The following is a 72,089-nucleotide window of genomic DNA, read 5'->3' as shown; positions in this document are numbered from 1 at the left end:
AAGGAAGGGATCCAGTTTCAGCTTTCTACATATGGCTAGCCAGTTTTCCCAGCACCATTTATTAAATAGGGAATCCTTTCCCCATTGCTTGTTTTTGTCAGGTTTGTCAAAGATCAGATAGTTGTAGATATGCGGCGTTATTTCTGGGGGCTCTGTTCTGTTCCATTGATCTATAACTCTGCTTTGATACCAGTACCATGCTGTTTTGGTTACTGTAGCCTCGTAGTATAGTTTGAAGCCAGGTATCGTGATGTCTCCAGCTTTGTTCTTTTGGGTTAGGGTTGACTTGGCGATGCGGGCTCTTTTTTGGTTGCATATGAACTTTAAAGTAGTTTTTTCCAATTCTGTGAAGAAAGTCATTGGTAGCTTGATGGGGATGGCATTGAATCTATAAATTACCTTGGGCACTATGGCCATTTTCACGATATTGATTCTTCCAACCCATGAGCATGGAATGTTCTTCCATTTGTTTGTATCCTCTTTTATTTCATTGAGCAGCGGTTTGTAGTTCTCCTTGAAGAGGTCCTTCATGCCCCTTGTAAGTTGGATTCCTAGGTATTTTATTCTCTTTGAAGCAATTGTGAATGGGAGTTCACTCATGATTTGGCTCTCTGTTTGTCTGTTATTGGGGTATAAGAATGCTTGTGATTTTTGTACATTGATGTCGTATCCTGAGACTTTGCTGAAGTTGCTTATCAGCTTAAGGAGATTTTGGGCTGAGACAATGGGGTTTTCTAGATATACAATCATGTCATCTGCAAACAGAGACAATTTGACTTCCTCTTTTCCTAATTGAATACCCTTTATTTCCTTCTCCTGCCTGATTGCCCTGGCCAGAACTTCCAACACTATGTTGAATAGGAGTGGTGAGAGAGGGCATCCCTGTCTTGTGCCAGTTTTCAAAGGGAATGCTTCCAGTTTTTGCCCATTCAGTATGATATTGGCTGTGGGTTTGTCATAGAATAGCTCTTATTATTTTGAGATACGTCCCATCAATACCTAATTTATTGAGAGTTTTTAGCATGAAGGATTGTTGAATTTTGTCAAAGGCCTTTTCTGCATCTATTGAGATAATCATGTGGTTTTTGTCTTTGGTTCTGTTTATATGCTGGATTACATTTATTGATTTGTGTATGTTGAACCAGCCTTGCATCCCAGGGATGAAGCCCACTTGATCATGTTGTGGGCTTTTTGATGTGCTGCTGGATTCGGTTTGCCAGTGTTTTATTGAGGATTTTTGCATCAATGTTCATCAAGGATATTGGTCTAAAATTCTCTTTTTTGGTTGTGTCTCTGCCCGGCTTTGGTATCAGGATGATGCTGGCCTCATAAAATGAGTTAGGGGGGATTCCCTCTTTTTCTGTTGATTGTTATAGTTTCAGAAGGAATGGTACCAGTTCCTCCTTGTACCTCTGGTAGAATTCCGCTATGAATCCATCTGGTCCTGGACTCTTTTTGGTTGGTAATCTATTGATTATTGCCACAATTTCAGAGCCTGTTATTGGTCTATTCAGATTCAACTTCTTCCTGGTTTAGTCTTAGGAGGGTGTATGTGTCGAGGAATTTATCCATTTCTTCTAACATTGGAAAATCTAATGCAATTTATTATCAGAATAAAAGATGAAAAGCATTATAATTTGATAATGAAAGAACACCAGTGATGAAATTGAAAACAAATTTCTAATTTGAAAAAATACCTAAAATATAGGAATAGAAGAACACTATAAAGATATCTACCAGACACAAAGAACAATTATTATGCTAATGGAAAAACATTAAACATTTCCACTGAAGACAATGGTAACACAAGCTGCTTGCTGCCACTACAACTATACAGCTTCATTTTGATTGTATTAACCAATGCAATAAAATAAGAAAAATAAGTAAGAAGTATCAATACATAAAAAGCATAAATTAAAGCCATTGTTGTTTAGAGACAAAATATGCTAACAGAGAAAAGTCAAAAGGTAAAATAAATACATATGCACATATACACACATACAGAGAAACTTTTTATCAAAGTGATACCAACTCCAATTAGAAATTCATAAAATTCTATTCACAATAACAAAATAATAAAAGCATATATAAGAAGAACTATTTAATTAAAGAAATCCTCCATATTCTTCTATGAGAAGAATCAATATTATGAAGCTGCCAGTTTGGCAGTTATTCTGTACATTTGTGGTATAGGCAACCTCTAATACAGCCCCTGACAAGAGCCATCTCCTGGTTTTTATGCCCTTGTGTAGTACCCCCAACCCCGCCCACCACTTTTACTGTGGACTGGACCTAGTCACTCACTTCTGATGAATGAAATATGGCACAAGTGATGCGTTGTTTCTTCTGACTTGAGATTACAAAAAAATTTCTGGTTGTCTCACTCCCTGTTTTTCATTCTGTGGCTGGTTCTGAGGGAGGTCCAGTGACCATGTTATATTCTGGTTTATAAAAGAGCAAAGGCAGCAAGAAACTGAGAGCAACCTTTGGTTAACACTCAGAGATAAAATAAGGCCCTTGGTCCCACAGTCCATGAGGAACTGTATCTTGACACCCACAAGAGTGAGCATGGAATGAAATCCTACCCCACTCAAACCTTGAGATGACTGCAGTCCCAGCTGACACCTTGATTGCAGCCTTATGAAAGACCTTGAGGCAGAGGCACCCAGGAAAACTATCTTGGGGCTGACTCCTGACTCACAGAAACTCTGAGATAACATTTTTTCCATTTGTTGAAGTTAATAGTGTAGTTGTTTTAAGTTACTAAATTTTGGAGTAATTTGTTACGTAGCAGTAGGTACGTAATATAGAATCAAATACAAGAAAACCTTTTATGGAATTTTGAAAGCTAATATTAAATTGCATCTAGAAAAATGTTAAAGAATTACCATGACAATTCTGAAAAAAAGGGCCATAAAAAGAGAGTTTATTTCCAACCATGTGTTGTAAAATTAAACTATTAAAACAGGATGTCTCTTGATTTGGTATAGACACATAGATCAATGAAAAAGAATAAAGAGCTCAGAAACAAAGCACGCACATTTAGAAATAAAGGGAGCATTTGAAATCAGGGAAATGACAGATGATTCAAGCAATATCTTTGAGACAGTTGAGTTTCATCTTGGAAAAAAAGATGAATAAAAAAGGCAACATCATAATATAAACCAAAAATTGATTCAAGGTGGATTAAAGTGCTGAAAGTTGAAAAGAGAACTATGTTTTATCAGTTGGTGAAGAAGTCCTTTCTAAATAAAACACAAAACCAAAAGACATAGGAAAAATTGACATATTTGACTACATAGAAATGTAATTCTCCTGAATGGTTAAATATACTATTAACAGACTTAAAACAGGAGGTCCGGACTGGGAGAAAATGTTTGGAAAATATGAAATAAAGAAGGGGTAACGAACATAATCTAGAAATGGATTCTACAAAAGAAAATAAATACATCCATAAAATACTTTAAGAGACAATTCAAATGGATATGTATGTATGTACATTATATGTATATTGTGTGTGTACAGTTGATCTTTATTATTTATGATTTCATATTTTAGAATTCCCCTATTCCCTAAAATTTATTTGGAACCCTCAAATCAAAACTCTGGCACCTGGTAGTGGGGTACCCTCAGGCAAGCCACTTAACTTTCCTGAACATTTTCTCTTTTGCAAAATAAAAAAAAAAGAAGAAGAATCTACTAGGTTGAGTTGTTTTATAGGATTTAAAACTATAATATATGTAAGATTATATATATATAAATATAGATACACAAGTATGTATATACTTTCCCGAGGATCAATGATTCATTATTTGCTAATTCAGTATTTGCAACAATTTTATAGAATATAGATAACAGAGATAACAAGAATGGAATCTGTGTGTGTGCACATACGTATAATAAACACGTAAAATTGCTTAACTTCACCTGTAATAGTGGAAATGCATGTTAATATCACGATATCTTTTACTAGTAGATTAATAAAAATTAAAGATCGATAATTTAAAGTATAAAAATATGAAGAAAGTCTTACCAAGTCTTATCAACTGTTGAGAGAGGACACTAATACAAATTTGTCACAGGTCATTTTACAGTATTTATTAAAACCAATCAGTTACTTAGAAATTAATCTCCCAGATAGTATAAGGATTTCTTCAGATTTTTTTGTAAACAAAAAAAGTAAAAATAATCCAAATATCTATCAACAGGGAATGGTTTAAATTATTTAGGCACATTCCTACTCAAAAATAGCATAAAAAATAAGAAAACTAAAAGATGTATACAGTAAAGTATTGATGTTCATTGTATTATCAAGTGAAAAATAAACTGGCTGTGGAATATTTATAATATATACATATGCAATGTGTACTTCTTTTATGTACACGTGCATACACATGCATCCAAGATATAAATATATCATTATGTAAATGTATAGGAAAAGACCTTGAAGGAGACTATCCAAATTGTTAATGGCAGTTACCTGCAGTAAGGCAGTGGAATTTTATTGCGGGTGATCCAGATGACACTGAGATTTTGTTTTTGCTTTTGTTGCTGTTTTTCATGTAATATTATTATTCTTGAATATTTTCACTTCCTTAAAGGGAGTATTCATCCTTGTATTACTTTCATAACTTAAGTTTTATTTGCCACTTAACACTCAAAAATTTCACCCACATAAACATGTCACAATTTTCAGTTTATCTTATACTTCTTAACCTAGAAAAATTTTTATTTTCCTATTATTATCTCCATTGCCTATTTAGTATGAGTGGCTGCTACATTTCAATAGCAGTGAATTGGTTTCCTTTACTCTATAAAGTTAACCCTATAAAGATGTATGAAACCCAGTGCCCACTAACCAATCCAAAACTTCCTAAATGGACATAGAATGTATTTCTCCCTTATAAAAACTTGGCGGAACTCCTCCAATTTGTTTATTGAGGAATATTTAGGCATTGGGCAACTCTGTTCAAATTTAGGCAAAACTTCCAAAACTGATTTGATTCATTCAGAGGCTACAAATCGTTCCAGTAGAAGTAGCACTAGCTTTATTTTTCCTAATGAAATATCATGTCATACATGGCAACAGAAAATATGTTATTTTGCAAGCCCCAAAGTAACTGTTACATGTGTCTAAAAGATCATTTAATTTATTTTTAATGATTCAAATCTTTTCTCAGGGTCAAAGATATCTTTTACATGAACTTGCTTTTACAAATTAATGTTTTGAAGGAAACAGTAAAAGTCAAGCTGCTTGGTAGTACATTAAATTATATGCTAGTTAATAGTGTTAAAGACATGGCTTAAAAATAAATTGTCCATAATACCTTTTAATAAAGGTGCTAAATGTACTTTTTTATTCTCTGTTAAAAGCAGATGCCTATTTGGCACTGTTTGGAATCCCATTTGCCATGTATATTTTGATTAATATTATGCTGGGTAATCTGTACTATGTGGTCTAGGTTCAGCAACCTCACTGTAAAATAATGAGCCTTCAAGAATAAAAAATATGCTCACTATAAAGTTGCATATTCTGAGAAGCAATGAACGTATTCAAATGAAATGAAAAAAATGAGGTTTTCACCCAGTAAATTTGCTCGAAGTGAAACTTACATTTCTCAATTTGTATTTAGCTGTCAGTCTGTGCACTAAAAACTGGACGAGCTATCAACCTTTTGCATATGTTTTCTATAAATACCTTTTCTTCTCTGATTCAACTGCCATAGGACTCTGCAGAAGTAGTGGTCTTAAGGGAGCTTACAGCAACTGGGATGCAGCCAATGGCAGTGAGTTCGCACAGTAAGTGGCATCTTCAGAAAAGGACCAACAATCATATTTTATGAAATACGTAACATGATTTACCCAGGGTTGTCAGAAGAGATGAATTTCAGCCAATGCAAGGTAATAAATAGTAATGTGCACTGCATATATTTGACTTATAACCCTTGGCATTTCGAAACAAAATTCTTTTGAAGAATTCATTTTATACGTCATAAACTTTTCTATTGTTTTTCCTGTTTGGGCTGTCTTTGTTGTCAAAATTCTTATGAAAGTATTATTCAAAATTGTAAATGAAGCAATATTTTTGAGAGTATTCACCTAGGACTTTCTTTCCAGGCACCGCTTGAAATAGGAAAGTTAGTAGTGTAGAAAATGGTTGGTTTCATTAAATCAGAACCTAGAAAGAAAAAACTTAGTAAGTTGTTTGTCCATAATTATAGGAAATTCATTATTAGAGTTTAATGCTCCTTGCTTTCATGAAGCACTTAATATCTTTGGGAAACAGAATAAATGGTTTTGCTATATTTATTTTTACATACTTGAAATAAAATGTAGTCTCAGCTACTGTACAGATGAGAATGTTTTCATTCAAGACAGAACATTTTCTTTAAAAACTAAATTTAGCTTATGTAGTTTACCTCCCACATTATCTTTTTTTGAACTAATAGGCATTACATTTTAATGATCATGGTCTAAGACCTAATGAATGCCTTACTTTGCTTTTATCCAATGGGTGTTTGTTACAAGATCATTTGGATAGTCGTTTGCAGCTTTACATTTCAGTTTACATTTTCTCTTTGTTTTCTCCCCACACATAAACATACAAATATTTGGGGGGATTCTTATATGATATCATAATTACAAGTATCAAATTAATGTGCAGTGCCACATTATAATCATACATAAAGCACATAATTTTAAAATCTGCCATTCACATGCAAGAGTATATATTTTCAAATAATATCCACAAAGAGATTTTACTACTTGTTTATGTTCATAAAGCACAAAAAAGGTGAAGGAACACCCCCTCCCTTCCAAGCACACACTGTTTTGCTAAATATACATATGCTTTCCATGTAATATGAACACTGCCCCCAAAACTGTGCCTGCTTTTTCACTAGTGATTCTATTCTGAAGTTTCTCCTGGCACATCCTTTTGAGTTCACAAAGGAAACTTGAAGCTGGCCCCTGTAACAAGGCCCCAGAGACTTCACATTTGCAGTAGCTTCTTACATCTCAATAATAGAAAACAAGACTTGGGAATAGATATATCTTCTCAATCTTATGAGAATTGTGAAGGCTACTACTCGAATTATTCATTGAACAGGGAATAGAAAGATTATGTGACCACAGCCCACCTTTGCAACTGAACATTTTAACATCATTATAAAAAACATGTATTACGCGTCTCTGATGGTACTGAGCCAGGCACTGTATAAACTGAATTTATGAGAATTGTCCTCTATAAATTCCAGATAAGACATAACTGAATAACTGCAAGACCAATAATGAACATCATTAATGTAAATTATATAAAATGTCTATAAATATGTTAGCCAGAGGTGAAAATGTACATACTGTGTTTAATTAAACAAGGTTTTGGTTTTCATTTGTTTTTTTATATCAGCTTTCCTAGACTAGGAAGCAATAGAATAAAGATTTTAATAATTAAGAGAAGAGTCAGAACAAAGAACAATCTATACTCTCCCATCTTAATTTGTTTCCAAGCACCAAAATTCCAAAATTTTACATATAAGTAAATTATTTGAAACTCCACCATGGTTACTATAAAAGGGTTTTGACATAGATCAGCTATTTAACTTTGTATAAGCTTCCCTAATTGAAGATAAATAGAAAAGGGAAGTTAAGAAGATTGTGCCTGTGTTGACACTCAGGTTAGCTAATAATTTGTTACTCCTATTTAGCTAAGCCATGAAATACTGTTCTCAGAACAGTAGAAGTTCTGCAGTAGGTGCATTTAAAGATTGTTTTCTCAATATAATGAGCCATTTACTTAAAGCCCAGTAACTAAGCCAGAATTTTTTTTAATTCACCTGCTTCATGTTTGTCACTATGCTGGGCGCTATAGAAACAGATGAACAAAGTGCTGCCTCTGCTTTCAATTAGCTCCTAATCTAATAATCAGAGAATAGTAAAGAGAATCAGTCAAATAATGGATGATTTTAATAAGGCACAATGAGTGGCTGGCTATGCTGAGAGAATTCAGAGAACTACCCAGCCCAGACTGAAGATACACAGACCATTTCTCACAGGACAGTCACAAAATATGGAGTCACAGAGAGAAAAACAAAGGGGAAGGAGTGGAACATGAGGGTAAGGCTAAAGGTAAGGGCAGCAGGGATTAGAGGAGCATTACACACACACACACACACACACACAAAAAAAATAGTTTGTGCAAAGTCTAAGAAGCACATAAGAAATTTCTAAGTACTACATGTGGGGAAGGGGAAGGAAATGGCAAGATACGGTCAACAGGAAGCTTATCAGGAGGAGAATTGTTTAAGGCAAAGAGGCTTACATTTAATAATAATCAATAAAGGGAATCATTAAACAATATTAAGCAAGGGGGAGAAGTGATCAGATGATAGTTTTAGAGAAATAACTGCTAGCAGAAAAAAAAAAAAAAAAAAAAAAAGGGGGCGAATTGGAACTGCCAAAAGATCATCTGGGAAACCTCAGGTGGCAAGATGTGGTTTGGGAGACGAAAAGTCTGAGGTTTTCGATATTGTTCTTGTTCTTGTTGTTAGGGGGTGTTTCTACAAGGTGGCAGTCATTCTTGCCCATGCAGTACTTTGCAAAGCATATACACATCCAACATTTGGCATTTCGACTAAAAAGATTGGCATAGCCTTGGAAAAAGCGAACCTTTATAACCAAGAAGTCTGCTGTGGCTCTCATTCCAAATAAAAACATTAGGAATATGTTTAAACCAAAGATTTTTTTTTTTTTAAATAGGGATATATTTTTGGCCAGGCGCAGTGGCTCACGCCTGTAATCCCAGCACTTTGGGAGGCCGAGGCGGGCAGATCATGGGGTCAGGAGATGGAGACCATCCTGGCTAACACGGTGAAACCCCGTCTCTACGAAAAATACAAAAAATTAGCCGGGCTTGGTGGCAGGTGCCTGCAGTCCCAGCTACTCGGGAGGCTGAGGCAGGAGAATGGCGTGAACCCGGGAGGTGGAGATTGCAGTGAGCCGAGACATCGCCACTGCACTCCAGCCTGGGAGACAGAGCTAGACTCCGTCTCAAAAAAAAAAAAAAAAAAAAAAAAAAAAAAAAAAAAGGGATATATTTTTATCCTAAATCCTCCAGTTAATTAGATAAGTCTACAATCTCAACTCTTGAATTATCTTCCAATACCAAGTACAAAGAAGAACATTTTGGAATAAACAAAAATTGAGGGAGTTTACTAGCATGGTACCAGACCCTCACTAAAGGAAATTTTAAGATGAACTTTAGGAAGAAAGAAAATCAACCTAGAAAAAATGGTGACTCTATAGGTAAATATAAAATACTGTTGATGGCATTAAATAATAATAATATCTAGTTTACGAGGTTACAAATGGGGAAAAAATCAAGATAGTGCAAAAATCCTAAAGAACAATACCACATAAGAGGAAGGATGATGGGACTTAAAGCATTCCACACTCTTATTTATTTAAGAGTTAGACTGGATATAAACAAAATCCCACTATATATTGCTTCTAAGAAGTATTGTAAACATGATACTGAAATGTAGAAAGTAAAATGATGAAGGAAGTACATCTGAAGAAAATAGTTCACTGTGAAAACTTGGTATAACCATTTAATTTTAGACAACATAAACTTCAGGGCAAAAGAATTAGTAGAGATAAAGAAAAACTACATATGTGATATGCTTTAATTTACCAATAAGATATAATAACTCCAAATTGGTGTACATCTAAAAACATAGCTTCAAAATATGTTAAGCAAAAAAAAATTTGGCAACTACAAAAATAAATTGACAAGCCCGTGACCAGAACAGATTTTAACACAGCTCTTTGTATATGACTGAAGTTAATAAACTAAGAATCAAACATAAGGAATTAGTAGAAAAATGACATAATGAACCCAAGAAAAGCAGAGATAAGGAACTAATAAAGATAATATGACAAATTAATAAAATATAAAAGGAAAACACAAAAGACAAAATTAAAGAACAAAGTCAAAAGTCTGGCCTATAAAAAGACTCTGTAGTAGAATTGAGAATTATTTGGCAAGACTAATTAAGGAGAATAAAACAAAATATAATAATCAAACAATATTAGGAATTAAAAAATGATACAAACACACGTGTAGTAGAGATTGTTAAATAATAATACATGACTAAAAATTTATCCCAATATACTTAAAAAATACACAAAAACTCCACAAATTTCCAAAAAATTTATATTACCTCATTCAATATGAAATAGAACTTAAAGAGTACTATAACCAAAAAGAAAAATGATAAGTAATTCAATAGTTTTCTACAAAGAAAGCCACAAATAGTTTTGTAGGGAAGTTTACTAAACATGCAATGAACAAGTATTTCAATCTTCTACAAATTATTTTATAGAATAGGAAAAACAGAAAGAATCTCAAATTAATTCTATGAGCAGGATCCACTTTGAACACAAAATTAGATCCTTGCTACAAAATTAAAGACCTTTCTCATAAACAAAAATTGATTCCTGGTCGGGCAAGGTGGCTTACACCTGTAATCTCAGCACTTTGGGAGGCCGAGGTAGGAGGGTTGCTTGAGCCCAGTAATTCAAGACCAGCCTGGACAACATGATGAAACTCCATTTCTGCAAAAAATACAAAAATTAGCTGGATGTGGTGGCTCATACCTGTAATCCCAGCTACTTGAGAGGCTGGGGTGGAAGAATCATCTGACTAATGGGAGGTCGAGGCTGTAGTGAGTCATGATCACACTTCTGCACTCCAGCCTGGGTGACAGAGTGAGACCGTGTCTCAAAAAAAAAAAAAAATTCTAAGATTTTGAAAATGTGAACTGAGTGTGCATCACAGCATTATTCAAAATAGTGAAAAACTATAAATCAAATATACATAGACAAGAGAATAGATAATTTGTAACATATTCATATAATGAAGTCTAGGAGTATATATGATAAAGCTATAATAGAAAAGAGAGAAACTATTAATAGCACAAACTTCAAAATAACAGTAATCTCAGTAAAAGAGGGGAATGTGATGAGGGAGAACACACTAAGTTTCAAAGGTGTGGGTATTATTTTATTTTATTTTATTTTTAAGCTGATTGGTAGGTATATAGATGTGCATGTTATGTATGCTGTTTAGAAAATATTAAATACCACATATGAAAATTTAAATTTAGTGGGTATCTTATTCTCTATCCATGCTATAAAACTAAACACATGATTATTTGTGATATTCTTATATACATCTATGTTAACATTTTATTTGTTAATTTTATCATTCCTCATGTTCTTAACTAGAGTATAAGCCTGCTTTGCTCTACATTGTCTTGTTCAATTATTAAACTCTTGGGCATGGAGGTCCTCGATGAATCGGCATCAGCTGATTTACTAATCAGAGGGTGATATGTAATAATATTAAGGATACAGTGGTCTCAGCCAAATCTCTACAGCATTTAACCTAACCTTACAATCTTAAATTTTTTAATTGATAATTAACTATGCTCAGCATTTGTTTTGCATATTATTCACCTAGATTCTGATTTTAATATACCTTTAATAAACAACTCCCACCTTCAAAATGATTGTGTCCTGCATAAAAACCACATAAGCCCTAAGTAATTAATTTACTGTGGGGCTAAGTACAGTATTGAGCTAGTATTTTCTCTCCAAAGAGTCCTGGACCCAAGAGCTCTTCGGTTTTACAATTTGTTGAGTTATAACAGCGATTTTACCTGAGCTGATTTTTTTAAAAAAAAGGAAAAGAAAAAAATAAAAGAAGTTTTGCTAAAATAAATGCATATTTAACCCCTACCATAGTTTCCACTTACAAAGGCATTTAAACCACTGTTTAATGAAACTCTTTTCCTTTCTTTATTTTTCTCTTGTATACGTTTAGAAATGCTTTCTACTATAACGTTTCAAATGCTTTCAATAACAATGATATCAATTTTATGTACTGTTAAGTCCAAATGGAAAAAGGCAATGTTTATAAAATATCTTCTTAAAGTTTTTCAAATAATAAACTATTATTACTTCTGGTACACTTATGGAATTCAAAAATCTCTAAAATATAATAGATAAAAACCAAGATTACCATTATACTGGCAAACTATCCATGTTAAAACATAACTTTTCTCAAAGAATTTGACAAACATTATATTTGGATGCTTAATTTATTGTCCCGGGATAATGAAAGTGTTTTATTTTCTCAAAAGTTAAAAATCCATTTTTAAAAATAATGTCAATATGAGAACCTACATCCATTTATGATCCTCACAATGGCTACAGTGCCCCTGTGGTATCTTCAACATATTGTTGGATACCTTCAGTTCTTCTTCTTTATGCACGTGAAAAGAATTTTAAAATAAATGTGCCCTTTAATAAGCCATATTAAGACTGTGAAGTAGAATTATTTCAACATAATCTTGACAAACATGTTTGCTAAATTTATTTTGTCTTGTAAACATTGAATATGGGAACTGCTGGCTTTTATTATCTCTTACCTTTTATCAGTAATACTTTCATGTGTTTTGCCATGATAATAATCTTTTGAAAATTGTATATAGCATAATTGTGCTTTCTAGTGTGTGGTGCACAGTAAGCACTAAAAAGCAGTAGGACTGTCTATCTTCTTATTTGATTTCATCATAACTATCATGAAGATTTTTTTAAAAAGTCGTACCTCTACTCTCCACCAAGATCTCAGCGATTAGTGCAGCTTATACTTACGGTCTGTGCCTTAAACAGAATACATCTGATATAAATGAGAATCAATGTCCTACTAAAATTCACAATATGAACTTTAACTCCAAAATTTGATTTAAGAAAAGCATTATGTCTGTGGCATTAAGCAGAAGCATAGAACTAGAGGCTCATAATAGAGTTGTGCTAAACATAGTATCATTCTGGTTATCACCCAAATTCCACTGGCCAGTTTTCATTACCAAAATAACTATGCCAACTATGAAATGCACACATGTACGTATATAATAGAGAACTGTATTTACATATATGCACACAAACATGCACATGCAGGTTGAAGGGAGTGCTCAGTGGTACAGTTTCATGGATGTTTCCTATGGCAATCTCTAATGTGCCCAGATAGTTATTGTGCCTGAGTAACTCATTACTGTTTGTGGTGGATTCACTCCCATCTGTGACCAATGTTTACAGTTTGATGCATATAAGAAAAAGGATTCAGTCGTGATATTAATTGATGAATTTCATGATGGTCATCATCAAAGACCACAGGCATCCATTTCACGAATGCATGCTATGTTTTTTTAAAACAAAATACACAAAAGACATAGGGTCTTATACAAATGCATTTTTCTCAAGGAAGATGCCTCTGACTTTCTAATCTAGGTTATAAGATTCCTACATTGAGAGGGCTCTCAAAAAAAACTTGCATGAGAGTGCGGGAAACAGGACAGCGAAGGAGAGGAAGTTCAGCAAAGAATGGTTGGCATAAAGTTGAGCTTCAACCTGATCCCACAGAGGAGCTCCAAAACATAAGTTATCCCACAGAGTATATCCTACCTTAAAGTAGTTATTGGACTTCTGTACATAGCATCAGTCATTGGATACAGGCTTCCTCAAGGCAGGGAAGTCAGGCATAATTCCTAGGCTCTCCATATAAGATGACTCCACTATCCTAAGAGCAACACTTCAGAAAAGGTTACAGATGTGTGTCATTGCAGCAACATCCTATCATGACGCTGAGAGTAGACACACCAAACCAATATAGGGTTCCCAGAGAATCTAAGCATGGCACCAATGAGTCTGTGGCAACCGGTTTTCTCCTCTAGAAACTATAAGCTCAGTAATAACGACTGTAGTTTCAGTCTTGTTTAGGATCTGAATGATATCAGACACATACTAGAGATGCAAGATATGTTTATGATAAAATGAATAAATAAGTGAGTCAATGGCGTTAGCAATCATGCTTTAGCTACTGTAAATTCACTGTCATTTTAATGAGAATTGGCCCTGTGTGCAGGTTGAATTTACCGAAGTTCCAGTGTAACATTTCAGTGTAAAGAAAAGCTCACCAGATTAGAATATACATCCAGAATTGTTACTACAATTTTCAACTTAATCTTTATTTTTCAAAATCTGTTGACTCAGTATTTAGGTCAATACATTACTTTTGTAAGTAATCAGGACAAATATGATACTTGTTTATCAAGCAAATAGGTTAGGTACACAAAAAGGCAAAGAGATCTACAAGTCAAGAAATATATTGTCTTGTAATGTTAACATTAGCAAGCCAGTGAATTGGTTAATTTATGTGATTAACCTGTCACTATCCACTGTTAATGATTAGTGGCACGTATATTTGTTTATTTGCAATAGTAATGTAATGCATTACATACTGTTTTTCACCTAGAATTATGTCATAAAAAATTTGGTTTTTCTACAGGTCCTTCATATTTATAGTAATGGATATACAACACATACATGTAAACACACATATATGTATGCATGTATATTCTAATAGATTGTACTATACGTTAGTAAAATATTTTATTTTGTTCATGTTTTGCTATCATTACTAGAGTGACAGTGAGCATATTTAAGTGTATTTAAGCTTCTATTAGATTGCCTACGTGGGATAAAATTAGGAATTAAAATATGATATTCAAGTCTCAAGCAATTTAACTTCTCTGCCATATTACTCTTCAGAAACTCTGTATGAAATTACAGAGTTGGCAGTAATAAACAAATATGGCAATTTCTTTGCAGTATTGCCAACATTGAATGTTTTGTTTTTTGTTTGTTTCTTTACTACCCTTACTGTGGAAAAAAAATCTTAAGATTGCCTTATTTTATATTTCTTTGATAACTAAAGAAGCCAGATATTTGTTCCATTTATTTATCCATTGTATTTCCTAGGTATAAACTATGATATTGTTTGTCCATTAATTTACTTGGGATCTTGAATTTTTTCTACTAATTTGAATACATATTATCCTTATCATATTGAGGAAAATATCTATAACATGCAACAAACAATATTATTATTCAATATTATTATAAAATAATATTTAGGTTATGTATTTCTTATTTCCCAGAAATTTAATGTGCATATATATTTCATCATAATTTCTCCTACTAATTCAAAACAAAAAAAATTATTCTACCAAGGTATTTTTAATTTCTGTACCCTATTACTTGCTAATTTTTCTCTTGTTTAATGCTGATTTTTAACTATTGAATGCACCTATCATTATTTTATTTTATTTTATTTTGTTTATGTTTTCATAATACCATCTGTTGAAGAGACTATCTTCTCCCCATTGTGCATCTTGGCACCATTTTTGAAAATCAATTGACTACATATTATATTGTGACTATTTTTCACTGGACTTGCACCAGGCAAAATTCTCATGTATTATGTTAGCCTTTTGGAACCATTATCCTTTTTCTTTTGACAAGTTTCCTGTTTGTCTTTCTTTAAAACCATTACTTGGTGAGTCTAGTTTCTCACCCTACATCAACACATTCTTGTCCATTATTTTGACAAAACAAACTTCTTACTTATCTCACTGAGAAAGATAACTGGCAATTATAGAAAGTACTAGGAATTTGAATTCAGTACTCTATTAAAAAAATATTACATTATGAACGAGTACTAATTTTTTTCTCCCCTTTAGAAATCCAAAGATCAATATTAATATCAGAGACTCTTTTAACATAATATTAAGGTAACAGGTTAAATAAGAAAATAACGGATAATAATTTACTACATGTCTAAAAGTAATTGCTAAAACTTAGAACCGAATCCTAATAAATGCATTTTATTATATGAAATAAAATAGTTTTTCCTTGCTAAACAGAAAGCCAGTATTACATTCAATAGCAACGTCTATGCATGAATCACGGTGTATATGTCCAGTTCTAAGTAGCTTATATAAACCATTCTAATCTAAGTCTTTAAATCCAAACTTGAACTTAATAATACTTGATTTAAAATAAACTTGAAAAATGTTTATTTAGTGGAACATATGCAGTATTACTGAATAAAAAGAGGCCTGCTCCTGTCAGACAGCAGAACATATTATTTAAAATAAAAACATAAAACACTACACAATTTGTGCAACATTTTAAACACTGAGTGGAACAGAAGGGAAAGAACTAAAATAATAATTACATACCAACTCTTGTTATATGATAATGTAAACTTTCTGAGGCAAAACATTAAGACACAATTATTTCATAAGTATATTTGGAACAATTATGGAAAATGTTATTTCCATCTCTTACCTCTTAATTTGAAACATATGCAAAACCAGCATTAACATGGAAATTTATAGTGAGAAACATCTACATTCAGAAAGAAGAAATATCTCAAATGAACAACCTAAGTATACCTCAAGGAACAACAACAAAAAAAAATGAACAAACTAAGCTCAAAGTTAGCAGAAGAAAGGAAATAATAAAGATTAAAACAAAATTAAACAAAACAGAAAAACAATTTAAGAATCAGTGAAACTAACAGCTGGAATTTTTTAAAAATCAACAAAATTGATAATAAAATCAGAAATCAAAGAGGAGACATTATAACTGATGCAACAGAAATAAAACACATCATAAGGGACTATTATAAAATATTATATACCAACAAATTGGATAACCTAGAAGAAATGGATAAATTCCTGGAAACATACAACCTACCAAAACTAAATCATGAAGAAATGGAAGGCTTGAACAGGCCAATAATGAGTGAGACTGAAAAAGTAAATATAAACCTCCTAACAAAGAAAATCCCAGAACCAGATGCCTTCATTGGTAAATTCTATGAAACATTTAAAGAAAAACAAACACCAATCCTTAAGCCCTTTCAAAAAATCAAAGAAGAGAGAAACTTCCAAACTTGTTTTATGAAGCCAGCATTATCCCGATACCAAAGTCAAAGACACTGTAAGAAAAGAAAACTATGGGCCAATATCCCAGATGAATAGAGATGCACAGATCCTCAGCAAAATACTATAAAACTAAATCCAATAGCACATTAAAAAATCATACAGCCTGATCAAGTGGGACTTATATCTGGGATGCAAAGATGGTTAAACGTATGCAAATCAATTAATGTGACTGAAGGATGAAAATAACGTGATCATTTTGATGAATGCAGAAAGAACATTTGACAAAATTTAACACAATTTCATAATGAAAATTCTCAACAAACTATATATAGCAGGAATTTACCTCAACACAATAAAGATCATATGAGAAGCCCATAACTAATATCATTCTCGATAGTGAAAAATTGAAAGATATTCCTCTAGCTTCAAAAATAAGGCAAGTATGCCCACTCTCACCACTTCTATTCACATTGTACTGGAAGTTTTAGCAAGAGCAGTTAGGCAATTAAAGTCATTTCAAATCAGAAAGGAAGAAGTAAAACTACCTTGTTTGCATGCAGCATGATCTTAAATATTGGAAATCCCAAAGACACCACACATACAAAAAAAGTTAGCACTAATAAACCAATACAGGAAAGTTGCAAAATAAAAAAATCAACACACAAACATCAGTAGCACTTATATATACTAACAATGAACTATCCAAAAAGTAATTAAGAAAAACATCACACTTACAATAGCATAAAAAATAATAAAATTCTTAGGACTACACTCAGCCGAGAAGGTGAGAGACTTGTATATTAAAAACTACAAATCAATGATGCAAGAAATTTAAATTGATGCAAATACATGGAAAGATATCTTGTTCATCAGTTGGAAGATGTAATAATGTTTCAATGTCCATACTACCCAAAGCAATCAACTGATTCAATGCAATCCCTATCAAATTCCCAATGACATTTTTTGCAGAAATAGAAAAAAATCTTAACATTTTTGTAGAACCAGAGAGGACTGAATAACCAAATCAATCTTGAGAAAAAAACACATAACAGGAGACATAACGGTTAATGATTTAATAATATATTACAAAGCTATGCTAATTAAAATGGTGTGGTTCTGATATAAAAAGACAAAACAGACACATAAGACAGAATTGACAGCCCTGAAATAAATCTATATGTATACAGTAAACTGATGTTTGACAAGAATGCCAAGAATACACAACAGGGAAGAAAACACACAATGGGGAAATTTCACATATATTGTTTTGGAAACTGGACATCCATATGCAAAAGAAAGAAATATGGCCCTTATACTATACAAAAAGGAAAAAGGTCTCAAAACAGCTTAACAACAACATAAAAAGTGAAACTGCAAAACTCCCAGAAGAAAACATACAAGAAAACCTTCACAACATCATGCCTGGCAGTGATTTCGTGGGTATGACACCAAAGGCACAGGCAGCAGAAAAGCTAAATGATAAGAACACATGGACACATAGAGGAGAACAACACACAGTGGGGTTTATTGGAGGGTAGAGGATGGTGATGAAATAATCTGTGCAACAAACAACCATGACACAAGTTTACCTATGTAACAAACCTGCACATGTACCCCTACACTTAAAATAAAAGTTAAAAGAAAAGGAAAAAATAAAGGGAGACTATATCAAACTAAAAGCTGCTGCACAGCAAATAAAACAATCAACAGAGTAAAAAGGCAGCATACAGAATGAGAGAAAATATTTGAAAGTCATATATCTGATGATGGGTTAATATTCAAAATATGCAAGGCACAACTCAACAGCCAAAAAAACAAATAATCTAATTACAAACTGGGCGAAGGACTTGAATAGATATTTCTCTAAAGAAGACATAAAAATGCCAACAAGTATGTGAAAAAATGCTCAACATCACTAGTCATCAGGGAAATGCAAATTGAAACTACCATATAATAGCACCTAATACCTGTGAGAATGGCGATTATCAAAAAACAACAACAAAAAAGATAATGAGTTTTGGCAAGAATGCGGAGAAATTGGAAGCTTCATGCACTCTTGTAGGAAAGGCAACTGGTGCAGTTACTACAGAAAACAGTATGATGGCTCCTCAAAAAATAAAAATGGAATTACCATGTGATCCAGCAATCTTACCTCTGGGTATACATCCAAAAGTATTGAAATCAGGATCTTGACGATCTTGTGTTCATTGCAGCATTATTCACAATAGCCAAGATTAGAAACAACGTAAATGTCCATCCACAGATAAATGGATAAACAAAATGTGGTATATATGTACAAGAAAATATAATTCAGCCTTTAGAAAGAAGGAAATTCTGTCATCTGTGACAACATAAATGAGCCTGAAGGACATTATTCTAAGTTAAATAATCCCCGTTACAGAAAGATTAATACTGCTTGATTCCACTCATATGAGGTATCTATAATAGTCAAATTCATAGAAACAAAGAGCAGAATGGTAGTTGCCAGGAGCTGGGGGAAAGGAAAAATGGAAAGTTGTTGGTTAATGAGTATAAAGTTTTTGTTATGCAAGATGAATATGTTCTGGAGATCTGCTGTACAACCCTGTGCCTCTAGTTAACAATATTGTACTGTGCACTTTAAAATTTGGTACGAAGGTAATCTCGTGTTAAGTGTCTTTAACAGTGAAAAAGAAAAGAAATATAGTTGCATCATATTTTGTGTAAAATTATGAGAGGATAAATATAACCACCAGGAATATTATCAATTGACTCTGCAATTGCCAGTAATAAACACGCACAGTGAACTCTTTGGAGGCAGAATACTATTTTCTTCGCTCTGATTGACAATAAACAAAAGAATGCTCTTGGAATAAGGCATTTCATTTATGATTTTATTTTATTGTAATTCATTTCCTGCTTATGAAATTATTTGAAGTAGCTCATTCTTTATATGGTAAATTATTTGTTTCTTTTTTGTATAGATATTTAATTATTGATTCATTCTCTAAATATTTCATAATATAGAAAGAAAAATATTTTGGATCACTGTAAAATGTCTGAGCCCTGCAACTAAAGTGCTCCTCATCTTGTCATTGTCTTAAACTCCTATTGAAACTTTGAAACTACTTTTTTATTTTATTTTATTTTATTTTTATTTTAGTTTATTTTATTTATTTTGAGATGGAGTCTTACTCTGTCACCCAGGCTGGAGTGCAGTAGCACAATCTCGGCTCAATGCAACCTCTGCCTCCTGGGTTCAAGGGATTCTCCTGCCTCAGCCTTCAGGGTATCTGGGACTACAGGAACATGCCACCACGCCTGGCTAATTTTTGAATTTTTAGTAGAGACAGAGTTTCACCATGTTGGCCAGGCTGGTCTCGAATTCCTACCTCAAGTGATCCACCTGCCTTGGGCTTCCAAAGTGCTGGGATTACAGGTGTGAGCCACCGCCCCTGGTCCTGAAGCATTTTAAAATGCAAAACCTTTCTTGATTCTACCTGCAACCATGTAGGAAGTGTTTGTTCCCTTTTCCACTTTCAAATATGTATATATTTATTTCTAGTAGGTATAATGGAAATACATAGGTTTAAGAGCTGAGGGGACAAAAAAACATATTGAAATCCTAAGTCTGCTATGTATTTGCAGTGTGAGTCTGAACTGAGGATTTTTGCACCTCCGTTCTCTCATTTGCTAAATGGAATACTGCCATTTCCCTCACAAGGTTGGTATGTGTCTTTTATGAAAGAATATGTGCTAAATCTCAACAAAGTTCATTTTTACTCTTATGTAACATTTTTAGTGTTTGCATTTATAGTTATCATAAAATTTTAGTCCTGCTATAATATTTTGTCAGTTTACTTGAGGTCAGACAGTGTGTTTTATTCATTCTAGTATCTTATTTGACTCAGTGAGTTTGGGAAATCAGTTGATGTGCTCCAATCTCTGGAAATCAAAAAGACCAGAAACTGCTTGCCCAATTAATTCCTAAAAGTCAGTGTTTGTATAGTGGCTGGAGTGTCTGCTAGAGTATTTGTATCCACTGTACATTATCCCTGATACGTACGCATTAATTCTTCAAGAGGTGCTTGTTGATGATGCTTGAAAAAAAATGGATTTTGTTGCCTCTCTCCAACTTGGAAAATATATAATGGGTTTTTTCTTTTTTACAGTCCTACTATATAAAATTTTTATTCCTTTATATCTGACATCTCATTAGTGTCAGTGTCAGTCTGGATGGTGTCTCTCAACTCTTTGTGCCTTTGAAAAATCACCAGGAACTGCCTTTATTGGCAAGTCCGTGTAGACCCACAACACACAGGTGAAAAGTAAATTGAATAATAGTCTCTAAAGAAAATGGGCCACTTCGAGAGTGACTCCTGGGGCATCCAGGTTGGACAGTTCACCCTTGCACAGTCCAGACTGCAGCTGCTCTGGAAGGTCTTCACTATGGGATAGTCCTGAGATTCTTAGGAAACAACATTTATATGTTGGTCCCTCATCTATTTCTAGTCTTCTTTCACTTATCACAGCCTCTAACAAAATTACTCCAAGAGAATTTTGAAATCTCTGGTAAGAGCTATGCCACGTTCATAGTGTTTTCCTAAGACAATAACAGACAAAATTTCTTGGGCATTATTTTAGAGTTGGGAAGACTGGGTTGAAGAGAGACCAATAATTTGGTATTGTAGATTTTTATTCATGCCAGATCATTGGGGAAATAAACTTTTACACTGCAATTAACAATCTCTCTTTGAATCAAGATGGTAATGCTAGAGAGGAGAGGAAGGGTAAGAAGTGACTCATTTAATACTTGTTACAGTTGTTATTACTATTGTTTTTACGTTACAGCTGTTACTCCTATTGTTTCTAAAAAATAATCAAAGCATGAAGATCTTAAAACATGTTCATAATTGTGTGGAAAAATTGAATCTCTGCCCCTATATTTTTCTGTGGTCTTAGAGTCAAGGTGCTATTATTGTTAACATCAATTAAACTATTTATGTTTGTTTTGCCCATAGTCTGTAGCAATCCTACCATGTTCTCTCACAAATAACAATGTTTCTAAATGTCCAAAAGGTATAGCAGCTAAGCCATACAAGTTCATCACAGAAGGGACCTGCATGTTCTCAAAACACACACACACACACACACACACACACACACACACACTTTCTCTCACACATACCCATGAATGTTTTTCTTTTTTTTCTACAAAACCAATAGATATTAAGCACTAATTAACTTACATTCTTAAAGAAAGGCAATGAAAATCTATTTGCAAGTCTGAAATACGTTTTGATCATACCTAGAATTGTTGACATTATTTTCAAGAGGATAATGTCCCAGGAGCACACAGAGGTTTTATTATTCTTCTATAAATATTATCTCAAATAACATTTTGTCAAATATGTTCTGTTTCACTTACAAATATTACTTTGTACCATAATCGTTTAGTAGGTACATCATTTGGTATTCCACTTACTAAGTAAAAGAAATAGTGATTTCATTACTCAAATTAATGCTAACCACATAAATTGTGTAGTCCTTAGTTATGCTTTAAAACATTCTATCAATTCCTAGCAGAAAGACATTTCCTGCTTTTTATAAGTTAATCAAATAATGCTAAGTAGTTGTCCATAATATATTTCTTTGGGTCTCAAACAGATATCTAACTATACAGAGTAGTAAGTAGGGAAAAAATCACTTAAAAGGCAATCCTGAAAGGCTAAAGTAGAAAACTGTACAAATCAACATATATATTAGCTTGAAATGGAAAATATAAATTAATTGTTACAAAGCAGAAGCTCACAAATTGACAAGAAAGAATGTCATAGAAAGTAACCTATTACAAGCTAATCTGAAACCAACCAGATGCCATCTCCAGTAGGATTGAATAATTAAAATAATTTAATTATTTTCCAATGAATAATTATATAGTTTATTCTCCTTTCTTGACCTTTCAGTTAAAGTTAAAATCTTATTGATGACATTTTTATAGAACACCACCAATAAAAACCATATTTACACAGAAGCCAATCTAAAAGAGATCCCAATAGTTAAAGCTGAAACAATTTGAGCAAAAAAAAAAAAAAATAGTATTGAGTTTTCGCAAATAATAAGATATTCAAGTCCATACTGATTTTATTTTTTATTTTTCAAATTATTACATAATAATATTGACTTTTTAAATTGATGTACAATTCAATACATTTTAGCATATTCATGGATTTGTATAACCACCACCACAACCATGACACAGAGCATATCCCTCACAATAAAGAACTTATTTTTACTATCCTTTTATAGTCACTTCCTCCCTTGACACTTATCTCTGGTAACCATTGATCTATTCTCTAAAAGTAAAATTTTTAAATTTTTTTTCTAGAATGCCCTACAAATAGAATCATACCTTCATACATAGAAGTATGTAACCTTCTCAAACCGGTTTCTTTCACTCAGCCCAATACATTTGATATTCATCCAAGTTGTTCCAAATATCATCCATTTGTTCTATTTTGTTGGCATTAATCCTATTGACTGGATATAAACAGTTTGTTTATTTACCCACTGAAGGACATTTGGATTATTTTCAGTTGTCTTATTGTTTTGTTTTTGTAAATATTAACACAGTTGCTATACACATTTTTTTTACAGATACTTGTGTAAATATAGGTTTGCAGTTCTTTCGGCTACATACCCAGGAGTTGAACGGCTGTGTCGGTGGTAAAAATATGTTTAACTTTATAAAAAAATTACTAAAACATTTTCAGACTGGCAATACCATTTTATATTCCCTCTAGCAATGAATGATCTTCACATTGTACTCTTGCTGGTCCTGACTATAGTCAGTATTTTTTCTTTAGCAATCTTATAGATGTGTAGTGATATCTTATCATTACATTAGTTTGCATTTCTCTAACAGCTGATGAGGTCGAATTTATTTCCATGTGCTTTTTTGCCATAAATGTATCTCTTTTTGCAAGTGTTAGTTCAACCATCTGACCAATTATTATATGCATTGTTTGTTTTCTGATTGTTGAATTTTGAGAGTTCTTTATATAGTCTTGATAAATATCATTTGTTGGATATATAATTTATAAGTAATTTTACTCAATACATAGCTTGTCTTTATCCACTTAACAGTGTATTTCACAGAGCAAAAGTTGTCTTTAAATTTTGGTAAAGTCCAATTTACCCTTTTTTTTCTTTTATGGATCATACTTTCGATGTTGTGTTTAAGAATTCTTCATTTATTAGACACCCATCTCTTGCCATATGTGCAAATCAAATTAAAATGGATTAAAAAACTTAAATCAAATACCTCAAACAATGAAACTACTACAAGAAAACATTGGGGAAAATCTCCAGGACATTGATCTAAGCAAAAAAATTATTCGGCAATACCCCACAAGCACAGCCAACCAAAGCAAAAATGGACAAATGGGATCACATCAAGTCAAAAAGCTTCTGCACAGCAAATTAATACAATCAACAAAGTGAGGAGACATCCCAAAGAATGGGAGAAAATATTTGAAAGCTACCCCTCTGACAAGCTATTAATACCCAGTATACATAGGGCTAAAACAACTCTATAGTAAAAAAATCTAATAATTCCATCAAAAGATAGGCAAAAGACTTGAATAGACATTTCTCAGAAGAAGACATACAAATGGCAACCCGGAATATGAAAAAGGTACTCAACATCATTGATCGTCAGAGAAATGAAAAGCAACACCACAATGAGATATCACCTCAATTCAGTTAAAATGCCTTGTATTCAAAAGACAGGCAATAACAAATACTGGTAAGAATGTGGAGAGAAGGGAACCCTTGTATACTATTGGTGGGAATGAAAATTATTATAAGCACTGTGGAGAACAGTTTGGAGGTTGCTGAAAAAACTAAAACTAGAGCTACCATATGATCCAGGGATCCCACTGCTGGGTATATACCAAAAGAAAAAAAATCAGTGTATCAAAGAGATATCTGCGCTCCTATGTTTGCTGCAACACTGTTCACAATAGGTAAAATTTGGAAGCAACCTAAGTGTACATCACCAGATGAACGGAAAAAGAAAAATTGGTAGATATATGCAATGGAACATTATTCAGCCATAAAAAAGAATGAGATCCAGTCATTTGCAACAACATGGATGGAACTAAAGATCATTACGTTAAGTGAAATAATCCAGGCATGGAAAGAAAAACATCACATATTCTCACTTATTTGTGGGATCTAAAAATCAAAACAATTGAACTCATGGACATAGAGTATAGAAGGATGGTTATGGGAGGCTTGGAAACGTAGTGGGGCACTGGGGGAGGGGTGGAGGTGGGGATGGTTAATGGGTAAAAAATAAATAGAAAGAATGAGTAAAACCTACTATTTGATAGCACAACAGGGTGACAATAGTCAATAATAACTACATTTTTAAATAACTTAAAAAGTGTAATTGGATTGTTTGCAACTCAGTGGATAAGTGCTTAAGGGAATGGACACCCCACACTTCATGATGTGCTTATTTCACATTTTATGCCTGTATCAAAACTTCACATATACTCCATAAATATATGCACCTACTGTGTACCCACAAAAATTAAAAATTAAAAAAAATTTCAAAAAGGAATTCTTTTTTCTTTTTTTTTTTTTTTTTGAGACGGAGTCTTGCTCTGTCACCCAGGCTGGAGTGCAGTGGCGCGATCTCAGCTCACTGCAAGCTCTGCCTCCCGGGTTCACGCCATTCTCCTGCCTCAGCCTCTCCGAGTAGCTGGGACTACAGGTGCCCGCCACCACGCCCGGCTAATTTTTTTTGTATTTTTAGTAGAGACGGGGTTTCACCATGGTCTCGATCTCCTGACCTCATGATCCGCCCGCCTCGGCCTCCCAAAGTGCTGGGATTACAAGCGTGAGCCACCGCACCCGGCCAGGAATTCTTTATCTCACACCAGGCCACAAAGGTTTTCTCTTACATTTTCATTCAAAAGTTTTATAGCTATATATTTTACATGTAGATACTTGATCCACTCTGAGTGAATTTTATATATGGTGTAACTCTTGGGTGAGGCTGATTTAAGTGGTATATAAATCATAAATTTTTCTAAAAATTTTGTTGAAAAGATATTTTTTCATTAATTCCTCTCTCATATTTTTCAAAAATCAAATAGCCATGTTTATACAGATATATTACAGTGCTATCTTTTCCGTTACATTGGTCAACATGTGTATCTCTGATGATGTCATAGTGTCATGATTACTATAGCATTATAGTCAATCTTAAGTAATGTTATGCCTCCAAATGGATTTTCCTTATCCATTTGGAAAATCCACTTGGAGGAATAACATTACTTAATTTTAAGATTTGCTATGATTCCTGGGCAAGATAGCTGAATAGGAACAGCTCCAGTCTGCAGCTCCAAGTGAGACCATTGCAGAAGGCGGGTGATTTCTGCATTTCCAACTGAGGTACCCAGTTCATCTCGTTGGGACTGGTTAGACAGTGGGTGCAGCCCACAGAGGACGAGCCAAAGCAGGGTGGGGCATCACCTCACCCAGGAAGTGCAAGGGGTCAGGAAACTCCCTCCCTTAGCCAAGTGAAGCTGTGAGGGACTGTGCCACAAGGCATGGTGGATTGTAGCCCAGATACTATACTTTTCCCATGGTCTTCGCAACCCACAGACCAGGAGATTCCCTCCGGTGCCTACACCACCAGGGCCCTGGGTTTCAAACACAAAACTGGGCGGCCGTTTGGAGCTAGCAGCAAGTGTTTTTTTTGTACCCCAGTGGCACCTGGAATGCCAGTGAGACAGAAGCATTCACTCCCCTGGAAAGCAGGCTGAAGCCAGGGAGCCAAGTGGTCTTGCTCAGTGGATCGCACCCCCATCAAGCTAAGATCCACTGGCTTGAAATTCTTGCTGCCAGCAGAGCAGTCTGAAGTCAACCTGGGACACTCAAGCTTGGTGGGGGGAGGGGCGTCCGCCATTACTGAGGCTTGAGTAGGTGGTGTTCCCCTCACAATGCAAACAAAGCCTCTGGGAAGTTCAAACTGGGCGGAGCCCACCACAGCACTGCAAAGCTGCTGTAGCCAAACTGCTTCTTTAGATTCCCACTCTCCGGCTAGGGCATCTCTGAAAGAAAGGCAGCAGGCCCAGTCAGGGTCTTATAGATAAAACTCCCATCTCCCTGGGACAGAGCACCCGGGGGAAGGGGCAGCTGTGGGTGCAGCTTCAGCAGACTTAAACATTCCTGCCTGCTGGCTCTGAAGAGAGCAGCCAATCTCCCAGCACGGTGCTCAAGCTCTGCTAAGGGACAGACTGCCTCTTCAAGTGTTTCCGTGACCCCCGTGCTTCCTGACTGGGAGACTCCATCCAGCAGGAGTTGACAGACACCTCGTACAGGAGAGCTCTGGCTGGTATCTGGCGCAAAGCTTCCAGAGGAAGGAACAGGCAGCAATCTTTGCTGTTCTGCAGCCTCCATTGGTGACACCCAGGCAAATAGGGTCTGGAGTGGACCTCCAGCAAACTCCAACAGACTTGCAGATGAGGGGCCTGTTAGAAGGAAAACTAACAAACAGAAGGCAATAGCATCAACATCAAGAAAAAGGACGACTATGCAAAAACTCCATCTGAAGATCACCAACAGCAAAGACCAAAGGTAGATAAATCCACAAAGATGAGGAAAAACCAGCCCAAAAAGGCTGAAAATTCCAAAAACCAGAATGCCTCTTCTCCTGTAAAGGATCACAACTCCTCACCAGCAAGGGAACAAAACCAGATGGAGAATGAGTTTGAAGAATTGACAGAAGTAGGCTTCAGAAGATGGGTAATAACAAACTCCTCTGAGGTAAAGGAGCATGTTATAACCCAATGCAAGGAAGCTAAGAATCTTGATAAAATTTAGAGGAATTGCTAACTAGCATAACCAGTTTGGAGAAGAATATATATGACTTGATGGAGCTGAAAAACACAGCACAAGAATTTCGTGACGCATACACAAATCTCAATAGCTGAATCGATCAAGTGGAAGAAAGGGTATCAGAGATTAAAGATCAACTTAATTAAATAAAGTGAGAAGACAAGATTAGAGAAAAAAGAAGGAAAAGGGAGAAACAAAGCCTCTAAGAAATATGGAACAATGTGAAAAGAACAAACCTACGTTTGATTGGTGTAGCTGAAAGTGACGGAGAGCATGGAAACAAGTTGGAAAACACTCTTCAGGATATTTTCCAGGAGAACTTCCCCAACCTAGCAAGACAGGCTAACATTCAAATTCAGGAAATACAAAGAACACCACAAAGATACTCCTTGAGAAGAACAACCCCAAGACACATAATTGTCAGATTCACCAAGGTTGAAATGAAGGAAAAAAATGTTAGGGGCAGCCAGAGAGAAAGGTCAGGTTACCCGCAAAGGGAAGCCCATTAGACTAACAGCAGATCTCTCTGCAGAAACCCTACAAGCCAGAAGAGAGTGGGGGCCAATATTCAACATTCTTAAAAAAAAGAATTTTCCACCCAGAATTTCGTATCCAGGCAAACTAAGCTTCATAAGTGAAGGAGAAATAAAATCCTTTACAGACAAGCAAATGCTGAGAGATTCTGTCACTACCAGGCCTGCCTTACAAGAGCTCCTGAAGGAAGCACTAAATATGGAAAGGAAAAACTGGTACCAGCCACTGCAAAAACAAACCAAAATGTAAAGACCATCAACACTATGAAGAGCCAGGCACAGTGGCTAACGCCTGCAATCCCAGAACTTTGGGAGGCCGAGGTAGGCGGATCACCTGAGGTCGGGAGTTTGAGACCAGCCTGACCCACATGGAGAAACCCCATCTCTACTAAAAATACAAAATTAGCCAGACTTGGTGGTGCATGCCTGTAATCCCAGCTACTTGGGAAGGCTGAGGCAGGGGAATCACTTGAACCTGGGAGGTGGAGGTTGCGGTGAGCCGAGATTGCGCCATTGCACTCCAGCCTGGGCGAGAGCAAAACTCTGTCTCAAAAAAAAAAAAAAAAACACCACTATGAAGAAACTGCATCAACTATTGGGCAGAATAACCAGCTAGTGTCATAATGACAGGATCAAATTCACACATAACAATATTAACTTTAAATGTAAATGGGCTAAATGTCCCAATTAAAAGGCACAAACTGGCAAATTGGATAAAGAGTCAAGACTCATCAGTGTGCTGTTATTAGGAGACCCATCTCATGTGCAAATGCACACATAGGCTTAAAATAAAGGGGTGGAGGAAGATTTACCAAGCAAATGAAAAGCAAATAAAGCAGGGGTTGCAATCCTAGTCTCTTATAAAACAGACTTTAAACCAACATGGATCAAAAAAGATGAAGGGCATTAAATAATGGTAAAAGGATCAATGTAACAAGAAGAGCTAACTCTCCTAAACATCTATCCACCCAGTACAGGAGCAACCAGATTCATAAAGCAAGTTCTTAGAGACTTACAAAGAGACTTAAACTCCCACACAATAACAGTGGGAGACTTTAACACCTCACTGTCAATGTTATATGTATCAACAAGACAGAAAGTTAACAAGGATATTCAGGACTTGAACTCAGCTCTGAATCAAGTACACCTAATAGACATCTACAGAACTCTTCACCCCAAATCAATAGAATACATATTCTTCTCAGCACCACATAGCACTTATAATAAAACCGACCACATAATTGGAAGTAAAACACTTCTCAGCAAATGCAAAAGAATGGAAATCATAACAAACACTCTCTCAGACCACAAAGCAATCAAATTAGAACTCAGGATTAAGAAACTCACTCAAAACCACACAACTACATGGAAACTGAACAACCTGCTCCTGAATGACTACTAGGTAAATAACAAAATTAAGGCAGAAATAAATATATTCTTTGAAACCAATGACAACAAAGACATAACCTACCAGACTCTCTGGGACACAGCTACAGCAGTGTTTAGAAAGAAATCTATAGCACCAAATGCCAACAGGAGAAAGCAGGAAAGATCTAAAATTGAAACCCTAACATCACAATTAAAAGAACTAGAGAAGCAAGAGCAAACAAATTCAAAAGCTAGCAGAAGACAAGAAATAACTAAGATCAGAGCAGAACCAAAGGAGATAGAGACATGAAAAACCCTTCAAAAAATCAATGAATCCAGGAGCTGTTTTTTTGAAATGATAAACAAAATAGATAGATCGCTAGCCAGACTAATAAAGAAGAAAAGAGAGAAGAATCAAATAGACACAATAAAAAAATGATAAAGAGGAGATCACACTGATTCTACAGAAATACAAACTACCATCACAGAATACTATAAACACCTCTACACAAATAAATTAGAAAATCTAGAAGAAATAGATAAATTCCTGGACACATACACTCTCCCAAGACTAAACCAGGAAGACACTGAATCTCTGAATAGACCAACAACAATTTCTTAAATTGAGGCAGTAATTAATAGCCTACCAAAGAAAAAAAGCCCAGGACCAGTCAGATTCACAGCCAAATTCTACCAGAAGTACAAAGAGGAGCTGGTACCATTCCCTTCTGAAACTATTCCAAACAATAGAAAAAGAGGGACTCCTCACTAATTCATTTTATGAGGTCAGCATCATCCTGATACCAAAACCTGGCAGAGACACAACAAAAAAAGAAAATTTCAGGCCAATATCCCTGATGAACTTCAATGCGAAAATCCTTAATAAAATACTGGCAAACTGAACCCAGCAGCACATTAAAAAGCTTATCCACCAAGACCAATTCAGCTTTATCCCTGGGATCCAAAGCTGTTTCAAAATGCACAAATCAATAAACATAATCCATCACATAAACAGAACCAATGACAAAAACCACATGATTATCTCAACAGATGCAGAAAAGGCCTACGATAAAATTCAACACCACTTTATGCTAAAAACACTAAATAAACTCGGTATTGATGGAAGATATTTCAAAATAATAAAAGCTGTTTATGACAAACCTACAGCCAATATCATACTGAAGGAGCAAAAGCTGGAAGCATTCCCTTTGAAAACTGTCAAAATACAAGCATGCCCACTCTCACCACTCCTATTCAACATAGTATTGGAAGTTCTGGCCAGGGCAATCAGGCTACAGAAAGAAATAAAGGTATTCAAATAGGAAGACAGGAAGTCAAATTATCTCTGTTTGAAGATGACATGATTGTATATTTAGAAAATCCCATCGTCTCAGGCCAAAAACTCCTTAAGCTGCTAAGCAACTTCAGCAAAGTCTCAGGATACAAAATCAATGTGCAAAAATTACAAGCATTCATATACATCAATAATAGACAAACAGCAAGCCAAAACATGCGCAAACACCCATTCACAATTGCTACAGAGAGAATAAAATACCTAGGAATACAACTTACAAGGGATGTGAAGGACCTCTTCAAGGAGAACTACAAACCACTGCTCAACAAAATAGGAGAGGACACAAACAAATGGAAAAACATTCCATGCTCATGGATAGGAAGGATCAATATCGTGAAAATGGCCATACTGCCCAAAGTAATTTATAGATTCAATGCTATTCCCATCAAGCTACCAAAGACTTCCTTCAGAGAATAAGAAAAAAAACTACTTTAAATTTCATATGGAACCAAAAAAGAGCCAGTATACCCAAGACGATCTTAAGCAGAAAGAACAAAGTTGGCGGCATCACACTACCTGACTACAAACTCTACTACAAGGCTACAGTAACCAAAACAGCATGGTACTGGTACCAAAACAGATATATAGACCAATGGAACAGAACAGAGGCCTCAGAAATAACACCACATATCTACAACCATCTGACCTTTGACAAACCTGACAAAAACAAGCAATGGGGATAGAATTCCCTATTTAATAAATGGTGTTGAGAAAACTGGCTAGCCATATGCAGAAAACTGAAACTGGACACCTTCCACATGTCTTATAAAAAATTAACTAAATATGGATTAAAGATTTAAATGTAAGACCTACAACCATAAAAATCCCAGAAGAAAACCTAGACAATACCATTCAGGACATAGGCACGGGCAAAGACCTCATGACTAAAACACCAAAAGTAATTGCAACAAAAACCAAATTGACAAACAGGATCTAATTAAACTAAAGAGCTTCTGCACAGCAAGAGAAACTATCATCAGGGTGAACAGGCAACCTACAGAATGGGAGAAAATTTTTGCAATCTATCCATCTGACAAAGGACTAATATCCAGAATCTACAAAGAACTTAAACAAATTTACAAGAAAAAAAAACAAACAACCCCACCAAAAAGTGGGTGAAAGATATGAACAGACACTTTTCAAAAGAAGACATTTATGTGGCCAACAAACATGAGAAAAAAAGCTCATCATCACTGGTCATCAGAGAAATGCAAATCAAAACCACAATGAGAAGCCATCTTATGCCAGTTAGAATGGCGATCATTAAAAAGTCAGGAAACAACAGATGCTGGAGAGGATGTGGAGAAATAGGAACGCTTTTACACTGTTATAGGGAGTTTAAATTAGTTCAACCATTTTGGAAGACAGTGTGGCGATTCATCAAGGATCTAGAACTAGAAATACCATTTGACCCAGCAATCTCATTACTGGGTATAAACCCAAAGGATTATAAATCATTCTACCATAAAGATACATGCACAAGTATGTTTATTGCAGCACTATTCACAATAGCAAAGACTTGGAACCAACCCAAATGCCCATCAATGATAGATTGGATAAAGAAAATGTGGCACATATACACCATGGAATACTATGCAGCCATAAAAAAGAATGAGTTCATATCCTTTACAGGGACATGGACGAAGCTGGAAACCATCATTCTCAGCAAACTAACACAGGAACAGAAAGCCAAACACTGCATGTTCTCACTCATAAGTGGGAGTTGAACAATGAGAACATATGGGCACAGGGAGGGGAATATCACACAAGGGGTTCTGTCAGGGGGTGGGGGGCCAGGGGAGGAATAGCATTAGGAGAAATACCTAATGAAAATGATGGGTTGATGGGTGCAGCAAACCACCATGGCACATGTATACCTACATGACTAACATGCACGTTCTGCACGTGTATCCCAGAACTTAAAGTATAATAAAAAAAAAAATTTAAAGATTTACTGTAATGCTATAGTAATTTTAATTTTAAGATTTACAATACCAATGTCCTGGCTGGTATAAATAAATGTTTAAATAAATAAATAAACCATTTTTCAGAAGAATTAATAGAGATTCAGAAGAATTAATAGAGAAAAATTTAAGATCACCATTTGAACACCACAGTAATAACTGCTTTAGGCAATGTCCACTAATGAATGCTACAATTTGTATTGGATGAAACTTTAAGGAGAAACAGGATTGTTTCACAATTTCTAGGTGTCTTTTCAGAATATTTATAAGTTACTATGGTGGTCTTAGTATATATTTTCAAAAATATTTATACTCCTCCCTGAAGGAGGTGAAATTCAATTCTCCTCTCAAGAGTGGGCTGGATTTCATGACTCACTTTTAAATAGAATATGAAAAGGTTAAAAAATAATAATGATTTTACAGTAGAGAAACCTGGCCGGCAGCACTTTCACCAAGTGCTTATGGTTAACATCACCAGCAATAAGGCATGTGATATTAGGTACCCAATACGGTGCAGTGGAAAGGGCCTACCACCTCTGTGGGATTCTTTCCAATGATGCCTAACCTCAAACTAGTCATGAGAAAACATCACACAAACCCAAATGGCTACAAAATACTGATCATTACTCATAAAATGTCAAGATCATTGAAGACAAGGAAAGATTGAGGAAGTGTCATAGATTGGGGGGGGACTACAGAGATAGGAAGACTACATGTGATGTGGTATCTTGCATTAAATCAGGGAATAAAAAATCAGTAGAAAAACTGGCAGAAATCAAATAAAATCTCTAGTTTCATTAATATTATTGTACCAATGTCAATTTCTTAGTTTTAAGAAATACACCATGGTTATGTATGTTGTTAACAACTGGGGAAGATTTATGAAGAGTGTACATTAATTCTTTATACAGTGTTTGTAAATGTGTAAATCTAAAATTATTTCAAAATAGAAGACTAAGAAACCACGTTTCCCTTTCTAAGTTATAAATAATAAAACATTAAGAAGCAAAAAAATAACATTATCTTTGCTTATATTCTCCATCAAAGGAATTAATTATAAGTAAAACACAATCCTTAGATAAAACAAAAATTTTTCCATTTTAATTAAGTTAGTAGCATCCCACAGTGACTAAGAATTTCGTATTGCGTATACAGTAGTCCCCTCTTATCCACATGAAATGCATTCCAAAACGCACAGTGGAATGAAACCACAGATAGTCCTGAAACCTATATATACTGTTTCTTTCTATACATACATACCTATGATTAAGTTTAGCTTGTAAATTAAGCATAGTACGACATTAACAGCAATAACTAATAATGAAATAGAACCATTATAATAATATACTGTAATAAAAGTTATGTGAATATGGTCTTTTTCTTTCTCTTCCAAATAGCTTACAGAACAGTAGTATAGTACCTCAGGTAACAGAAACTGCAGAAAGCTAAAGTATGGGGAAGGGGCGACTGCTGTATGTTCTTGCATTAGAGATTGTAGGGTATACTCTTGGAGTATATATTTATCGTTTTTGCCAGTGTTTTCCCAGTTTTCCTTTACTTTGAGAAAAACACTTTGATTTTTCTTAGAGAATTCCTCTCATGCTCAGTTCATTTGATTTTGCATGGGGCAGGATCAATCAGGGCTAGACAGGATTCTAGGATGAGTATATCACTTTTGGTGGCTCAACCAAGGCCAATCGTAGGACATTTTTTAAGGGCCTGAAAAACAACTTTCACTCGCGTCCATGTGAAGAGACCACCAAACAGGCTTTGTGTGAGCAACAAGGCTGTTTATTTAATCTGGGTGCAGGCGGGCTGAGAGTCAGCGAAGTGAGATGAGCTTAGGGCCATTTTATAAGATTTGGGTAGGTAAAGGAAAATTACAGTCAAAGGGGGGTTGTTCTCTGGAGGGCAGGAGTGGGGGTCACAAGGTGCTCAGTAGGGGAGCTTTTGAGCTAGGATGAGCCAGGAGAAGGAATTTCACAAGACAATGTCAGCAGTTAAGGCAAGGACCGGCCATTTTCACTTCTTTTGTGGTGGAATGTCATCAGTTAAGGCAAGGAACAGGCCATTTTCACTTCTTTTGTGATTCTTCAGTTACTTCAGGCCATCCAGGCGTATACGTGCAGGTCACAGGGGATGCGATGGCTTAGCTTGGGCTCAGAGGCCTGACAACAGCTACATCTCATTCCACTGAACTATTATTATAGGATTGATAAAATCTTAATCATGGAGTTTTTTGGGCCCAGAGGATGTAGTCTAGAAATGAAATCAACACAGTGGAAAGCAGAGCCAAGGGATGAAATGAATGAGAAAGAAAGAAATACCTGGTCTTGATGAGATTTTTTTTTTTTTTTTGAGATGGACTCTCGCTCTGTCGCCCAGGCTGGAGTGCAGTGGTGCGATCTCGGCTCACTGCAAGCTCTGCCTCCTAGGTTCATGCCATTCTTCTGCCTCAGCCTCCCAAGTGGCTAGGACTACAGGCACCCGCCACCACGCCTGGCTAATTTTTTGTATTTTTTTAGTAGAGACGGGGTTTCACCGTGTTAGCCAGGATGGTCTCAATCTCCTGACCTCGTGATCTGCCCACCTCAGCCTCCCAAAGCACTGGGATAACAGGCATGAGCCACCGTGACCAGCCTTGATGAGATTTTTAAAGCCAGTTTATTTGGCTATGTCTTAAGATCATCATCCTTCTGGAAAACTGACCCCAGACTTTTCAGTTTTATAAGGCGACAAATTTGTTTATTCTCATTTTATAACTTTTGGCGGGACTGAAGTTAGGTTATATGCAATCTGCATCAGCGAATGTTCTTTCAATTATCGATGTTAACATATTGTGTAAAATAAACCTGAGGTAGTTGTGTCCATATTTAGACAAGAGATGAAGTAATAATCTATTTTGAATACGGTTGATTTATTCTATATCCATTCCATTTAAAGGTGGAGTATAACAACCTCATCTTTATTTTGAGTTGCACACAACACACAATGTATTACAAGGCAACCCATAACAAGGGTACCAATATAGAACAATGCAATCAACCAATGCTGTAGAAATAATAGGTAACTGTAGGTGCAATATTCAGTAACTAGAGAGAACATGCTGGGCAGCATCTACAAATGAGCCCCAAATGACTTAGCTCAAAGTCAGGAGTCTTCACAATCTCACATAGGTTATAAGTAAATAAATAAACTTCTATTTCTGAACCAAATTAAAGAAGAAGCCATACAAATTGAGGGTTTATAGAAGCAAGACTTTAGGCAAACAAAACCATGCCCTTGCTCTTATACCTCCACCCATCTATTCCACAGAAACCACATGAATTAAGAAGCATGTGTATATCTCCCATTTGCTTTCTCATGATTCTATGCTTTCAGTTCCATCCAATTCCCCGGTTAATCTGAAATGCCACATTAAATATATAACTCATAAGGTATAAAAAATTGACTTTTCCATCCTTATGTGTTATTTCATGACACACTCAAAAGAAAACAAGTGCTACTGAGAAAAGATCTCTAAACTGAGGATATATATTATGGACTCTACTTAGAAAACCATAGCAGGTAGGATAAGATTACATCCATAGCATGCAGGTGACATGATTGTAAAATCAGGGCCTATTGGATTCTTTTTCAAATGAATCAATTTATCATTCTTTAAATTTCTTAATCTCAACAAACTCCTTACCCTCCTCTCACCCTTATTTACCCAAATGGTTCATAAATCAAGTTGCATAGAACTCTACATGGAAGATTTACAAAGGCGTGATAAGAGGACTGGCAGTGCTCTTCAATTCACTCTTTGAGAAGGAAGGGCATGTGGAAATGGCACTGATTTGAGTGACATTTGGAGTAATGGCCTGCCATTCTGCTGGCACTTTTAGTGTTAAGCAAGTGATCTGCAAAGTAAAGTGGATTCACAGTTAGAGTCAGCACCAGTGCACAGGTCGCCCGTAAAAATAGAAGATTCCATTATTCCTCAGGCTCCCTAGAGGGAGCAAGGTCTCTAGCATCATTACCAGGACTAAATCTGACTTTTCTACCTCCCCTAATTTCCTCCTAGTAATTATAGGTCAAGCACTCTTTTGTAAATTATAAAACCTTTGTTCTTATCAAAAATGAATAGCTGAGGAAAAAAATTATAAAAAGAGTCTAAGGAAAAAAATTTCAATTAGAAAACCAAGCTAATTTGGTATGACCAAAGACTGTCAGGCATACTGACAGTGCTCTATTATGCAGTCATTTGGGCTCTTTCAAATTAGTTATGTTAATGTCCTGTGAGTGAATGTAACACTTGGATGGGACAAGATTTCTGCAATTAATTTCTGCAGTCAGTGGAGAGACAAGCAAATTTATTTTCCCCCTCTCTGGGAATTGGTAGTGGAGGGTGTGAGGTAGCGAAAGTGCATTTAGGAACAGAGTACAAGCTAAACACAAGCCCTAAATAAAGCAGAAACAATGGGAGCCAATGCCTCCTCATTCATTCAATTGACAATGTTTTGCAGCTTAAACCTGTTTTATTAATTATGTTTGACATTTCCTTAATTAGTTTCATTTACACCAAATCAATCCCTACTGCTGTATGGCATCATTTATCATTTTGAAAAATTTGCATACTGAGTGCTGACTTTTCCTACTTAATTATACATTAAAAGTGTCAAGCGCGCTTGCTGCCTGGCATTATCTGCGGCAGAAAGGTTTGTGGCTGGACGGTGATGGTATTAATCATTAAGAGCCCCCAAGTGCTGCTGGGTAATATCTGGGGAGTAGAGTGGCTCTCATTTTAACGCTAGAGAGCAGAAGTGCTTTTGTAAAATGACCCAGAGCAAAAACAAAATAAATGACCTAAAACATCCGGTATACTATAATGCTTTGCTCTTTCAATAAAAATATGCTTTGGTCGGAAGACTTACTATTAACTATTCATTTTCTATAAATTTAAACACTATGAATCCACTAATAGTACATTTGTGGTCTCTGCTTGGACCTGAGAAGAAGATATTTGGGTTGAATATATAATGGTGGCTTGGTAGTATACTTCCAATACAGGCCAACTCAAATGTGTTACTTTACAGACGAAAGCTGCAAAATATAGTATACCATTAATACAGTGATTGATGTTGCTCATTTTTTTTCTACTTATAAACTTTCAATGAATAAGCAACTAATTTCCATAGAAAACAACTGAACACAGAATATAGTTTACAGTCTAATATTATAGCAGAACTTCACTTGTATACCATAATCATTTTCATTGTTATAAATTTTCAGTGAGAAATATGACTCTTCAATTTTTAAGCACAAAGCATGATTGTGAGCAACAGTAATGAAACAGTTAACAAAAACCTGTTTGTAAATTGTATACCAGCTATGCCTTCCTTCATGTCAGAACCCAAACTTAGTGCATTTAATATTCAAATTCATTTTCAAATGCTTGCCCATTAACATAATATATGCCACTTTGCAAGCCTGGTCAGAGAAATCTGTAACTAAATAATTTTCAAGTTTCCTTCATATCAGATGCATTATATGCAGTGTGAAATTATTTCCCCACTCTATCCCTTTGCTTAACAGCAGAAAAGGAACACACAATATAGTTGATATTGCTGCAAGTATATTACATTCTTTAGGAGCTACTATATATGCAGGAAAGTTTATAATTCCTAATTTCAAGTAAGCATTTAATTGCATAGTTTGTGTATAATTGTAAAGTTAATATGCAATTGCAATGCAGCACTATTTAGAACTTAGATAAAAGGAATGTATCTGGCACAAATATACTTATGCAAATATAATAAATAACTCATTTGTGTTTTCAGTTAAATGTCCTGTGTTTCTAATAATTCCATCATTAAGTGTACTTTTTTCATATAAAAATTCAGTAGTGAAAATATACATCTAATTTAAATGTGTAATGTTGGAAAACACCAAAATGATCCATATATCTGGAGACAATTCAGTTCAATTTTAAAATAAGGTTGAAACCAATAGTATAGTTTTTATATACCTTGTGTCTCCTAAATTTTATATCTTTAAATCCATACATATATTTTCTTACCATTTTAAGCCATAATCCTTCATTCTAGGTACAGATTTTAAAAGGGCAAATAGCTTTCCTTATCAGGAAAGAATAATAAAATATCATAAATAATAATGATGATGATAATAAGAGATAATGTTTTAACACTTATTATGTTCCAGTCACTATGCTAAATGTTTTCTATTTATTATCCTAATCCTCGCAATAATCTGATGAGACAGATATATAATTACCCAATAATCTGATGAGACAGATATATAATTACCCCACTAAGGCTTCCGGCTTTAAGTAATGAGTCTAAGGTCACAGGTCTATTAAATGGCAAAATTCAGGGTCACAAGATTGCCCCTCTAAAGTCCATGTTTCCAGATTTTGCTGAACTACATCTGCTCATAATCTTCCATGAACCTCTCAATGCATGTGTGCTATGGTAAAAAGGATACCAGCTTTTTGAAACTGACTGATGTGTTAAATCTATCACTTACAATTACATGATTTTGGCAATTAACTTAAATTTCCTGGGTTCTTTTTCATTTATAAATTGGACACAGAGTACCAATTTCATATGAGTATTAGTCACATCATAGTCGGTAAGTGACAAAGGTGATTTGTCCTTTCCCTATCAGATGTAAAACACCTGTTTAAATTTGACCCTTCAAAAAAACTTAAGCTCCACTTTGTTGGTTTTGCTCACTGTGGTCTCCCAAGGGCTTAGAACAAAGTGGTCACATCCCAGAAATTCACAATTGTCCATGATTGAGTCTATGCACGGTAAATGTTTTATTCTCTGCAAGTGAACCCCTCTGTCATTATCAAATAATCTTCCTCACCCTGGTTCTCACAATACACCCAGAATCTAGTTGGCTTGAGAAAAAAATTACCTTCCTCTTGTCCATTTCTCCTCCACTGCATTCTTACTCTATGTCTAGGGCCAGGGTACTTCTAATGCTCCCTCACCTGTGAACCTGCTCAGTGGAAACTGAGGTAAGGGCAGAAATTAATTTATGTTCCTAATCTAATCAGAGCTAACTCAGAGTTAAACCCAAAGAGAAAATCGAGACTGCAATTCTTCACAAACAGCATATTCTGTATTATGTAGCGGTGCAGTAGTTTTAATATGAGTTGATAACCTGATCCAAAGACAAAAAAAAACTTACCCAGGGTAATTAATATCTGATTACAATATTTTGGAAGGTATTTGAAATTGCAAATGTTAAGATTGTAAAAGTAGATTCTTCCTGGCACTGGATTTTATTTCATGTATTTAAAAGAGAAAGTCTTCAATGTGTGAATTGCAATTCAAATAATCACACATTGAAATAGAAGTATGCATGCATGAGTCACATAAATATAAAGTGAGTTTATATACACATCCCACAAAGCTTTACTTGCTTCCCTATATGGAATAGCTCCAGATATATGTGGTCTTTCAAGAACGCACGCACACACAAACACACACAACACACACACACAACACAAACACAGTGTGTGTGCACATATATATGCATATTATATATACACATACACGTTTTATATATATACATATATTCTACAGTTCAGAGACTCTCTCATTAAAAATTAGCAAAACTCATTTACTTGGCTCTTACAGGATTCATTAACCTTTGTCTTCTTTTAAGAAACCAGGAACTATTCTAAAACTGACATTGTCATTAAAAACCAATAGGAAATCACCATTTTTAAATTAAAGTCATTAGATAAGTTTTTCAAGAGTTAAAAAAAGATTGGAAAAAAATTCAAATGAGAAAAATAATTTTGCTTTGGGTGTAAAAAGACCCCAAGAGGAATTTCTCAAGTTTTGTTAGAAAGTACTTTTGCGATCAGAATATCACTGTGAAAATTCAACCTAGAGTGTTTTTAAGGGTTTAACTCTTTCATGCTTTAAAATGAAACAACTCTTTAATAATAAGTATATGATTATCATGTTATACAATAAAAGAAAAATAAATATTGCAAAATAGGGCTAAAATATTTTACAGAGACAGACTTCTAAGAACCACATAAATATTTCATAATTTGTTAATAGTTCATTAATTTTTAATTATAGATTGGTATAATAACTGCACTCCCACTATCAAAGAAACACTAATAACCTTCTTACTTATTTTTTTGATAATATAATCCCTTAAATTGTGATGTAAACAAACTATATAATTCTTCATATGTGAACTATCTTTTTCTATTGCCCAAATGATGTCACATTTATTCTAGCACGTTTGCCTAGACCTATCTACACTATGGGTCCCTCCTCAGAGAAATGGCTTCTGTTTAGATGATGACCACCTAAACCTAGAAGTATAAGTGGTAATTGTGGAAGTTTTAAAGAGTGTGAAGTTAACCCCAGCCATAGCTTGATAACTGCCATTCTATAACACACTAAACTTGGTAATATTGAACATGACTTTGGAATATAATTTCTACTATTTCTCTTTCATATTGAGTTAGCCAGAGAATCACATAAACTGTAGCATAATAATAATTCCACTGTCAATTTTCTGTATTTGTCTCACTTACTCCTGTCCTATTTCATATTGTTATCCCTTAATGTCACTAAAATAGCCTTCAAAGAAAACATCCTGCCTCTAGGCAGTTTCTCTGTATTTCTATGTATATATACCCACTACTGGATTTCTTTTTTTAATACCATTATCATCCTGCAACTTCCCATCTCAGAAACACTCCCAACTTTCTTTTTTTCTTTTTTTTTTCTTTTTTTTTTAGACGGACTCTCACTCTGTCACCCAGGCTGGAGTGCCATGGTGCGATCTCGGCTCACTGCAAGCTCTGCCTGGTGGGTTCATGCCATTCCCTGCCTCAGCCTCCCGAGTAGCTGGGACTACAGGGGCCCGCCACCACACCCGGCTCATTTTTTGTATTTTTAGTAGAGATGGGGTTTCACCATGTTAGCCAGGATAGTCTCGATCTCCTGACCTCGTGCTCCGCCCACCTCGGCCTCCCAAAGTGCTGGGATTACAGGCATGAGCCACTGCACCTGGACAACACTCCCAACTTTGCATGTGAATTACCAATTGTTTCATTCTCCAGTCAGCTAAAAACACTCTCTCTTAAATATTTTTTCTAGGTTTCCCACATCACTGAGGCTTTTAAAATACATTTGCTCTAGTTCTGAATACTCTGCCATTTGCTACCTGCATATCCAGTTTTACTAATTGTGAAATCCTCAATTGAAAAAGGTATCTTCTTTCTCTGGTTTCCTATAGCACTGCAAGCACCATATGTTAGTGTTTATAATTTACCCTATAGCATTGTTTGTTACAGTTTACTGTTTGCATACGTTCTTCCCCATACTACATCCCGAGTTTCTTGGGAGATGATACTAAGATTTATTTTTCTTCATATATCAGAAATACCATGGACATTGCAATTGATATGTATTTATCTGTATCCTCATCTACTCTATGAGTTCCTTAAGGAATAATACAATGCTTAAAATAATTTCTGGCTCAATATCAACATACATGAGATTCAGTTTGAAAATTAAATAAAACAAAATTTCCCTTGTGAGCTGTTATTTTTTGCAAGACCAGATAAAACTATTATAGAGAGAAAAATAAAGCAAAGTATTATTATAAAATGTTTTGTCCTCCAAAAAACTTGCCATTTCAATAAATCTTTAAGAAATTTTATTTGGGCCGGGCGCGGTGGCTCACGCCTGTAATCCCAGCACTTTGGGAGGCAGAGGCAGGCGGATCACGAGGTCAGGAGATCGAGACCATCCTGGCTAACATGGTGAAACCCTGTCTCTACTAAAAATACAAAAAATTAGCCGGGCATAGTGGCGGGCACCTGTAGTCCCAGCTACTTGGGAGGCTGAGGCAGGAGAATGGTGTGAATCCAGGAGGCAGAGCTTGCAGTGAGCTGAGATCGTGCCACTGCACTCCAGCCTGGGTGACAAAGCGAGACTCCGTCTCAAAAAAAAAAAAAAAAAAAAAAAGAAATTTTATTTGGAAGTCAAACAGCTACATTAAAGTTACTTTTATTATGTAATTACTGTTATGTAATTTTAACATTTTAAAAGTGGAGTACACTTGTATTCAACTCTTTCAATTAATATTTTACAAGAAAAACATAAAATAGCTTTTTTCAGCAGGTGACTTGGAATGTTTAGGAATGTTTACTGTCTTAACAAAAGGAGACAAAATCAGACATTTCTGAATACAACATTTTCAAAAGACACAATAGAAATCAGGGATACAATAACACAATCAGGAAGCTTTTGAAACAATTGTATGTCAAATCGTATACTCAAATATTGCGTGTCATAATTGTAGGTTATTTAATATGGCTCAGTCTATTTCTAAATTCCTGTGTCTTCAAAAGCCAGGCGTAAGTAGTAAGCAATGAAGTATGTCTCAAGAGGTAAGACTAACTTGAGGCTGGCTGCTTTAACGTCAAGAGTTTTGGCAAATAATGCTTTATTAGACAAGTAAGTAGCAGTCCAACATGAACAACAACAAAAATAATGAGAAAATAATGAAAAAAACATTTTGGTAGCATGCCTTTATTTTCCCTGAATAGCTTGCTAAAAATCTAATATTTTTTTTAAAAAATGAAAGGATAAAATAGCCCTTGTTATTCATGAAGGTTAACCTAACTTTCCTGTATGAAAAAAGAAGCTTTGGCAGATTAAAAAAGAAAAGAAAGGCAAAATAATTACACAACTAAAAAGTTATCAAATTTTTTGCCTTTGTTTACTTTTATATTAAGTGTAATTAAAAAGTTTTATTAAATGTAATTAAAAAGTTATTAGCATGACTAATATTAAGTCAAAAGCTACAGATTAAAAATATTTTAAGATAAAACATCAAGTCTAACTTTTAAATTGAGAATGCCAGCTTTTTCTTTAAGTGTGCATGACTTAAATTTATTTTAATTTTCCAAACTATTCCATCCTCTTAGGACTTTTCTGACTAAGATGAGATTTAAAAATTATTCAATTCAATTGAGAGAGAAGGAAGGAAGAAACCAGCCAGGCAGGCAGTTAGGGGAGTCCTTAGCAAAACTCCTTCAAACCAAAAACAGCCTGAAAATCAAACTGCAGGCCCCGGATAAGGAAAAGCCCTTGTCCTTGAGTGGAAACACTCACACTGTGAACCCAGATGAACAAATTCCATTCCTTTTTGGACACAGTTCTATCTCCTTGGTGTGCCTTAGTATTTTACTTTTCACGTATTTTACATATGTCTACCTTTTTGTGATTGGCCGCAGTCCGAGTTTTCACTTACACAGAGTGAATCATCGCTTCAGCCCCTGATTGGTCCTGGGCCAAGGTCCCAGGTTAAGCCTTCACCTCTGCTTCCAATTGGTTCTTTGCACTATCATACCTCTTTCCGAGTATTGCTTTCTCCATGACAGCCTGCAGACCAATCAGCACACTCCTCCCCCTTCCCAGTCCATGAAAACCTTGGACTCAGCCTCATAGCTAGCAAACCTCTTTAGGGTCCCCTGTCTTTGCTGAGAGCTTTTCTGTCACTTAATAAATCTAACTCTGCCTTACTCTCTGGTATGCACTCACCTTTTTCTTCTTGGTTGTGGGACAAGAACCTGGAGCTTACCACTGGTGGGAGTGAAAGAGCTGTAACACTCCCTCCCAGTCACCAAACAACACGATTGAGAAAGCTGCAACACAATTGGACTAGGCAAAAAGACAAGGTGTTGATTTACTATTAAAAGTTCCCTGGTAGATAAGAACTCTGGAACTCAGGGTCTTCAAGATATTCATCACTTATTATGTGGTGACAAATATGGGCAACAGTGGCTTTATTGAACTTACTAGTACTCTAAGTAGCATAGGCAAAAGTTCTAGAATTCTGACTGTTATATTTTGTGTCATATACCCAGTCCTGAGTCAATCAAAGTGGTGCCCAGGGTAACATAATGTATCCACTGGACAGGTCTGAGAACTTCACCAGTCTGCAGGCAGCCGCTGAGGTCAGCCCCATCTCAACCATATGAAATCAGTTTGATCCACCAAAAGAAACACTGACACCAACAAGATGAACATAAGAGAGAAATAATTTTTAAAAACACATGGAAATTGATATATATGTATATACATATATACAAATTGGGAAGTTTGAATTCCCAATTTAAAAGTTAGCCTTGATGTTTTATATCCTATTTGTTTTATCTGCACCTTTTATCTTAATACAACTCATGCTTTTGTATATATATACATATATATACAGATACACACACACGGTATATATACACACATTGATACCAAACTATATATATTTATCAAATATATATATTACAGATAGATAGATTTTTATATATTTTATTCGGTGATTATGCACATACATAATTGTTTAATAAAAATAAACATTACATTTCATAAAACACCTAAGACTGCACCCACTTTCCTAAATATATTAAACATATTAATAGTATTTTTGTTTCCATATACATTTGGCTATGTATTAATATCATAAGCTTACTAAGTTCTGAATATAATTTAGGAGTATTGACCAAAAAAAGTATAGTCTAATCTGTTATTTGACATGGTTAAGAAATGAGGATCTTGCCGGTCACAGTGGCTGACGCCTATAATCCCAGCACTTTGGGTGGCCGAGGCAGGTGGATCACCTGAGGTCGGGAGTTCGAGACCAGCCTGACCAACATGGAGAAACCCCATCTCTACTAAAAATATAAAATTAGCCAGGCGTGGTGATGCATGCCTGTAATCCCAGTTACTCAGGAGGCTGAGGCAGGAGAATCGCTTGAACCGGGGAGGCAGAGGTTGCAATGAGACGAGATCACACCATTGCACTCCAGCCTGGGCAACAAGAGTGAAACTCCATCTCAAAAAAAAAAAAAGAAAGAAAGAAAAGAAAAGAAACGAGGATCTCTAAAATAACATTATCATTAATTTCTTTACGTTTGGGTGGTGAAATCCTCACCTTGAATCATTGCCTTCTGTTGGCCACTTCCAAGAACCAAGCATGCGTAGATATATTTATAGACTGGGAAAGTTTTATTTGCAAGGATGCACAGGAGAATCCTGGGACATAATTTAAGTGTGCCCATTCTGGGGTTCTGCTATATGTCTGACATGTTCTGTTATATGTCTGCTACATGTCTGGCAAACTGGGGATGGGTGGAGAAAAGTTTTAGTGAACCAGACATGATAAATTTAAGTCAACATCATATCACCAGTCATGCCAGATAAGAAGGCATTCAGTACAAGATGGTCACTCATAATTGATCTATTGCCAGTAGAGTTCCTGGATGCATGACCAACAAAAGAAGACTAAAATAAAAATTGGAAACCTGTAACACTTTGGGAACATGGGATCACTCCTTCAGGCTCCTTAACAGTGCCATCAGAAAAATATAAAGAAAGCCCTCCCAATTCCACCATAGGCCACTTCTGAGTTTGGGTCCAAGGCAGTCAACAGTGGAAAGGACTGCTGTGAGCACCTCAGTGAAGCAGAGGAAGCATAGACTTGTGCTGTGCAGTGTAATGTGGGGTAACAGCAGGGTTTGTAAGGGGTGCAAAGAACAGGAAGGCGCTACTGTTGCCTCATGGAGCTGTGGTTCAGCAACAGAGCACATCAGTGCTGGGTAAGTATGTGGAGACCTGAGAAATTCATCCATTTCTGAGCAAATATGAGCTTCACTTGGGGACATACAGAGATATTTAAGGAGCATTTGCACTTCTGCCACTTACTAGCAGTATGACTTTGAGCACGTTAGGAATCTCCTCTATGTCTCAGTTTCCTCATCTATAAAATAGAGATAATAATAATATCGGCCAGGCGCAGTGGCTCATGCCTGTAATCCCAGCACTTTGGGAGGCTGAGGCAGGCCAATCACTTGGGGTCAGAAGTTCAAGACCAGCCTGGCCAACATGGTGAAATCCCATCTCTACTAAAAATACAAAAATTAGCTGGGTGTGGTGGCATGCGCCTGTAGTCCCAGCTACTCAGGAGGCTGAGACACAAGAATCACTTGAACCTGGGAAGTGGAGGCTGCAGTGAGCCAGCCAGTGCACTGATTGTGCCAGTGCACTCTATCCTGGGTGACAGAGCAAGACTCCATCTCAAAAAAAACAAAAAACAAAAGAAAACCAATGATAATATTATTGTTGTTGTTGATTTGAGGATTGTGTTAATATACTTGCCAAACACTCACATCTATTATCTATTTTTATTGCTACAGCTATTGTTTACATTATTTCTCCAGTAATTTGAGAAATAATTTTGGGTCTTCAATACCTTTGAAGACAAAGCAATAGAGTGGAAGGAGCATGAACTTGGGAGTTTACAACTCTATTACTGTCTATGTGAATTGGGAAAACTTGCATGTAACACCTTAATCTCAGTTTTCTTATCTATAAAATAATCATAATACATCTTTTCCCCCAGAATTATTAAGGAAAGCCACGACAAAATAACAAAACTATTAAGTAATACTAATCAAAATTTTGTAAGTACTTATTGTGTACCAAACATTGGTCCAAGGGGTTTAATTCATGAATTCACATAATCTTTCCTCATAGTAACGTTATGAAGTAGGTACTGTTATTGTCTCTGTTTTATAGAAAAGGTAACTGAGGTGCAAATCACCTTCCCAAGGCCTCACAACTAGTAAGGGACTAAAGTAGGATTTGAATAGAGCTTCTGGTTAAAAAGTAAACAGGCCTAAATGCCATACAATACCACCTCTCAATGTTTGGAAAACTGTAGGTGTTCAGTAAACAGCAGCTGTCATTATTATTTGAGTCTTAGCATATCCTGATTATTCTATAGATGTTCAGAAATACTTGTCAATAAATAAAAGGTATTGAATTAGAATAAAGTATTGTGCTTTATAAGCCAATGAATTTCATATGTACTCTATTCCATTCATGGTTGACATTTTAAAAATATTTGATAATGCATCACATAAATTTTTTCTCAGTGTCTGCTAAAACAGAATTTCAACAGTACTACTCAGGATCAGATATGTTTTCATGTGTAGTCAGTCTTTGTCCATTCAGGCTACTATAACAAAATATCATAAACTGAGTAGCTTATACACAACAGAAATTTTTGCTTACAGTTTTAGAGGCTGGGAAGCATAAGATCAACGGCCAGCAGATACAGTGTCTGGTGAGGGCCCATTTCCTGGTCCATGGGTGATGCCTTCTCCTTGCGACCTCTCATGGTGAAGGGGCAAATGAGTTCCTTTGGTCCTGTTATAAAAGAGCACTAAAGCTATTCATCAGGTCAGAGCCTGTCAAAAAGCCCGGCCTCTTAATACTATTACCTTGGGGGTTAGGGTTTCAACATATGAATTTTGGGAGAACATCAGGAGAGATCAGGTAAACATAATAAAAATAGTTTTTTCTAGGTATCTGTATACACTCTGTTGACTCAATCATGTTTTAATAATGAAAAAATAACATCTCTATTGTATATTTATTTCTTTCTAAAATCATCTTGAATTTATGTAATCTCATAGAAATTGTGGCTATTTCAAAATAATCAGTAGATAAAATTTATTTTGGATGTTTCACTAAACAGATATTCTAATTATTAATTTATGACCATATATTGTTATGAGTTATTTTTCTTTTAGAAGTTATAAAGAAATATTAATTGTGCCTAAGTCATCTAAAGATGCTCTAGCTATCAAAATAGATCATTACATAGACACATATTTTCATGCTAAATTAAGATTAATTGTAATAATGACCTAACTCTTGAGCTTTAATTTGATTTTAAGAATTATAAATTGCATGGGGCACATTTTAGTTGTTCAGTTAACTCTTTAGAAAGTAATGCATGAACCAACTAATGAGTATTATTAGAAAATTATTTTTTCACAAATAAGTTGTACACTAAAATATTAAATTTAGAGTTTTTGATGTGAAAGTATGTTTAAATATAGGTATTATGTAAAAAGTTAGTTGAAAAAATTAGCCCCAAAATGAAAAATATTGATGGAAACATAATTCAGTATATTTAATTTTATATTATTCATATCCTTAGAGGTTAGAATCTACATAGGTAAAGTTAATCATATGCTGGTCTAAAATAGTCCCTAAAATAATTTTAATTATCTTTAACTTTTTCCCTGCTAATATTTATTCTAATTCGATTTGAATTCTCCTCTCTCTCTTCCTCTCTTACTCAGGAACACAGAAATTCTTTATACTTTAATTTTTGTCCTAAAGAGAATTACTTCTTATTAACTCTTTAAGCATAAAAAAAGTAAATTTTGTACTTATAATATAGCTTTATTTATTTTTTTTTTTTTGGCTAACTGCTTTGTTGGCACTAAAGTTAAATAGCCTAATGCCAAATTCTCCGTTTTAAAGCAGCTTGTGCAGATTGCCATTTTTCCTACTTGAATTTAGTTTTTATACTAAAAGGAGTGTGCTATTAAAAATCAAAATTGATTACTATTAGATGCTCCTAATACAGTTTTGAACTTGAGAGCACCCGTCTCTCCTATCAGCACCACCCTGAGGTGATCCACACACTGACCGTGGAATACATTTACCAGGCCCCCATACACAGGCTTGGCATTCTGTCGTAATCATTCTTTTCATAGCACAATTTGTGGGTCTCTGTGAAATGCAGCTATTGGTAGTTCTGCCTGAACTCAAATGAAGTGATATTGAATTTCTATTATGCATGTGCCTTGGAAACCTCACAGCTCTCCATAAAGATTTTATTCACACAGCAGATTTGTTGTGACTTAGATAGTTTCAGACAATTTTAGATTTGAATGGACATGGCAGAATCTGACAGTATAAAAAAAAATCAGGAGAAAGAAACATGTAGAACCAAATGATATATTAAGCAACCTCCAGAACAAAGCAAAGAGAATACTTGTGATTGTAGTAAACAAAACCAGAAAGTATGTCTTTGAAGGGCTTCTCATGGGGGCTAATCTTTGTATATTGCATATATGAGCTGGTGATGGAGCTTGTCAACTCCTTTCATCCTACGAATTAAGTTTTGATAAAGCCCTCTTCCTTATATAACCTTCATGTGTTCGAAATAAATTGTTCATAATAAGACACATTTTAGTTTTCATATATTTTCCCAATAGTCTAGGACACAAATACAAAATAGAAAATAAATGCAATTGCAAACAAACATTCATTCCTCAACTAGAATTTAAAGGATTTAATTGGAAAAGGATGAAGAGTAATTCTTGTTGTAAATATAATATATGGAAAGTAAATAACAGTAAAATTAATTCATGGCAAAAGGAGGAAGAGATGAGTTAACATATTTAGGTAAAAAAATAAATGTAATATGAAGTTTTCTTCATTAGAGAGTGCACCATGCATCAGTCATAATTTAGGCTCTGCAGAAGTAACACTGAACAATGTAGACAATATTCATTATTGCATGGAGCTTATTTCCTAATGGGAGAAAACAGTTAATAAATAAGTAAATAAATTAAAGAAATAATAATTCTAGGTAGTAATAAACACTATGACAAATACACAATAGAGTCATGAGACAGAATCTGTCTGTGATAGTGGCAGGGTGTGAGGGGGGGCTACTTTATTTTTGGTGGTCAGGGAGGGTTTCAAAAAGAGATGATGTGCATTAAGCCATGAACAAGAAGGCAGTCATAGGTGGGTCTATGAGCAGAGCATACCAGATCCACATAATAACACATGCAAAGTCCCTTTTTAGGCTGATTTTTCCATCAGACGGAATTTCTTCAGACCACACATTTACATTACTTTAAAAATATTTCACCTTTGGAAAAGAAGTTGGACAGAGGGTAAGTGAGAATGAGGAGAGAAATACAAAGGAACATACCTAGTAGCTATTTTAGGTGTGTCAAAACATGTTTGCCTTGATAGATATTAAGAACTATATATATACCTAAGGAAAAAATCAAGATAAATAGTACATTTAGTTATTCGCTTTTGGAAGCTTTAGTTCTAACCCCAAATCACTAAGCCATTTTTTAACCATGATCATTCTCTATTTTCCCAAGTAATGTTTATGTGTTTGATTTCTATGAGTATTCATTTTATGTGAATTATTTAATATAACCCACCCTGACAACACTTAACTAGCTCTGCAAAAATTATCCAAGAACTGTACTCTCAACATTCTCCTTCATTCCCTCTGCTCTTCTCTAGATTAGCTTCCCAAAGTTATGATACTCTGCCTCCTTCATGTCACAGAGGAGGACTATATGATGTATTACTTCATACTGAGATGTTAGCATTTTATTTATCATATTTGAAAAGAAAGTGAGAGAAAAGGTAATTGTCAATACAAAGTAACGTATGTCTACATAAGGTATTTAAAACATCTAGCAACACTGACAGAAAAGATATTTCTAAGTAAAATATCATGCTACTGCCCTTCAAATCACACCATTATTCAGCCTGCATGTAAGCATGACTTTGGGTAGAAATTGAGATGAGCTCTGATCCAGAAGCTTTCAGATAAGCATCATTAGTCTAGAGGACCTCTCAATTGGCCAAGTTTGTAGATATGAATTTTAATTACCAATGTTGGAGGTGGAACCTGGTAGGAGGTGATTGGAAGATGGGGGTGGATTACTCATGAATGGCTTAGTACCATCCTCATGGTACTTGTGATAGTAAGTTCTCCTAAGATCTGGTGGTTTAAAAGTGTGTGGCACCTCACCCTCTTCCCACTTCTGCCATGTGATGTGCTTTTGCCTTCCGCCATGATTGGAAGCTTCCTGTGGCCTCCTCAGAAGCAGATGTCCTGTACAGCCTGCAGAGCTGTAAGCAAATTAAACCTTTTTTCTTATAAATTACCCAGTCTCAGGTATTTTTTATAGCAATGTGAGAATGGCCTAATACATGAATTACATGGATCTATGATGTAGATTTGAAGTTGCCTTTACAATCAAGAAATGTTTATAACCTTAATAGTTTTAAGCTCTTTGAGGGCAAGGACAATACCCATCCCAATCATGTCCTATATTCCCCAATAAAACAGCATTTGGAATTGTTAAAGAACGATTCCACTGGACAAGTTAAACAGGTAAAGAAAAATTTAATCAAGACTATCACAATAGGGAAGAGAGACTGAACTCACCTCTGCTGAGACCCTGAAACCAAAGATGGGAGAGACTTTAAGCAGCAGAGTGAGCTAATGGAAAAATATTGGCAGATGTTAAGGAGGAGACTGACCAGTGTGATTAAGCCATCCGTATTTGCTAACTGGCATTTATTTAAGTAAGGCTCCTCCAGTCCCACAGAGACTGAGAGATAGGGTGCTCTTTCCTGATAATTACATTTCAAAGGGATGGCTTCCAGGTCCTTGAGAAAGACATTCCTCGGTTGTAAAACTGGCAAGAAGTTAGGAGAGGATTTATACATCAAAGAGAAAAAATTTACAATTGCAAATTCCCTGAAGTACACGCTCCAGGAAAAAGATGTTTAGGAATCTGTAGTCAGGAAGAAACCTGTCTAAAGTTAAGTGAAACGGAGAGGAACCTTAAGGCCACCTCGGTCAAAATGTAGTACTTTCTCAATAAATAGTTGCTGAATAAATGAATGAATATACCTTCCAAATATTTTAGGACTCTAGCCAGACTTTGAAAACTTCTAATCACAACATATCTAAGTCATTATTTTAACATGCCTTTAGCTTATGAATTCTGTAAAATCTAAATCTTTCACACCATTTTATTCTGTTTATTATAATGCTCAGCATATTATATATATAGATGTTAATTAATAGCTTAAATACATATGTGTTGTCTTTGGGGCTTAAATTTTTGTGTTTAGGCCTCATTTTTTCCCTTATCTTACTGTGTTAATTTTCTTTTCTTTTCTTTTCTTTTTTTTTGGCATGGCAGCCAATTATGAGATGTTTTAGGACTAGGATAATTTCAAGTCTCGTTTGAAATGGATTGTTTTCAACAAAAGTTAATGGAGAGGAAGAAGCTTACTTTGTTAAAGTGACCATTCAATCTAAGTATTTTATTTGCCCTTCTCCACTGAGAACTGTGCCCGGTTACTTAATGAAATCTCAAATTACCAAATAGAGTACACTCTCCAGGGTCCAGAAAGTCAATAAAATGTAATAATTTGCATTTCCTCTTCAAAAATTCAAAGAATAAATGTTTATTTTGGCATGTTAAAATGCTCTCACAATCTCAATTTATTGTTCTTTAGAATAAAATAATGACCTGATGGCAAGACAGAGTAAACGCTTCAACAAAACCCAAAGAGTAATGGAGAGTCACTTTCCTGCCTGATTTACATGGAATAGAACACTGTGTGCCAGGACCATTGAGCTTTACCCTCCCAGTAGTGCATCTGAGAACAAATTATGATAATCTCAAAATGCTATTGATGCTCAAAGACATTTCATCAACTGAAAAAGAAAATTAAGAGTAAAATGCAGAAGTTTTTTTTTTTTTCCACTATTTAGAGGAACTCAAGTTTATGTGAATAGGCCTCATGTGGGGAGTCTTTTGAAGCTAGGGACTTCAAAGCAGATCACAGACTTCCAGTGGGTTAATCACTTAATGCAAGAGTGGGTAGATGGAATTACCACCATTCAGTCAAGCTAAACTTATCCTTTTCTTGGGAGATAGCAAGAAAATGCCCATCTTTTAGTTCCCAACAGTACTCTAGTTGAACATGTCTGTGAAGTTGCTCTGCTTACAAGTTATTTTATATAAGTCAAGATGGAAAGAAGTTCCAAATGGCTACTAGGCCATTTGATGCACCATTTCACTTAGGGGGCGTTATCTTTCTATTTGCTGTAAATATTAGGTTTTGAGCATTAAAACACACCCATTCAACACATAACAGATTACCAAAAAAGAGCAGCAAGATTATATGAAGTTAGATTAGAAAGAAAGCTGGACTTTCTGACTACAAAAACAATTTTAGAAAGAACGTTGTACACTGATGCTCTAAAATGTAGAAGTCATCTGAAATGCCTAGAAACGAGTAGGAGATGGAAGGGTGGGTATGATGTCCACCAAACTCACATCCAATGATCATCAGTGAATGTAAAAAATCACTTCATGTGATAATAAATAAACAGGTAGAAAATCAATAAGCCTGTGAAAAATAATTCCATGTGTTCCAGCCTCATAGTTTAGTAAAATGTTAACAAGTAACAATAATAACAAAACGTAATCAGAAAGCCCTTAGACAAGGTCTTGAATGGCAACCAGGTGTATGGGGCCAGACTGTGGGTTGATGCCATCTTTTTTATTTACAAGGATGATTACGTGATACCTTTGGTCAGATGATCTTCAGGAAGGATGAAATTGAGTTTATTTATAGATCATAAAGACCTGTTGATAATGACTAATAAAAGGAAAGACAGAAGCATACTTTAAACATATTACTGCTACATCCATAATGGAAATGGAATTGTAATAAAAATGGCAGTTGTGTCACAATGTAATATGCAATCAAAAAGTATATAGATATTATCACTTTTACATATTTAAATTATAAATGTTTATAGTTTATGATGTATAACTGTATTATATTATGTGTAGAATATAAATGAAAAATTAAAGTGCAAATAGAGTAGGAGTCCTTTGTCTGATACTCTATAAAATGTTTTTTTGTTGTTGTTAGGGGAAAGGTTAAGCTATAGTAACAAAGACCCTCCTTCACCTCCACAAAAAAATTCAGTACCTTAAGTGAGATAAAAGTTTGTGTATCCCCTACATAATAATCCAGATATAAGTAGTCCTGGCTAGCTGAATTGCTTTTCTCCATGAAGTCATTCAGGGGCCCAGGTTTCTTCCATCCTGTTGCCCCAGGTGTTGTCCTTACTTGAAAACTCAAAGCTGAGCCCCCACAACATCTGTGTTCCAGCCTGTAAGAAAGTAAAGAGACAACCTAGCATATTCTGACTTAGCTTTTAAGAAAATGACCTAGAATCTACACACATCACTTCTGCTTATACCTCGTTAATGCAAACTCAATGTGATGGCCACACCTAGTATACCAGTTTGTAGAGTTCCACAGCAAAGTACCACAGACTGGGTGATTTCAATAATAGAAACTTATTTTTTCACAATTCTAGAGGCTAGATGTTTGATATCAAAGTATTTGCAGGGTTTATTTTTTCTGAAGCCTCTCTCCTTGGCCTATAGATGTCTGTCTTCTTCTTTCATCTTCACATGGTCTTTCCTCTATGTGTGTCTGTGTCCTAGTATCCTTATAAGAACACCAGTTATATTGGATTAGGACCCATGCTAATGACCGCATTTTATCTTAATTACCTCTTCAAAGACCCTATCTCCAAATACAGTCACATTCTAAGGGAATGGGGCTCAGGACTTCAACATGTGAATTTTGTGGGGACACAATTCAGTCCATAAAACCTAACATCAAAGGAGGCTGAGAAATTAGTTAGTAGTTGAATGGTCACTTAGGTAGATAAAACTTCCACTCCATTGCTAAAAGGAGGAAGAGAAAAGTAAATATTGGGGAAAATTTAGCAGCATCTGTCACATTATAATAGAATTATACAATACCAAGTTTATATCAGGTAAAAACTCATCAACCAAAAAAAAAAAAAAATGGGAAGCATATGTAATTGATAACAAAACTCAAAAGCAATGAAAGGGGATTGAACAAAAGAGAATGGCAGAGGAAATTCCCAGGTCAGGGCTTTGGAGGAAGAAATTTCTTTCTGGGCCCCAGGAAAGAAATCCAGCTTCAATATAAAGCCCTGCTTAAACTCAATTCCAGCAATAGTGAGACAATTTCAAGTATGAAGAGTGGGACTTAAGACAAATGTAACACCTGGATACATTTCTTAAGCATTAGGAGGCACAGGTCTCAGGATGTTAAGCCAGTCTCCTCTGATCACCACAAAAAGTGAATGTTATTTGAGTCATCCATAAAATGAATTTGACCAATTCTATTACATTACTCCCTTTCTAAATTAATGTTTGATCATACATACATGAGATGTTCCCAATCTAGAAATTTTTTAAAAGAGTTTTACTAAATGAAATTAAATCTCTGTGCTTTGTGTAAATTTGCCGTATGAGCAAACTATAGTGATACGTTGTTTACAAAAATTATTGGGTGAACATAAGAGAATGAAAGATGGTAAATAAAACTCCTTTCATTCAGAATATTTTCTAGCTAAATTTTGGTGTTTTCTTTTTGTTTCTTAATACATGCGCAAATGTGTTCAATAGATGTTTTTAAATTCCTCCACAAGGATAAATCTGAAGTGTAATTCAGAAACCTGCACGTAACCTTCAATTTCTTTTCCCAAGTCCCATGGCAATTCTATACCGTGAAACCATAAACATGTGAGCCCAGTTACAAATTGTTAATTTATGAAATTTATTTGGATGGATATTTGACAGTTTCTTTCTGCTGTGACTCATGTTTGAGTACATGCCAGGAGCACCCTTTGCCTTTTACTTTACACATACAGAAAGAAAATGGGAGCATAAGGCACTTTTCCTAAGAAATATTGTGATTAAAAAATAGTTATACAGCAAAAAAACAGTTGCAAACACATAGTATCATTCATTGCTAATGAGTTAAAAGGATACCACAGCGCACATATAAATCACTATACAGTATCTTGCAGTTTATTTAAATTTATTGTGCCTCATTATAACTGAGCTATGCACCTTTAGGTCTGAGTTGATTAGGAATGCGATAGCTCAGAATAGCTTTTAATTCAGAGAAACATGGCCTGACCTTTACCATAATCCTGTGTGAAACACACTATAGTTTAGACATTAATAATGATGCAACCTTTTTTTCATACTGGTGAGATGCTACTTAAAATTTGGTATTATTAGTTAACAGGCCCAGGCCAATACATCAAAACCAAATTACCCTTCTGTGTATAACTACAGTACTTAATTCTGAGTTCTTCATCTCTCATAACTATTACTTCCTCTTTAAAAATGCTAAAAACCAAAATGTAATAGTGTCATGTCATAGCAATAAGTCACAGATACAAACCAAAGGCACTGCTCCTCACTCCCCATGGACTGCCACTGTAAGCCATTAAGGATTTGTGCTTCATGATATACGTTTTAACAGCGAAGGCATTGCTTGTCTTTGACCTTTGTCTCTCAATTTAAGAATGCCATTTCTTTAAACCACCTTCCAGTAAGTCAACTAGCACAAATAATAGAATTTCCTTACCACTCTGGTTCACATGCAGTTGAAAATGCAAATCGTGGTTACAAATATTCGGTTTCTTTTAAAAAGTTATTTATATCACTTATCACTATAAATACAGCAAATACAGCAAATAATAAAGACATTTACAGAGTTTAATGGATCTAATAATTCACCAAGGCTCATAATAGAAAACAGCGTTATCCTATGCCACCCATTCTCACCCCTTTTCACTCTTGCTTGTCATTCCCCAGAGGAAACTCATTTTGGTTCTCTTCAATGTTTCCCCTGATATTTAGCTTATATTCCCAAATAACAAGTTTATATTATTAAATCTCAATTTTAAAATTTTGGATATTATATATTGACTTTCTATAATAAGAAAAATAAGATATAGCCCTTTTGGAACACTGTTGCTTCAAAACTTAAGATTTCCCTTTGTTATCATTCCTGGGGATTTCCTCTGCCATTCTCCTGTGTTCAATTCCCTTTCACAGAATCCCTTTCTTTGAGTTAGAATTTCCCTCATCTCCGAAAAACAGAAAAAAAACACAAAGGATTAAATGAAATAGGAGTCTACTTATCATGGACAAAAGAATGGTTCTGCAGTGGAATGGAAGCTATGTTGTTAGGAAATTAGGACCCTCAGATTGCATTGCTTTGCCATGCTTGCTTTTTATTTCCTGGGACACCAGGTTGTGATACAAGATGGCTGACGGAGCTTCAGCCATTATGTGTACACTACAGAAAAGAAAGAAGAAAAGCAAGTCAAACTCCCTACCTCCACTTAAATTCCATAAGTGGAACTTATTCAAATGGCCATGCCTACCTTCAAGGAAGGCATGATAGGAAATTTGTCTTTATTTCAGTTATTCTGTTGCTAAGAAAGGAGAGTGGGCAATATTGTGGGATACTGTACCATACCATATCATCTTTCTAGATTATTTTAGTGCAGCATATATTGAAAGAGCTTTGGGAGAAAAGGTAAGCCAGAGATATATTTCTTGAAGCATTGCCTCTCTTAAAATGTCTTTATTTTCACACTCACATCTGATTGAAAGATTGGCTGGGATTTAAAACCAGATTGTACATGTTCTGTAGAATTTTAAAAGGTATTTCATTGTCTTCTAGCTTCCAGAGTTTATTGCGGGAAGTCCAAGTCTGTTCTGATTCTTAATTCTTTGTTTGTGATCCGTTTGTACCCCTGTCTATGGGCTTTTAGTATAATCTCTTAACTTCAGCATTCTACAGTGCCACAATAACATGTGTTATGTGGGTTTTGTCCCATTCATTCCTTATACTCAGCACTGGGAGGGTCTTTCAATCTCGAAATTAAAGTCCTCCCCCTCCCCTACTCCTTTCTGGGAAATGTTTTTACCTTATTTCTTTGACATTTTTCTCATTCCTTTTTATCTTCTTTCTCTCCTCTTGGAAGCTGGACTCTAGACTTGATCAAAATGAATTGTATTGTGTTGCAGTAGAAAACCATCCCAAATATCAGTAGTTTAAAACAGCAGATATTTATTTCTCACTGATACTATGAGTCTAAGAGACTAGCTAAGTACTCAGCTCCACATCATTCTTACTCAGAGGCTAGGGGAACTGAGTCTTCACCCTCCGAAGGATCTCAGGACTGAAGTAGAGGAAAGGCAACATAGCAAGCCACACTCTGGCTATTCAAAACTTCCACCCAGAAAGAACTCATATCACTTTTACTCAAATTTTATCAGTCACAAAAAGGCACAGGCCCATGCTGATCTGCAAGAAAGAGAGGAGGTGCAGTCACACTAGGTCCCTGAAAGAGGGACAGCCAGAATCTTGGTTAACAGCCTCAAGAACTGTAACAATTTCCTGGAAGGATACTCTAATTTACTTTTTATTTTCTCTCTTTTTCTTATTATGGAGACTCAGTTTATAAGCAGTGAACTGCATACAACTTAATTATATATCTGGATAAATGTTTGCATATGTAAACACTGTGTACCGTAACCCAAATCAAGATAAAAAATATTTCCAACACCTCAAAGACTTCCTGCTGCCTTCTCAGTCAACATCTTCATAGGTAACCAATAATTTGACCTCTATCGTCAAAGATTAATTATGCCTGTTTTTGAACAACACACAAATAGAATCATGTATTATGTACTTTTCTATGCCTGACTTTTTTCATTCAGCCATATATCTGTGAGATTCATCATTAATATTGCAAATAACAGAATGGTTTTCTTTATAATAGTGTAGCAATTTGATTATATGAATACAGCCCTCTTCATCCATTGAACTGTTGTTGGGCATTTAGTTTATTTCTTGGGCTATTATGAATCAAACTGCTATAAACTTTACTGTACATGTCTTTTGGTGAATATATGCCCTCATTTTCTCTGCCTTTTCATCCAGGGTGGATCATAGGGCATTTAGGTATAGGAGTACTATCAGTTTTCCAAAGCAATTGTACCAGTTTGTACACCTACCAGCAATATGTGAGAATTCTGTGCCTCCCTTTCTCCTCCTTGATGCTTTCATTTTCATATTCTGGCAAGCATGTAGTGATATACCACTGTGGCTTTAAATTTCATTTCCTTCAAGACTAATGAAGTTGAGCAATTTTTCATAGGCCTACTAGCTAGTAGTCATCAAGGAAATGACTCTAGGTGGGAAGGGGCTTATCAGCTGTAGAGCCTCAGAGTGCAGGATTACTGAAGAGAGAACAATATCTAAATAGCTCTCCTCTTGGTTCTTCCAGTTTCCCCTGAGGAACCTTCCAGTCTATACTCTAGGAGATATAAACCTAGGAGTTGTGTACAGATCCACTATGTTCAAACGTGCCCATTGTTCCTGAACCCAGAGTCCTTCTAGTTTGTCCTCCCAGAAAAATAAACATCCAGACATCTGCTGGAGTTGAGGAGGGAGTCTTCTGCTGGTGGTTTGGAGTGCAGGTAGAGTAATTGCTTTGTGTTACCAACTTTCAACATTCTTCCTGCTTTTGCCCATCACCATCATATCCCAAATGCAGCTGTTGCCAATCCCCAAATCCTTAGAATAAATCAAATTATTTGTTGATTGATCCTCAGCATGAAATCAGAACTAAAATTCAGATTTTTCTAGCCTTAGTGAGTTGACACTTGTCCATTTTACATATACTTTAAAATATTATGTTGATCTTTATTACACGCTGTTTTCTGTCCTCTCACCCTTGACTATTTTTTTTGCCTTATATGTTTCTTAATATTTTTTTTATTCATGCCATCATTTTAGTGGTATTCGAGTAAAAAAAACATGTTTTCTACATTCATTGTCTAATTTGGATTCATTCTTGCCTCTGTTCGGCACAAGATAAATTACATTCTAGAAGCAAAACAAAGCAACAAATGAGCTGTTTCTCTTAAATTGAAAGTGAAAAACAATTAATCTTCTTCCCTAAAGTTCAACAAGTCTTAGTTCATCTATTTTTTCTTTCACATTCATAAAGCAATTTATATAGGTTTTGAGAAAACCAACTCTCAAATTCACTAAATTAAAAATATGACTTTTCAAATGAAAAGTTAGCAAGATATTAAATAGATTATATTGAAAAAAATCATCATTTTTCTAAACTGCTAAAAATATCATTTTCCTAAATCTCTTCAAATTTGGAGAGTGGTCCTTAAAACTTCTTTTTAAAAAATAGATTGCATTATTTATTGCCATTAGATTAAATAAGCCAGTCTAGCTGGTCAGGCAATTTTCTCCTTTCACCACTACTCCATGTTTTATCCCTTCTGAGAATGTGCCCTTAAATGGAAATTCCCCTCTACAAATGGACAAGAAAATGTCTTAAGACTAATATCAAATAATAGCTGAATTCTCCAACTAGCACCACCAAACAACCATTTGAGATCCATTTTTTATTAAGATACAAATATAAAACAGAAAAAAATAATATAAAGCCAGTGGAAATACCATGTGTTATTTTAAGCCATGGTTTTCAAATAGAGTAAGAGGGTAAAAGGAAGGCCGGTAGAGAAATTCATTGGCTACTTACAAAAAAAATTCTGTCATTTCAGAAATGTACGCCACTACTTCCTCTCTCAGTCACCTCATTATATGAAAAAAAAATTAGTTGCAAATAAGTAACTTTTTCAGATTACACAACCATTTGAACCAGAGTAAAAATAATCTTTTCTAGAAATCCCAGCCAAGTGTATTAGTTTTGTTTTTTCCATTTATGAACTATGAACATTTAACATCAATTTTTTCCTCTTTTTCAATTGCTTTGACTAGTCCTCCCAGAAAAATGTTAAATAGCAGTAATTTGGATAGCTATGTCTTGTACTTGACTTAATAGAAATGTTTCTTGTATTACCATATCAGTCATAATTCTGAGTTTTGGGTTGAGATGTACGTTTCACATGCTATCAACTTACTATTACTTTATTAAGAATGGATACACTAAAAAGCCCAGACTTCACCACTACACAATATAGCCATTTAACAAAACTGTACTTATATCCCTTAAGTTTATATAAATAAAAAGTAAAGAACAAATAAAGAATAATTTTAATTAATAATTGATGCTGAATTTTTAGCATCTATGAAAAATGATAAAGCAATTCATCTTCATATGTTAAATTATATTAACGGAATTTCTACTCTTAAACCACCTTTGTATTTCTGCTGTGGATCCCAGATGGCTGTGTTTTAGTACATTTTTAACATGCTTCTGTATTCTATTTGCTAATACTTTATTAAGGCTATTTTAATTGACATTTATTAGTCCATCATATTCTTTTCTGTGCTATTTTTTCTGGTTTTCTTATCAAGGCTTTGCAGACTTTGTCAAAGACATTTGAAGTACTATTTACTTTAAGCCTATTTGGAAGATTTTGTTTATTTTTTTGATATAAAAATTCTATATATTTTTTAATTTTTTAAATTTCCTAGGTTATTGGGAAAAAAGTGGTGTTTGGCTACATGAGTAAGTTCTTTAGTGGTGATTTGTGAGGTTTTGGTGCACCCATCACCTGAGCAGTATACACTACACTCCATTTGTAGTCTTTTATACCTCACTCCCTTCCCACCTTTCCCCCGAGTCCCCAAAGTCCATTGTGTTATTCTTACGCCTTCACATCCTCATAGCTTAGCTCCTGCATATGAGCAAGGACATACGATGTTTGGTTTTCCATTCCTGAGTTACTTCACCTAGAATAATGGTCTCCAATCTCATCCAGGTTGCTGCAAATGCCATTAATTTATTCCTTTTTATGGCCAAGTAGCATTTCATCATATAATAGCAGCTTCTTTATCCACTCATTGATGATGGGCATTTGGGTTGGTTCCACATTTTTGTAATTGCAAATTGTGCTGCTATAAACATGCATGTGCAAGTATCTTTCTTGTATAACAACTTCATTTCTTCTGGGTAGATATCCAGTAGTGGGATTACCGGATCAAATAGTAGTTCTACTTTTAGTTCTTTAAGGAATCTCCACATGGTTTTCTATGGTGGTTATACCATTGCCACCAGCAGTGTAAACTGTTCCCTGTTCACTGCATCCACACCAATATCTACTATTTTTTTTATTATGGCCATTCTTGTGGGAGTGAAATGGTATCATACTGTGGTTTTGATTTGCATTTCCCTGATCATTAGTGATATTGAGCATTTTTTCATAAGTTTGTTGGCCATTTGTATATCTTCTTTTGAGAATTGTCTATTCATGTCCTTAGCCCACTTTTTGATGGGATTGTTTGTTTTTTCTTGCTAATTTGTTTGCGTTCATTGTAGATTCTGGGTATTAGTCTTTGGTGAGATGTATAGGTTTTGAAGATTTTCTCCCACTCTGTGGGCTGTATGTTTACTTGACTGTTTCTTTTGCTATGCAAAACTGCTTTAGTTTAATTAAGTCCCCTTATCTTTGTTTTCATTGCATTTGCTTTTGGGTTCTTGATCATCAAATCCTTGCCTAAGCCAATGTCTACAAAGGTTTTTTGGCTGGGCGCAGTGGCTCACGCCTGTAATCACAGCACTTAGGGAAGCCGAGATGGGTGGATCACGAGGTCAGGAGATCGAGTTCATCCTGGCTAACACGGTGAAACCCCATCTGTACTAAAAATACAAAAAATTAGCCGGGTATGATGGCATGCGCCTGTAGTCCCAGCTACTTGGGAGGCTGAGGCAGGAGAACCCGGGAAGTGGAGCTTGCAGTGAGCTGAGATCACACCACTGAACTCCAGTCTGGGCGACAGAGTGAGACTCTGTCTCAAAAAATAAAAAAATAAAATAAAATAAAATATAAAATAGAAAGAAATGTTTTACTGATGTTATCTTATAGAATCCACCATGATCAAGTGGGTTTCATACCAGGGATTCAGGGATGGTTTGACATATGCAAGGCAATAAATGTGATACATCACATAAACAGAATTAAAAACAAAAATCACATTATCATGTCAATAGACACAGTAAAAGCATTCGACAAAATCCAGTATTCTTTTATGGTTAAAACTCTCAGCAAAATTGGCATACAAGGGACATACCTCAATATAATAAAAGCCATCTATGACAAACCCACATCCAACATAATACTGAATGGGGAAAAGTTGAAAGCATTCTCTCTGAGAACTGGAACATGAGAAGGATGTCCACTTTGACCACTTCTCTTCAACATACTGGAAGTCCTAGCCAGAGCAATCAGACAAGAGAAAGAAATAAAGGGCATCCAAATTGGTAAAGAGGAAGTCAAACTGTCACTGTTTGCTGATGATATGATATCTACAAAACCCTAAAGAATCCTCCAAAAGCTCCTAGAACTATAAAATAATTCAGCAAAGTTTCCGGATATGAAACTAATGTACAAGAATCAGTAGCTCTGCTATACACCAACAGTGACCAAGCTGAGAATCACATCAAGAACTCAACCCCTTTACAATAGCTGCAAAAAAATAAAATAAAATACTTAGGAATATACCTAACCAAGGAGGTAAAAAACCTCTACAAGGAAAACTACAAAACACTGCTGAAAGAAATGACAGACGACACAAACAAATGGAAATACACCCCATGCTCATGGGTGGGTAGAATCAATATTGTGAAAATGACCATACTGCCAAAATAAATCTACAAATTCAATGCAATTCCCATCAAAATACCATGATCATTCTTCATAGAACCAGAAAAAACTATTCCAAAATTCATATGGACCCCAGAAAGAGCCCTCATAGCCAATGCGAGACTAAGCAAAAAGAACAAATCTAGTGGCATAACATTACCTGATTTCAAACTATAATATAAGGCCATAATCACCAAAACAGCATGCTACTGGTATAAAAATATGCACATAGACCAATGGAACAGAATAGAGAACCCAGAAATAAACCCAAATACTTAATAGCCAACTGATCTTTGGCAAAGCAAACAAAAACATAAAGTGGGGATGGACACCCTATTCAACAAATGGTGCTGGGATAATTGGCAAGCCACATATAGAAGAATGAAACTGGATCCTCATCTCTCACCTTATACAAAAATCAACTCAAGATGGATCAAGGACTTAAATCTAAAACGTGGAACTATAAAAATTCTGGAAGATTTTAAATAGTGAAGAAATTATACGTTACTTTAAGTTTTGGTAGAATTAATCTGTAGGAATATCTTGGTGTGATGCTTTTGGGGTGGGAGTAGCTCTTTGAAAGTGTTGTCTCCGATCTTATATAATTTCCCTTTTTGAGTTTTAAGTCTCTTTTGCTATAAATTTTGAAAATTTTTATTTTCCCAGAAAATCATCCAGATACAGAAATATATCAGTATAGAGTTGAGCAAAATCCCTGATTATTTTGTCATCATCACTCCTTATTTTGTTTTGTGATTTTCTTTTATTATATATTAAGTTCATGCGTATATTCATTTAATTAACAAATATATACCTGCATGAATCAGAAACTGTTTACGTAGCTAAATACAATGATGAATAAAAGAAGGCGGGGAAAAAGAGAGAGAAATACCATATTTGTGTGTGTGTGTGTGTATGTGTGTGTGTGTAACTTGTGTGGGATAAATAATTAACATATATTTGCAGTGTTTTACATATAGTTTCTAAATTTTCTCAAATGAATTTGAATGTGATCAAAATCTATTGAACTGTTTGGGGAAGGGAGTATAGACAGGAGAAGTATGAAGCTGAGACAATTTCTTCTAATTAAAAAACCAAGTCTCTCAGTGTCAAACAGTGTAAATGTTTAATATTTTCTGAATTATCTTTCTTGCCTACTGACATAGTTTGAACAGATGCCCCCACCAAATCTCATGTTGAATTCTAATCCCTAATGTTGGAGGCAGGGCCTAGTGGGAGGTATTTTGGTCATGGGTACTGATGCCTCACAGCTTGGTGCTGTCCTCATGATAGTGAGGGAGTTATTGTGAAATCTGGTTGTTTAAAAGTGTGTGGCACTTCCCTCCACCTTTCTCTTGCTTCTACTTTCACTGTGTGAATGGCTTGATCCTGCTTTACCTTCCAACATGAGTATAATCTCCCTGAGGCTTTCCCCAGAAGCCAAGCAAATGCCAGCACTATGCTTGTACAGCCTGCAGAACTATGAGTCAATTAAAACTCTTTTCTTTATGAATTACCCAGTATCAGGTATTTCTTTATAGCAATGCAAGAATGGCCTAATACACCTATCTTTGATATTTTTCTCTGGACGATACCTATCAGGTGTATCCTCCCTCATAGAAAATATTAAAGATATTTTCTGATATAACTTCTGGTCCTTCTGTGGTTTCTAGAGTTTTGGTATTTGATTCAGTCCCTGAGTACAGATGCTGGCACCTGCTAAAATACCGCTGATCCTGCTTATTGTTGAGAATCCGTGCTGTTATCCTCTGCTGAAGTCTGCTGATTAGAGTTGATGAGTTCTGCATAATAAGGGTGTGTGCTTTGGAGATGGAGTTGGGGATTGTAATCTCAATTAGCCTACCTCTTTGCTAATCTGACTCTATATCATTTCCCTCTGGTGCTCTCAGGTCCCCTGAGTCTTACCTATATCACCCACCAAACCCTCATCCTCATCCCTCTACTTATAGCTTTTACAACATAGTCTACCTTTTTCTTTCAAAAACGTATAGATCCTCTGAAGCATCTGTAATAAGCCTATGTCACTCAAAATGCCATTACTTCCATCTAACTCCCCCAATTTATTGAAGATGTCTTTATTTGGTAAACTATCTAAATCTTTCGTTCTAGTTCCATCATTAGTCATGGCAAATTCAGGATCCACAGGCATAACTCATCTCTTATTTGTCTACTATGTCAGAAATTTTGATCTGTGAAATGTCACTCTCCTCATTGTAATAAATATTTTATGCCATTGCACTATTTCTAGGTCTTGTTGATTCTGCCTTGTGTATTTTGTCTATTCAAAGACTTATTTCTGAAAATATCGATCATCCATATTTATATGTCTACATATGCTTCATTCATTTTCAGTATTTTATGGAATTTTATCATACAGATATATGTACAATGTTGTATGTGTCCCTTGTCTGTTACCCTGATAGTATACCTATGTATTGTGAAAAAGAAATCACTTCCAAATTCGTTAGTTGGGACTATTAATCAGATGTTTCCCCTAATTATATATACAAGTTAAGTGTCATATTTTTCCTCCTTTGTTTCCTATTTCCCTTTCTTTGCATAATATAATGTTGAAATTGTCCAAAGTCTTTAGTTTTTATATATTTAAAACTTATAGAGATTTCCCTTTAATCTGCATCCACAGTCACCAAGCAACAATGTTATTATTTTGACTCACATGTATTGGCCTTCAAACAGAGAACTAACTTTGGGGCTCATGAAACTATCCAACACATTTTTCTCATTAAAAATTAAGAGACATTCTAGAGAGGCTTGTTTCTGATAAAGATGATGTAACAGGGACTGGATTTACTCCACATGAAATGACAAAATTATAGACAAAATATATGAAGTAATGGCACTTAAGACATCAGAATTCAGGTCAAAAAGAACAGTGAATTGTAAAAGATTATAAAAAGTGGAGATAAGCTCTATATTCCCCTCACTTATTGCCTGAAAAGAGTTTCCAGGCTGCAACTTCAAGGAGATAAATATACATGTAGCTAGAATCTCTCAAACAATGCATAGAAAGTTAAAGGGTGGAAAAAATAAGTGAAGTAATAATGGCTGAAATTTTTCTAAATGTGATGAAAATTATAAAGTACTAGGCTAAAATGCTCAGCTAATCCCAAGTACATTAAAGATGAAAAGAAAACTACACTGAAACTCATCATCTTCAAATTGCTTAAAACCAGTGATAAAGAGAAAAATCTTAAAAATAGCTATAGCAAAAGACACACTACTTATAGAAAAACAACGATAAGGATTGTAACATATTTCTGGTCAGAAACAAAAGACACTGGAACATCTTTAAGTACAGGGCAGGGAAAGGAGTTGAATTTGGCCTGTAATTTTTTTAACCTGTCAAAATATCTTTCAAATATGAAGGTGAAAGAATGACTTTTTCAGATATACAATATTTGTAAAAGCTCTTCATTAGAGATCTGCACTGTAAGAAATACTTTAAAAAGTCCTTTAAACAGAAGAAAATGTGAAATTGAAATCTAAATCAACATAAAAAATGACATCAACAGAAATGGTAACTGGATACATATAAAGATTTTTTTCAAGTATTTAAATTTCTTTCGATTAGAATTGACTCTTTAAATAAAAAATAGGAACAATGCATTTGGGTTTTAATAACATACATAGATATAAAATGAATAACAACAATAGCACAAAGTCCAGGAGAGGAAAAATGAATGTATATTCTTTTAAGGTTTTATTTTCTACACATAAAATACTGTAATATTACTTGGAGGTAGAATGTGATAAGCTAAAGATGAACACAATAAATATTAAAGCAGTCACTAAAATATACAATCAATAGTGCTAAAACTGTTGTGTTGAGTGATTAGTATAGTCAGTAAATAAAATATTGGTTTACCGAAATAAGCCAAAAAGAGGATAAAATAAATCAGAGAAGATACATAATGCAAAATAAGACAGAAAACAAGGAAAGAAAAAACAAAGAACATATGGGACAAATAGAAAATAAATAAAAATATAATAAAAACCCAATCATATCACTAATCACATTAAATATAAATACTATTGCAAGCCCATTTAAAAGGTGGAAATTATAAGATTGGATAAAAAGACATGACCCGGCTATATGATACCTGCAAAAACTGTACTTCCGGGAGTTCCACTCCTGGGATGGGAGCATGAGGAGTGCTGTAGACGGCTCCCCAGCTAAACAAGCGAAGTTGGCAAAAACTATTTTTAAAAAGTATTTAAATTATCAGGAAATTGTCCTACGAGCTTACGGCAAATCAAGAAACATTTATCCAATAAAATCTATAAAATCGTAATTTTATAGATTTTAAATATGTTCCCATTTTTTAGCCACAATGCATTTTCTCCATATCCCCCTATCTGACTTGCCCCATATCAGTTTCTATGAAACCCCACTCTGGGCAGGTATGGCTAAGAAGAAAGAGCTCCATCTCCTCTCAGTTCTTAATCAAAGATTAAGAGAAATGCAGCCAGCATTTCTCACCTCAGTCAGCTGCACGTTGAGTTGCTGAGGGCAGGTAAGAGGATGAAGGCCCCCACCCATAAGACAAAGGCTGTACCCTAAGAATTGCATGCCAAGAAATCCTGGGGACCTGATCACCCTCACCCTAACTCCTTTGTAGAGCAGAAGCTGCATGCAAGAAAGACAAGTCAAGAAGACCAGAGGCTTCCACCAGTGCCCAGAGTAGTGGCTTAGATAATTTTCTCAGGGGAAAAAGCAGTCTGTAAAATAATAGAGTGCCCCAAAGGAACTGATTTTATTTGAAATGGCATGAGGAAAGTTAGGCTAAAGGGTACTGTTGATAACAACAGATTCTCTTAACTAAGAGCAATAAGCTTAATCGTAGACCAGCCAGTTCACCAGAAGAAACAAGGAAAACTAAGAAAAGCAAAGCTCAAAGACTGGCCTCAAAAACTACCTCTGCCAGAATTTAATTGGATCAAACTACCAAGCAATTTATGTCCCAGGACATTATCAAAAACAATGAAATAATCAGCCTGTAATTAGTGGAGACTGAGTACTGGGCATAATACCACATGAGTCAGACACCTTAAAAAAGACATAGAGCAAGCAAAAAAAAACAGTAGAAGAAAGACCCATGAAAACCACTGTCTTAGCTTGTGCAAAACCCCAAGACTGCACCTTCTGAGTAGCAACACCGAAGGCTTCACATTGTGGGGGAACTAGACTTTACTACATTAGTCTAATGAATTAATAAAACAAATAAAGAAGAAAACAAGAATTGAAACCAGCCCCAAAGAGAAGGAAGCGAATCAGTGTCTAGAGTTGCTACATTACCTAAGATGTCCATGTTTTAACAAAAATGTATGAGATATGAAAAGAAACAGAAAACTGTACATACATATCAGTATTGACAGATACGCAGTCTAAAGAACAGAGAAAAACAGAATAAAGACAAATGAATAGAATCTCAGAGAAATAGAGGACTCCTTAAAGGAGCACCAGCACACACACAGTGAGAAGAGCAGAAGGAGAGGAGAGAAAAGGGAGCAGAAAAATATTTGAAGAAATAATGGCTGAATATTTCTCAAATTGGCTGAAAAACATTAATCTACACATAAAAGAAACTCAACAAAATTCAAATAGAAAATTTGAAAGCAGCAAGCAAAACGATGATTCATCATATACAAGGGAACCCCAATAAAATTAACAGCTGACTTCTAATCAGAAAACATGAAGGCCACAAGGCAATAGGATGATATATTCAAGTGCTGAAAGAAAAATAAAATTTCCACTAAGAATCTTAGATCCTGGCCAGTTGTGGTGACTCACGCCTATAATCCCAGCACTTTGGGAGGCCAAGGTGGGCGGATCACCTGACGTCAGCAGTTTAAAACCAGCCTGTTCAACATGGTGAAACCCTGTCTCTACTAAAAATACAAAAATTAGCTGGGTGTGGTGGTACACACCTGTAGTCCCAGCTACTTGGGAGCCTGAAGCAGGAGAATCGCTTGAACCCGAGAGGCAGATGTTTGCAATGTGCCGAGATCGTGCCATTGCACTCCAGCCTGGGTGACAGAGCAAGACTCTGTCTCAAAAAAAAAAAAAAAAAATCTTAAATCCAGCAATACTGTCATTCAAAGCTGAAGACTGAAGATGAAATAAAGACATTCAGGTAAACAAAATCTGAGAGAATTCATTGTTAGTAGAACCACTTTATAAGAAATACTAATGAAAGTTCTTCAGACTGAGAACAAGTAACCCTGGGCGGAGGTTCAAATCCATGCAAAAAACAAAGAGCACCAGTAAAGGTAATTTTATAATTATAAAAGACAATATAAATCCATATTTATTCTTCTTATTCTCTTAATTGATTTTAAGCTATTGTATATGTGTATATAATTACATATATAGTTGTGTGTACATAAATAAAATTGTGTGTATATAGCATATGTTTATAAACTGTATAGCGTAAAACTACATTTTAAATTTATAAAAATTGATAAAAAAATTTTTAAATGTCTATTTTAAGAAAAGTAAGCTAAGCTTGTTCACTTTGTTTTTAAAGAAGGGTTGACTAAAAAATTATTAAGCAGGAGGAAAAATTATTCTTGTACATGCCTGGGTTAGTCAGTTTGAGCTACTATAACAAACTATTATGCATGGGGTGGTGTAAAAATAAGAGAAATTTATTTAACACAGTTCTGAAGACTAGGAAGTTCAAGATTAAGGCACCAGCAGATTTGATGTCTGGTAAGAGTCCATTTTCTGGTTCATGGAAGGCATCATCTCACTGAGTCATCATAGAGTACAAGGGGCAAATGAGATCCCCTGGGCCTCTTTTATGAGGGCAGTATGAGAGATTCACCTCCCAAGGTCTCACCTCAATACCATACCTTAGGCATTAGGATCTCAGTATATGAATTTTGGGATGACACAAAGACTCAGACCATAGTAATAATGTATGTCACATACTACATCTTGTTAGATGTTATAGACTCTCTATTTAACTGCTAAACATAAGGCAAAAACAAATTATGATTTAAAAAAAAATAAAGATTTTTCTATCCACACTCTTGGCTTGCATTAGATTGATATATTTTGTGAGAAAGGGAAATAACACAAAAACAATCAACTAATAAAATGGCCCAAAAGAAATCCAAAAGAAAATATTCTCTTCTAAAAAGAGTGTTTACAATTATTACTGGATTGACATATTTACAATTTGCTGATTATACTAATGTATCATGAACTATATATACAATAATTATGATGCAGAAGTTCCCTAAAACCTGAAAAATATTAGTTTTTTATCCTAAGATTTATGTATTTTCTGTAACCTGAGGAATGCAATTGAGTATTTTTAATATGTATGATTTAATTGATGTTAAATAATTCTCCCTTTTTTGTCAGGAAATATTTCATTGTGTCTTCATCTTTGAAGGATAGCTGCACTCATTTATAAAATTTCAAGTAGTTGTCTTCTTTCAACACTTAAAAGATGTATTTCCATTGTTTTCTGGTTTTCTTCATTTCTACTGAAAAGGAAGTCCTGGCCGGGGATGGTGGCTTATGCCTGTAATACTTGGCTTTGGGAAGCCAAGGCAGGATGATCACTTGAGGCCAGGAGTTCAAGACCAGCCTGGACAACATAGCAAGACCCCTGTGTACAAAAAAAATTTTTTTTAATTAGCCAGGTGTGGTGGCATGCACCTGTATTCCTAGCTAGTTGGGAGGCTAAGGAGAGAGGATCCCTTGAGCCCAGAAGTTTGATGCTGCAGTCAGCTAATGTTATCATGCCACTGCACCACAGAGAAAGACCCTATCTCTAAAAATAAAAAAGCAATTCTTAGTTTTGCTCC

The sequence above is a fragment of the Nomascus leucogenys genome, chromosome 2, assembly GCF_006542625.1.
Source record: "Nomascus leucogenys isolate Asia chromosome 2, Asia_NLE_v1, whole genome shotgun sequence".
Lineage (NCBI taxonomy): Eukaryota > Metazoa > Chordata > Mammalia > Primates > Hylobatidae > Nomascus > Nomascus leucogenys.
Note: the sequence above shows the minus strand (reverse complement) of the source record.